Source organism: Ornithodoros turicata, chromosome 1, assembly GCF_037126465.1.
Source record: "Ornithodoros turicata isolate Travis chromosome 1, ASM3712646v1, whole genome shotgun sequence".
Classification (NCBI taxonomy): domain Eukaryota; kingdom Metazoa; phylum Arthropoda; class Arachnida; order Ixodida; family Argasidae; genus Ornithodoros; species Ornithodoros turicata.
This window is the reverse complement of record NC_088201.1, coordinates 173,107,545-173,179,633: the sequence shown is the minus strand read 5'-3', so window position 1 is coordinate 173,179,633 and position 72,089 is coordinate 173,107,545. Positions and strand designations below refer to the sequence as shown.

General features: G+C 44.4%; 1 long non-coding RNA gene across 2 annotated transcripts; it reads right to left on the bottom strand.

The window, feature by feature from the left end:
- Window positions 1-44,142: 44,142 nt before the first annotated feature.
- Window positions 44,143-51,172, bottom strand: LOC135373071 (uncharacterized). 2 transcript variants are annotated; one of them, XR_010416261.1, is made up of 3 exons: window positions 50,994-51,172; window positions 45,787-46,105; window positions 44,143-45,155 (listed from the first exon to the last, which is right to left on the bottom strand). It is a non-coding gene; the product is annotated as an uncharacterized LOC135373071 (long non-coding RNA). The 2 variants fall into 2 exon arrangements; XR_010416265.1 differs by lacking the exon at window positions 50,994-51,172 and adding an exon at window positions 47,311-47,467.
- Between the last annotated feature and the right edge of the window lie 20,917 nt (window positions 51,173-72,089).

Sequence of the window (72,089 nt, the reverse complement as noted above, 5' to 3'; positions counted from 1 at the left end):
GTGGCCGCTTTGTTAGAGTGTGAAGGGGATTATATGAATGAAGTCACCTTTGCTCCGGACCGTTTACAGAAATGCGAAGTTCGCGAACAACGGGACGAAATGGGGCAACAGGCAAAAATGGGCGGGCATTCCGAAATATCAGGAGGTTAGTGGTTACGTGGGGAAATTTTCAGAGCAAGCAAAGTGTTCTCTTTTTTTTTGTCATATATGTTCAGCGGCAGTAAACACGATACCGTCTCCACGTCGGACTGAACACGAAATTTACTAAAAAGGAATATCGTGCGTGCGCAAGCATGCGTGTGTAAGGTGTAGGCTTGATGCTCCTGCTGTCGTCGTGCGTCAACACGCCCTCTCGACAACAACGTAGGGAAGGACGGCATCTTTCCTTGTCGGAAGCAATAAAATAGTTCCGGAGGTGCGTATTCCTCTCATCAATGCCTGGTGACCTGGTGTGGTGCATGTGGCTTCACGTGAACAGCTATTGCTCTGTCGAGAATTCTTTCTCCCTGTAACTTTCCACAGCAGAGAACTTCCTGCGTCCTAAAGAAATAGGCCGGTCTGGAGCATAGCCACTACCTTGCAAATCATTTCCGCCAGAACTTGTCACGTGTCCTTTGTCTCCAGCAACGACGTCAAATTCGACCACCTCCCCCTAGGCGGCGAATTACGCTTTAGGAGGTTGTTTCTGGCGATAGCCGTCTGATGACCAAAGATATCCTCGTTGGTGTTATTCCGGTGGAGGAATCCATAGCCGTTCATCACGTTGAGCCACTTGACGACCCCGAGCACCCTCTTGGCGAGCTGACGTTCCGCATTGACCGATTTGCTATTGCCACGCCTTGCCCGTAGTCCACGGTGACTGGAGGCTCGCGTTATTTGTTCCCCCGTGACATTGCTGATCACAAGCCGGTAGAGATCATCTTCTGGGTAACCGGTTCCTACTAACCGCTGCGAGTAACTGTGCAGCGGTCCAACACAGTCTCAAGTAACATTTCCAAGTTGCGTCACTTTGTTGACGGAAAGCAAACTGCTTCCTAGATATGAGACATACAGGACATTTCCGGTTCGCACCCTTCTGCTTACGTCTCTTGGCTTGCTGTAGAGGAACCCCTCGCTTACCCATTCGTAGTTTGTAGCCTCCTGTCCAATCCCTCTGAGCAGTTCCACGACTTTCAAAGTGCTCCAGACGTAACTATTATTATCCTCGTCTGCACGGAGACGTGACTGATAGAGCTCCCTCAGTAGGTAGACCTTGTTTCTGAGGTCTGCCCGCTCGTGTACCTTCTGTAGCTCTTCCCACATGTCTTGTGCAGTCTTGCACTTGCAGACGTGTACAATCTGACTATCATTGATACTCAGACAGATTGTACTCTGTGCCTTCTTGTCGCCTGCGATCCAGGACTCTGTCAGAGATTCCGGGCAGCAGTTCCACTACTTTCAAAGTGCGCCAGACGTAACTATTATTATCCTCGTCTGCACCGAGACGTGACTGATAGAGCTTCCTCAGTAGGTAGACCTTGTTTCTGAGGTCTGCCCGCTCGTGTACCTTCTGTAGCTCTTCCCACATCTCTAGTGCAGTCTTGCACTTGCAGACGTGTACAATCTGACTATCATTGATACTCAGACAGATTGTAATCTGTGCCTTGTTGTCGCCTGCGATCCAGGACGCTGTCAGAGATTCCGGGCCGGCTTCCTCCACGTACTCCCAAGTTCTTTCCCGTACCAGTAGCATCTTGACTTCGAATTTTCACGCCTGGTAGTTCGCGTCGGTCAGCTTCGCTATTGCAAACTTGGCTGCTGCAAACTCCGCCATCGTTGAACCAAGGCAGCCCGCCGTCCTAGACCCAAGGCCGTTCTCCCTGTGTTTCCAACACCCAGTAGTCTTCTGGGCCCATAACATATTCAGCGGCAGGAAACATGAAAGCGACTAGACGTCGGAGCGAACAAGAACTTTAGTAACAAGAATAGTGTGCATGCGCAAGCACGCGTCTGCAGGTATAGGATTTCACTCTTGCTGTCGTTGCCGTCAGTCCAACAATATACTTCCAATACACAGTTGTGGGACGTCATAAAGTAAGTAAAAAGTAGTGCCCATGCAGAACATAGCAGTGTCGATAGATCATAAAGGGGATAGAATAGTAGGCGGAAAAAGGCCTGGACGTATTTTATTTGTGAAGTGTTTCTAGGGTGCCTTGCGATTCGTGAATACGGAACGGGTGACGTGAACTTGTATATAAGATAAGACGCCCTGTCACGTCTGTCACTTGTGGATCTGAACCCGGTTTGTGGAATAAATAGTTTAATGTTGTCAAAATTGTGACCAGGGACGTTAAAGTGTTTGACGACTTATTTGGGGAGTTTGTTGGAGGTGTCGGTTCTGTGGCCGGTAAGGCGGTTCGGTTTCACCAATGTATTGCATAGAGCAGTCGCCGCATTCAATGCAGTATATGACATTGGAGCTTGTGCATGTGAATGCGTAGTTAACGGGGTGGGTGTAATTGCTCGCAGTGCTTTTGGTGAAGTTAGCGTGTTGAACGTGCTTGCATGTTTTGCAGCGCGGGAGGTTGCAGGGGCGTGTTTCAGTGTACTGGGTATTCGTTTTGCTGATTTTGGCATTGACCAAGGAGACTGCTAGGTTTTTTTGCGCGACGGTATGTCACCTGTATTGGTTGGGTGAATAAACTGCTAAGTCCGTCACTGCTTTTGAGGATGGGCTCGTGCTTCCGTAGAATGGCTTTGATGTTTGGAAGTGCGTTGGAATACCTTGTGATAAAGCTTATTTGGCACGCGACAAGATATTTTCGGTGTTCCAGAACCTCGTTTCGATGTGAGTGCCTTGCGACGAAATTCGGTTAGGAGGGAGTCTGGATAGTCTCTTTGGCCAAGTGTGCTGCAGAGTTCGTCAGACTTCTCAGCATAATCTGTGTCGTTAGAACAAATTCCGCGCAGTCTTACACTCTGCCCATTAGGAATTCCAACCTTACAGTGACGCGGGTGGTGACACTTGAAGTGAGGGTATTGTTGTTTGTCAGTTGCCGTTGTGTTGTGAGATTGTGGGGGGTGTCGAGAAAGTTGATTGAGTGAGTTGAGTGTTGTGATGTGAACATTATAGTGCTATGCGCGGTGCTCAGTAGATATACGAACTTTTGAAATTCATGTTCCCCGTGTTCCCATATTATCAGTATATCATCGGTGCATCGAAGGTACATAGTGAGTTTTAATGTGAGGGCGCTAAGAACTTTGTTTTCTAGGAACCCCATGAAGATATTAGCGTAAGTGGGTGCAACAGGTGTGGCCATACTTGTATTGTGTACTTGTAGGTAGTATTGGCCATTGAACTCGAAGTAGTTCAGCTTAAAGACCAAGTCGATTAGAGCGAGTATGGTTTCCGTGTCTTTCCTGGTGTCTGTTGTAGAAAGGGTATTGCAGAGGGCTGTGATTCCGTCGTTGCGTGGGATGTTGGTATATGTACAGTGATGTCACATCTAGCGTGGCGAGTATTGTGCAGAGATGGCCACTAACTAATTCTACAGTAGTTTAACTATAACTACTAACTGCTTCGCTATACTTTTCAGGGTAGTAGTTAAAACTACTTCTTTAACTACTCCAATATATTTTAACTACATGTATAACCACTTAACGTTGTCCATCAAAACCAATCCCTTGTAGTGTTCTTGGACACCTAAATATGAATCACGAGTAGTGATAATGCTATTTAAAATATACTCGTGTGCCTACGTCGCTCAATTCACATAGTGCTGTAAAATCCACCGCCTGTCTCTTGTATATTATGCTCTCACAGCTTGCTGCGGAAATATTTTCTATGGAGTGAAAGCTTCCGCTATAAAGGTACGCACAACATACGACGGACCATGTACGAGATTTACACTCAGGCTCCTTCGTCACAGAGCAGTGCGCCACGCACAAATATATAAACTAAGTTGCAGAATTATTTCACAGCACGTGAGGCTTCACTAGACAATCATTAAAAGTAAAGATTTAGTACACATGCACGGCACAACTGCTCTGCACCTCCGTTCTCATCAACTAAGTAGCTCAAAGTAAAAGTCGGAAGCACAATCGTGCACTCTAAACCCAGTGACGGATAGGTACCGTCTGATCAACTGACACATTTTTTTTTAAATGGGCCACATGACTTCAACGGGCGCGCGGTGAATGCGAAATCTGCAGGTGCCATGTGCCCCCGAAGCAACTGGTACAACATCCCTGCTGACGCCAGGAGCCAGTGTACCGGACGTGTCGAAGGGTTACTTGTACCCACTAATACGCGAAACACATTGTGCCTCTCGAGTTCCCTAGCAGGAAAAATACCTCCACGCTTCGCAAAAAAAGAAAAGAAAAAGCAAGGAAGAAAATGCTCCAAACACATCGAACATGAAACACCAAATTTTATTGGCTAGCACATACCTTTAAATTGCATCCAGTACATCATCGTTTGCCGAATGGAAAGCATACACGGTTCACTAATCCCAACACACACATATGGAGCACACGTTGCACGGACACACAACCCATCCGATGATCCGGTGCAACAGGCAGTCCTCCAAACGCCGAACCCACAATCCTCGAAACTTCGAACAGGCTGGCAGTGAGAGCTCAATGAAGATCCTTAGTAACGAACACGACGGTTCCTCAAACGAAATGGCCGAGGAACAATTGTCCAACAAGTGGCAACAGACACCAATTCCATGTGAGAAGCAGTTGCAATCTTTCACGCGTATGTGTGACCCTTGAGACAGGAAACAACCTGTAAAGAAACCGAAGTGAATATCAAGCTGGTATTCTTCCAACGTTAATGCTGGACTAGTACTCCATTTTGTAACTCACCTCCAAGCAATCGATACAGTCCCACGGTCACCTATAACGAAAGAATACAATTAACCTCGCTTGTAATGTACATCGTCGCTTCACCGATGCAGCCGATCCTCTCCTGCCGCCATTTGCAATGCGTCCACCGTCTGCAACAGAATGTACTTCGATTGTTAAACACGAGTAAAACGCAGGCGTCGTACGATGCATCACAGCTGGGTTGGCTTACCTTAAGCAAACATGAGACCTGTACTTAAAAAGCAAGGTGTCATCCTTCTCAAAGGTGAGGTTGCAACGCAGACAGCGTCAAGAAAGGGGGAAGGAACGTACTGCGGGAGGATACGTTGTGCCGTGTCACTACTCACCGGCGGAGCGCGGAACAACGTAGTACGCTCCAACGAAGGCACGCATATTCAGCCGGCACACGCATTATTCAACAAGCACACGAGTACAAGGTTCAGGAGGCACACATATTATTCAGCGGGCACAAAGCCGTTTCATACCAATGTGATGGCTTTGTACCTGCTGAAATTTGGCGATGAGGATCGCTGTGCTTGCTATTTGATAACCGTTACGGCTGCTTCCAGACGGTTACGGCTGTGTACCGGCTGCACATTCTGAGGGAACTTTTTTAACCGGCACATGTCCGTCACAGGATTTAGAGTGTGACGTAAAGCTTGCGGCAAAATCGCAAGTAGTTGGTGCCTACAGTAACCTAACTACTGTAGTTAACTACTCGAAATAGTAGTTTATCTAGTAGTTGCCACTACATTACTGCAAGTACTACTTTTTAACTACACTCGGGTAGTTTAACTAGTAGTTTAACTACGTGTAGTTAACTACTGGCCATCACTGGTATTGTGTCCCTACCAAATGTACTCGAGTTGTTTATATCTCTGATTATTCTGAGGAAGTGTGGTGTGTGTTGTACATGGGATGGCAGTGTTGTCGGAATATGGCTTAAATAGTGGTCCAGGAATCTCGAATGTCTTTCTGTTGGTGTGTTGTCATTAGATACAATTGGCCTGCTAGGGATGTCAGCCGTATAGAGCTCGTTGGCGTGTACCTTGTGGAGTTTAGGCAGTAAATAGAAACGAGCAGCGCCTGTGTTTGATGGGGTGAGATATCTGAGGCCATCACGTGTGATGACCTCAGATAGTGGAGGTCCTGTATGGTATGGGCTATAAGCTCAGTGTACTCCTTTGTTGGGTACTCAGTACACTGAGCTTATAACCCATACCATACATGCCTAATAGTGTCTGTGTTAGCCTAAAGTACCTCGGCATATTTTCGTTTCGCAATTGACTAGTAAATTATTTGGGTAACCTTTTAAATATAAGGATTACTGCGGAAGTGTGAATGATAAAGTTGTGGACGGTAACAAGAGACAGCAAATACCGATGGTTACAACCCTCTATCTCCGACGAGTCGCTTTCTTTTCGGGGTTCGAAGACATGTTGCGCACTTCCGAAACTACCGCGTAACTTGTGCCCACCGCGCAAAAAACTCGACAACAAGAAGGCCCCTATCGATATAGATATCGCCCCTATATCTAAGATATCGCCCCTAACTTTTATAACTTTTAAGTTTTAATAAACCCTTTTTGTTACTTCTTCTGATTTTGTCTTCTGTCTTCCATTTATCTCAACGTTCACTATAATTGCGTAGCCCTCCGATCCAATAAAAGTAACTACTCTATTTACCCGAAAGTACCCCACACACTTGGATCGACAAAAATCGAAAAAGTTTTACCATGACAAAACATTTGTTTCTCGTCAGAAGAAGACCCCCCAGTAATGCTGGCGCGCTCCTCATCACTGCTATGACGAATGACGTTATCCAAATAAATTCCGCACTTTTTAAACACGCGCACAACATGGTCACGAGGAAGGGCTGGCTATGCCGATGACACCCATTTGCAAACTTCAGAGAGCGACGAAGCTCTCTTGATCCTTCCGGTTGGCGTGAGCACGTGATCTTCTCTCACTAATCATTCTTTGTACATGTGCTTCACGTCGATCTTAAATGGTTTATTGTTTATTCACGCTCACTTTGAGGCGCAGGAGCCCAGTTGTAAGTTCCCCCGGAATGACAAACATGTCGGTTCCCGCGTCGCGTAGCACCTTTTTCACTTTTTTCTGTAATGTGCCCACGGAACACGATGTACGACCGGTACTACCTCAGCACCGTGCCGTCTGCAACACATACTTGCATCACTGTAATACATAACTTCTCATTGCAGGACAAGAAAGGCTGACTTCCCGTCTGCCTTTCGCTGACACCGTCGTTTTGTGCAACACCATTTATTTTCCAACCAGGTTTACAATACTGTGCAATACATCCATAACCCCGAGACTGAGGGACACAATCCAACGACACCAGTTCGCCTGCGTCATTGTCACCTTCTATTATTGTGTTACATAACTCACGAGTTGAGGTAACTGAAAATAAGCAAGAAGACCCAGCAGCCACTTAGCATGCCCTATATTGTGCAATTAAAAAACGACAAGTAATTGGTACTATTTCAAATAAACTGCTATTTGGTCTTCAGGCGGAAATCTGCTTTATTCGTGAAATAACTATTCCATTTCCATTCCATGAGGACAGAGAGTCCTCAGCTGTGCAGGCTCTACCGAGGGTGTGGGCACACTTGTATGTGTGTCAAGGATGACGGCACTAGGCTCAAACAGCTAAAATGTCGACATTTAGCTCAAATAGTACGATAACTAAAAAAATATAACACCTAACATCTACATATACACATTATATGGTACACATGCATGATTTTTATGCATATGCAAACACAGGACGTATTATATTATACACTGTCACACAGCTTATCTACCAACTGTATTGGCACCAGTGTTTAGAGCAAATAAGGGCTGGAGTTGCTGCAGAGACTTTACAGGATGCCCAGAATAAGCTAAACTGGTTGAACAGAGCAGTACACCACTGATATGGTAATGGTTGGTAAGGTTATTTTTTGGTAACGTGAAACAAAGTGCAGAGTTGTAGCAGGAACAAAATCTCATGAAGACATAGTGCATCAAATGTGGGTTTCTTTAATTTAGAGGTGACATGCAGAGCACTTGCTGGAGTTGTTCTGGCGTTGTTACCCTCGTGAAATACTTCAGCTGCCATACACATGGGCCTCCCTGGTTTGAGATAAGAAAATGAATAACACTGCATTCAACTCCAGTTCTAGTGAATGCAAATGGATGTAGTCCACCTGAGTAATGATTATAAGATAAGGAACAAAAGTCTGCACCTCTTAAAAGCACCCTAGCTTATTCAGGTGTCAACAAGAAAATGTCCTCCTCAATATCATATTCGTGCATACGATAAGGTAAACTGAAATGAAATAAAAAAATATAAAGAACTTGTGAGCAATATACAGAGCCTAAATGGTAGGCAAGATAATGCTGCAAAGAGAAATCCGGAAGGAGGCTGCACAGGATTTGCACACTGAATAGTGGGCTGCAGCTCTTGGTCATGCTGTCTCAACTCAGCGGTTTCAGGCTCTGCTGAGGAAATTACCTCTAAACATGAAAACAGATAAGTGAAGAGAAAAGAACGGATACACATGTTCAAGATGTTAAAGCATGGTTCTAAGGTCATGCTAAAAGAAGTCTATTTCTATCAACAGTGCATCACCTGAGTTAGTGACGAGATTTGGTAACCTCTATTTTGTCTTTTTTGACACTCCCTCCCTCCCCCTGACGTGTGCCCCAAGCGCCCGCAAGGTCCCAAACTTGTTAGCCCCCAATAAAGACAAGTACTCACACTTTTGCGCCGTTTAGGTGGATGTTCTTTCCCCGGTGTGGACAGGTATTGTGATGGCACTACACCTTTATCCAAACGACACGGAACTCGGTATCCAGTACGTTGAAGAGCTTAAGTGTCTTCTTCGTAATCGCAATCGCTGAAATGTTCGCTACAAACCCGGGCAGTCGATAGCACCGCGCCGTCTTTCCATTCCGGCGATCCGATTGCTTCCTGGCATCAAAAGCTGTCCGTCTCGTCACTGAGAAGCATATGACACTGGATGCTCGGCGAATATTGACGTGAATTAGAGCAGCCAACCATCCAACATCGTCTCGGTATGTCGGCGAAAATCATAGGATGCAAGTGCGGTAGACTGCGAAAACCGCGCGGAAGTAAGCGGCATGGAGATTTCCACTCCCATGAACGCATACGCGAGATCCTGCGGCGCATGCTCCTGGCCGGACCACGACACGTCTCGATGACGTGTCGCGGACCCGGCCGTAGTCCGTGTTAAGCTACTCACTGTGTCTCCGCGCGGCAGCTCCCCACGGCGCGGCGCCAGCTGTACTGCCTTCGCAGCTCCGTTTAAATGCGAGAAAACTCCTCGCATGACGTAGGTAAAACTTTGGTTCTAGATTCAGAAAAATGTCTTCTTTCTGATGAAAAAGAGAAAAAATAATTTCATAGTCCGTTTAAGCTCGTTCAATATAAGAACATCACTTGAAATAGAGTCACGTTCCGAGTTTATACTACGTCCTACCGACTACAATATAGCAGGTCCTGGATTAACTAACAAAACTAGCGTCGCAAACACGCCTCGATGTCTTCCAAAAAACAATGGCGATGAGAGATCCAGAGAGAAACGCCCACGACCTCAGTTTCACCAATAGCTTCGTATCTCAAAATTTCTTGCAAATACGTCGTTTTTCGGTTGATTTCTGAACGCACTGTATTTTTTCAAGAATCGCTAAAACATCATTTATGGTACTACAGGTTTTCCCGTCGTATTTAATCCTTATACCGCGGGAATTAATCCTTATACGCTGGAATTTAATCCTCATGCCGCCACTTTTAATCATTGTTTCGCTGGATTTAATCCTTATGCCGCCACTTTTAATCCTTATACTGTGGGATTTAATCTTTCTTCTGTTAAATTTAATCCTCGTGCTACCAGTTTTAATCCTTCTGCTGTGGAATTTAATCCTGAATTCTCGGGTTACCTTTTCACTACAATGCAACAGTGTGAGACTACCTGTCTGATTTATGACCTATTTTGACTATTTTCTCGTTTGCAGCCATACATTGTCTTTTTGTGACTATCCCTGCTGAATGCACTACTATGTGATAGTGTGGGACTACCTGCATAATTTGTGACCTGTTATGACTATTTCCTTGTTTATGGCTATAAGTTGACTTTTTATGACTATGCCTACTCTATGAACTGCTGTGGGATGGCATAGGACTACCAGCATTATTTATGACTTGTTTTGACTATTTCCTCGTTTATACCATGAAATTGACTTTTTGTGACTATGCCTACTCTATGCACTACTACGGGATGGTATGGGACAGCCTGCATGATTTATTACCTATTTTGGCTATTTCCTCGTTTACAGCCATTAATATACTCTTTATGACTATCACTGCTCAATGTACTATCCAGTGATAGTCATGGGACTACCTGCACGATTATGACCTGATAGGACTATTTCCCTGTTTACGGCTATAAATTGACTTTTTGGTAACAATCACTGTTCAGTGCACACTATGTGATAGTGTGGGACTACCTCCATGATTTGCGGCCTGATATGACTATTTCCTTGTTTACGGTTATACATTGACTTTGTTTACTATGCCTACTCTATGCACTACTATGGGATGGTAAGGGACTACCTGCCCGTTTTTTATGACCTGTTTCCACTATTTCCACGTTTACAGCCATAAATTGAGTCTTTGTGACTGCGTACTCTATGCACTACCATGGGATAGTATGGGACTACCTGCACGATGTATAACCTGATATGACTATTTCCTTGTTTATGACTATAAATTGACTTTTTATGCCTACATCTACTCTGCGCTACTATGGGATAGTATGTGACTACCTGAGCGAGTTATGACCTTATATGAGTATTTCCTTGTTTATGGCTATAAATTGACTTTTTGTGACTATCACTGTTCAATGCACTACTATGTCATAGTATGGGACTACTTGCATGATTTATGACCTGTTTGAACTATTTCCTTGTTTAAAAGCATACGTTTACCTTTTCTATGACTATGACTACTCTATGCACTACTATGGGATAGTATGGGACTAGCGGCACGATTTATAGCGAGTTATGAGTATTTCCTTGTTTAGGCCTATCAATTGACTTTTTATGAGTATGACTACTCTATGCACTGCAATGGGATGGTGTAGGGCTACGTGTATGCTTTATGAACTTTTTATGACTATTTCATTGTTGTTAAGGGTAAATTTATTATGAACATAATACACAAGCTGTACTCAACCCGTGCTTGCAACAATAAATTCATTTTTATGACTATGAGTACTATTTCAACTACTGTGGGATAATTTAAGATACCTGAATGGCTTATGACCTGTTATGACTATTTCCTCGTTTCTAGCTATAAAATAATTTTGATGCATACAACTACTTATTTGCACAACAATGTGTAGACCACCTACATAATCTATGACCTGTTACGGCACTTCCCTGCTTTACAGCTACAAATCAGCTTGACTACGACTACAATGTGCACTACAATGGAATACAACAACACCAACAACTTTAATTTAAGATGATGAATGGGAAGTTTAATGGCCAGAAGCGATACTCTACCCCATTGCTGGTGGTGATGTGGGGAATGAAATAATGAGTCCCTTCACAATAAGAATTGAAGTCCAATTGTGTCCAGAAAGGCCAAAATATCTTTTGGCCTTTCCAGCTGGATCATTTGGCTGGATCCGGCCAGGAATAGTATAAGACTACCTGCACGATTTATGACATGTTATGACTGTTTCATGTGCGCAGCTTCAAACGAACTTTTTCTTGCACTCGAATTGGTTAATATAAGACTGCCTAGTTTTTGACATGTTATGACACTTTCCTGGTTTACAGGTATACGAATCGATTTCTTATAATTAGGACTACTCCTCAGACCGCAATGGGACAGTATAAGGCTACCTTCACGATAACGCTTGCTATGTGAGAACTCAAGAACTGCGCGCTCACGTCATTTTAACATTGAAAGCCGGTGACGCGCAAAGAGAACAATGAAGCGATAAATTGTAGGCGAAAAGGAAGAGCATTATAAAGAACTGATGACCAGGATGTGGTACTGTGATGTGCATGTCATTGCTGATCAACTTACATTTGGAAATATACGTGAAAAAGAAGGGGGCTTTTTCGAAGAATGTCATATTTCAATTGTTCTTGTTCCTAGGCAACTTGAAGGTTGTGTTGGGCTTCTCAGTTTGTATGTTCCAGTTTCAGAGCAACAACTTTCCAGGTAGACAACCTATACTATTCTATAGTAGTCCACGTAGGAGTCACACTCTTAAAAAGTTCATTTATAAGCATAAACAAGGCAATACTGATAACATGTCATATATGATGCAGGTAGTCCCACACTACTCGACTGTAGTGCATTCAGTACTCCTAGTCATAGAAGTCAAATTATAGCCATCAAGAAGGATACAGTCAGTACAGGCCATAAATCACGCAGGTAGTGCATAGATACTCCCTAACTAACACTTTTCTAACAAATTGAGGATCATGTGGGGATATTCCCAGGATGTCAGTTCTGTCCTGCAATGACACCCTCAGAATGAGTGAGGGATGTCATCGTGTTCTTGGGGTGGTATAAATCATGTCGGTAGTCACATACCATCCCATACTAGTGCATAGAGTAGGCATAGTGATAGAAAAGTCAATTTATAGCTTCAGACACGGAAATAGTCTATAAGGTCATAAATCATGGAGGTAGTCCCATAACATCCCATAGTAGTGCATAGAGTAGGTATAGTCATAAAAAGTGAATATATGACTGTAAACGAGGAAATAGTCAGAACAGGTCATAAATCATGCAGGTAGTCCATACTATCACATAGTAGTGGATAGAGTAGGCATAGTCTCAAAAAGTCAATTTATAGCCGAAAAGAAGGAAATAGTCATATCGGGTCATAAATCATGGAGGTAGTCTCATACCATCCCATAGTAGTGCATTGAACTGTGATAGTCACAAAAGTCAATTTATAGTTATAAACAAGGAAATAGTCACAACAGGTCATACATGATTGAGGTAGTCCCAAAGTATCCCATGACAATGCATAGAGTAGGCATAGTCATAAAAAGTCAACTTATAGCCATAAACAAGGAAATAGTCAAAACAGGCCATAAATTACGCAGGTAGTCCCATAGTATCCCATAGTAGTGCACAGAGTAGGCATAGTCAGAAAAAGCCAATTTATAGCCGTAAACAAGGAAATACTCTTAACAGGTCACAAATTATGCAGGTAGTCCCATACGATCGAATAGTACTGCTTAGAGTAGCAATAGTTATAAAAGTCATTTCATAGTTATAAACATGGAAATAGTCAAAACAGGTCATAAATCAAGCAGGTAGTCCCATACCATCGCATAGTAGTGCAATAGAGTAGGCATAGTCACAAAAAGTCAATTGAAGTCTATAAACAAGGAAATAGTCAAAACAGGTCACAAATCACGCTGGTAGTCCCATACCATCGCATAGTAGTGCATACAGCAGGCATAATCACAAAAGGCAATTTAAGGCTATAAATGAGAAAATAGTCAAAAAGGGTCATAAATCATGCCGGTAGTCCTGTACCATCCCATAGCAGTGCATAGAGTAGGTGTAGCCATAAAAGCTCAGTTTGAGCTGTAAACAAGGAAATAGTCATAACAGGTCACAAATTATGCAGGTAGTCCCATACTATCACATAGTAGTGCATTGAGCAGGGGTAGTCACAAAAAAGTCAGCGTATGACTGCAAATGAGGAAATAGTCAAAATAGGTCATAAATCATGGAGGTAGTCCCACACTGTCGCACTGTAGTGAAAAGAGTAGTGAAAAGGTAACCCGACAATTTAGGATTAAATTCCACGGCATAAGGATTAAAATTGGTAGCACGAGGATTAAACTTAACAGAAGAAGGATTAAATCCCATGGTGTAAGGATTAAATGTGGCGGCATAAGGCTTAAATCCATCGAAACAAGGATTACAAGTGGCGGCATGACGATTAAATTCCACGGTATAAGGATTAATTTCCGCGGTATAAGGATTAAATACGACGGGAAAACCTGTAGAGAATGCGTACAACAGCTAACTAAAATACGCATTGCCACATCACGTGCAACAACCGGCGGTAAGCCAAAGGCCGACGCTTCACCATGACAACCTCAACATGGAGATCTGCTCCATGCGGTCGCAACGCTCCGGTTTCGTTCTGTTCAGGCTCAGCTCGTGTCAGCTGGCGCAAAGTTGCTCGATGGGGTTACCGCCTTAGTCCTTGATTTGTGCCGCGTATTGGGTTTCCGCGGGGGCCGCGTATTCCGGTTTTGTTTTGTGAGGGACTAGTGGTTGTTGAAGCGAATTCTGAATGATGTGCAGGTTTGTCCAATGTATTGAGCTTGGCATATGGTGCAATGTATAAGGTATATTACGTTTTGAGTCCCACAGTCAAAAGTGCCATTGATATGGCATTTGAAGTTTGTGGTGGTGCTGGTAATGTCCCGTGCTGACAACATGAGGGGACACATTTTGCAGCGGGATTCTTTGCAAGGCCTGCAGCCAAGGAATCCTTTTTGTTCCCTCGTGACTTTTGAGTTCACCAGTACGTCCCGTAAGTTTCGCGGTCGTCTATAAACAATCTTGGGACCCTCTGCGAAGACTTCACGAAGATGTTCGGATTGGTGCAGAATACTGAGATGGCGTTTCAGAATGGATTCGATGCCAGCTACATTTTCATCGTAGGTTAAAGTTAAGCTCGGTGCGCAGTACTTATCGGTTTTGACGAAGCTGTGGGCTGGTTGGGACCTAAACGGCGAGCTTTTTCAATTGCGTCATTAACGACATCGGGAGGGTAGTTCCGATCGGTGAATGCGTACCGTAGATATCCTAGGTTTTGTTCGAGATCGCTGTCCTCTGTGCAGATACGCCGGTATCTGCATGCTTGACTATAAGGTAGGTGACTATAAGGTCCTGACTTCGTCAGGACTAAAGATGCGTAATCTTCTAAGAAATCTAAGAATTGTGTAATCCGCTACGCATCTTTAGTCCTGACGAAGACAGTGCCACTGTCGAAACGTCGACAACCCTTTTAGCATTCCAAGTATCTTAAATGTAAATAAATTATCCCTTTTTCTTACTTCCCGTACCTTCGTAGTCTGTGTTTCAATTTTCATTTCAGCTATATATATATATAGGACAAATAGGTTAATATATCAGACGCCTACGAAGTTGAATAAAAGTGAAATAATAAGACGTGGACTACAGATTACAGGAACGTTAACAAAAACTAATTTATTTAATGGGTAATTTAACATATAGATTAAAAAAGAATGGTCGACGTTTCGACAGTGGCGCTGTCGTCGTCAGGACAAAAGAGGTACAAGGGTTGCATATTGCTTAAATAGGTTCCCTGAGTGATGTCACAATCGGTGCAAGTATGCCACGTGGCAGTTGTCTGTGAGTCATATTCTGGAACATTCCGCAAGGTCAAGTGCGGGTGGTCAAGCTCGCCACCCGGACTTGACCTTGACCTCCTTTATCCTGACGCATAAGTTTTCGTCCCCACGGATAGACTGAGGCTCTGCGTCGGAGTATTAGCCCTTTATGCCTATATTGACGTGTATTGTTTTTCGTTTGTTATACGGGCCCAGCCTTCTGGGAACACGTGCATAGTTCCGTGTGCAAAGCGTAATTTCTTTCCCTTGGTTAACGGCCATTCTGGCTTGGAGCGAGATTTGCCGCCATTCTCGAGCAGGCAGACCTCACTCCTTTGCTCTAAAATGCCACTCCGCTCACCCCCCGCCCTCCCACTCTGGCTTATGGCGTCTCACATCATGCACCGTCTAGCAATGATAGTTGTCACATTTCGGGCTGGGTGTCTTGAGTTTCGTTGAATTTCAGTCTTTATTTGTGGCAAATCTTTGGCTGGAAGAAATGGCATCGAACGAGATAACGTCGCACGATGTATGGGTCAAAGCACGCGAACACCGCTTAAACAGTTGTGATTCTCACAGCTATCTTCACGGTGCCAATTCATATGCGTACGCTCGTTGTCCACCGTGCTGATGCCTTATGTGTGATGGCCATCCACGAGCAGGTCATTTTGTTATAGGTGGGACTCTTTTCGCTTCCGTTTTTCTCCGATGTGCGTTTCTCGCCGTTGAAGCGTCTGCGTTAACGACTCCTCAATCCGTTCTTGTAACAGCAGTTCGGGTGATTATTGCTGATTATTGCGCAGCACGATATGTTGACAGGAAGCAAATGGATTTTCTGACTTGTAAAAAGCGGTCACGATTTTCGATAACGTGGTGCAGGTGGTGGTGTTGGAGCTGCAAAACACATGTGGAACGACACTTCTTAGAGAGCTAAAATAATTTATGCGTTTAACAATATACAGTTAAATGTTATGTTAAATGACAAGAGTGTTTCCTGTACAGTAAGTGGTTTTTGAAGTACGTGTTAAGTTTATGACTATTTCGTGTAAAAGGCCACTGCGAAGATGGACTAGGTCTGAGAAAGAGCACATTATCGGCATGATTCATTTCGGCGTTCCCATATTTTCGAGATTACATTTCCCATTTAAACGTTCGAAACAGTATTAATTCCGCGGTATATACTGCTGGAAGCGAAATGGCACTGACAAGCTGGTGGTGCATGGCTGTGAAGTAAGACCCGAGACAAGCTGACCAGAAAAATACTGGTTAAGCAGCAATAGTTTATTCGACAACTGCCACTATATATACAAAAACCTCCGGATCGGAGGCAAAGGAATAAAGGAGGGATTGCTGACGCTATCTCAAAAGTCTCACGAAATAGCCTACGTAATATTTGTTGTATGATCGCTCGCAAGCAACTACACGAAACGGGAAATAGCAGCAACATAAACTAGATTTAGCACTTACATGTCTACGAAAGCATACAGTCATCATCAACATACTGTCGTATTGCACAAAGCGTGAACTCACGGGACACGTATTCGCAATGTCCGTACAGCGGCGATGAAAAATATTCTTGAGGAACTCTGCTTCTCGGTGATCAAGTGTAGCGATGTTGGAGCGGTGTTTTACGTATACTTGGGGACTCGCGATGCACCGTCTAGTTTCCCTTGCTTGCGTAAGACGCCAACTAACTGGCGAGATTGGGTTCTCACCACCTGTCGCTTCGTACGAGATTCATCTGTAAGAAATACAATTTCAAAATGTCAGTGTAAGTCAGTGTGTAGGCATCGAAATATATAACATACCGTTTGGCACAAAGCGCCGTCGGTAACCTAACGTGGTTGGTAGTCTTCCTATCGGCGCTAATGATGCGGGTCTGCGAACAGCTGTAAAAGCGTAAAGTGAACAGGAATGCCTGTCACTCACAAAATCATATTTGACACATCGTCTACATGCCTCAAAAACAGTTAGAATCCCGAAGACAAAACGCAAATTACTTGAGATCCGCGGCCGACGTCCTCGCACTTCAACGTTTCAGAACAGACTGATTGAACCGCTGGCGACTGGCCAAAACGCTTCCACTTACGTGCAGCGCAATAATGCACGGATTGCAAGAACAATAGCTTCAAGGGGGAACGGCAATACAAGGTTATCACGGTACGTGTTCCTTGGAGGAATAATGCACAAACGTGTGAAATCTTGCGAACTATTTTCCAAAGCGGACGAGGTAGCATGTCCCGCGGCGCCGAAAACATGTAGCAACTTGCTCTGGGAGGTGTTGCAAGACGCACTGTCGCAAAGATGTCTGAGAGGTCCCCCAAACCCCTCAGAGCTACATGAATGATCCTACAACGTCTTCCAGATTTTCTCTAAAAGTTCCTCTCAGACCCCTCTGTGCAGCCTGAAAGGTCCTACCAGACCTTCCAAGATTTCTTGAAAGGTCCTCTGAGACCTCTCAGGAAATTTTGAGAGGTCTCTTAGACACATTTTCCATAGGGCACGTCCGAGAATGTGACAATTGTGAACCCATTTTCCCTGAAGGAAGGACGAGGTTACTTGGCGTAGGCTGTTTCGTGAGTCTATTAAGATAGCCAAAGGAGGAAATTGCGTCAGCAATCCCTCCTTTAGTCATTTGCCTCCCCTCTGGAGGTTTTTGAATATATAGAGGCTGTTGTCGAATAAACTTTTGCTGTGTAACGGGAATTTGTCTGATCTCCTTGTCTCGCGTCTTACTTCACAGTACATACGGCTGCATAGACACGTGTACCCATTTGGCAATACCACAGAGCACATGAAATGCATAATGAAATGATTTACGCGTGTAACAATATTCAATGTTCAATGTTATTTAAAGGACGAGAAATATTCCATCATGGCACGTTGTTTGGCAGCCCATGTTACGTTTGTGACTATTTCACGTAGGAGATATCTGTGGAGATGACTCAAGTCTGGCGAGGAACACATTATCGACATCATTTATTACGGCGCTAGCATATTTTCGAGATTAGGTTTCTCATTCAAATACTTCACACAGTATCACAGCTTTCAATCGACTGTTGAACAGACATGCGTAGCCATTGGACAATACCAGCAAGCACATTATTTTGCGCTTTTGTCAATAAACTTATATTTCTAGCATCCCCAGGAAGAGGACACGCTGTTCGTAATCATGCTGCACTGCGCAGTACCCACGCACCCTCAGCTGCATTAGGTCATGCTCCTGAAATTTCTACTGTGCGACACATTGCTGAAAGACGTGCACAAGAATCTACTCCGTCACGCATATACAGTAGTACAACACACCTGTGTGTACCTAGTGTACAATTATATTGCGTTGTGTTGAAGTGCTGTGAACATGCACAAATGTCATTGCATAAATATTTTAGGTATTGTAATTGTTCGGTTTATGGCTAGCATGGTGTTCTCTTCTTCTTGTTTATATTAGGTCACATGCGACTCATGCCTAATTACTTTCAGGCCATAGGTGCAGTATCCTATAAACACATGTACCTATAATCGTGGGGTTTTTCCTCCAATAAAGTCGAATTATTTGGTGAATTTTTGTTGTATTACGGTTTAGATGTGTGCTACTAACGCTGTGGGAAATACTTTCGTGTTTCCAGATGTTCTGGTTTAAATGAGATAGCGGCGTACGCGGGCTATGTGGAAATTGTGAACCCGGATCAAGTGATGCACTCGTTTTTCTTGTTGTTCTTTTGACCGTCGCAAGAGCTCCTGTATATTGATTGCTTTGCGCGAGAAGGTGCCTCTTATTCACGGGATGGATGCGTTTGTCTGTGTCATACGGTTTTGCAGTGCTGTATTGGCACCCATTGTGGCGTACTTCACTGTCAACTGCCACGTCTTTTGGATCAGCAACAAGCTATGCCTATACCAGTTTTATGCTACACAACTAAAACGGTAAACCGTTTTGTGCCATGCGGCATTGCCGCCCCGTTCCCGACAGTTGCTGATCCAAAGGACGCGTAAGACGACCGTCAAGAAGCGTTTTTGACGTTCACAACGTCCTTCGTTTTTACTCTTATTATGAGGCATATGGGTGATAAATAAGCATTAGTATGTTACTCTTACTATCCGAATTTTTCCGAGGGTGTAGTGTCGGTCGCCTTATGTTCATCCTGGGGACTCTGTTCCAGTTTTTAATACGCGCAAATTGAGATACTTCATGAAAGCGGTATTAATTCTGTCTGCGGGTCATATCACACAGCGCAGTTCAACTCAGAGAAGTAGGCAGAAAGCTTCAGTCATCTGAGTTTGTTTATATACGTCGGGAGCCGAGTGAACAAAGGATGCATTGAGAATGAAAGAATAGCAAATCAAGTATTAGCCATTTAAGAAAGGTCACATAGCATATGTTGTGCAATGTGGACTAGGTCCAAGCAATGCAATTTTGGGTTTCCTCCGATTATCCTGATAAGCATTTACAAGTCAGTGTTGCAAAGGAGCGAAAGCTCCGTGAGAAGTATAGTGTTTCCATAAGTGATATAGTTGTTTTTTGAAACCTTGAGGCACGTAACCGCAAAAAAAAAAAAAAAAAAAAAAGAAACGAAAATGTAATCCGGAAGTTAACATTAATGTGCGCATCTGTAATACCTCAAAATCACACTTCTTTTTCGGTGTGGTGATGCTCAAATATGGTTGTATGACATTACCAAAGTCATGTTTGTACAACCGGGTTACTGTATGTCAAAGGACTATGAACAATACATGTTTCCAATGCTCTTCGCACGCATACCTGTATCGGATGCCGTTCACGCGGCTTTGGTGAGGGAGACTGCATGTGGCTTTACAGCCTTCCAATCTTGCAAAGGATTTCCGCAACGTCGTTAAATACCCTTCGGTCACTGTTTGCACGAAGCCTTCATTGCTGCCTTGGCTTTCCAAGAATGGCTGAAATGCGGCAAGTCCAGGCTGAAGTTGGTGAACTTTCGGTGGAGGTTCTCCGTGAGCGTGAAACTGCTCGCCACTTCCTGCGTTTGCGCGCGCACCTTCCCCGTCACCCACTCCTCAGGGCCGTCCTTAAAGTGCTTTCCATCGCGTAGCGCAGGGGACACGCCAGGCTCTCACTGGCTTCACAGCTAAGGACGTCACACCGCCAGACTCGCCTGGTCTCTGCCTGTGCCACCCACCTTCTTACGTCTTCCGGCCCTCCAGGAACGAAGAAATCAGGTTCCCCCTTAAGTCCTTCGAGCCCAGTTTTATAATCTGCTAGACGCGGAGTTTTCTACCTCTGCCGCAGCATATACCGATGGCGCATCTCGCGATGCATTCTTCGGAAGTCCGTCGCAAGTCCGCCTCGGCATTCGTCATCCCGTCCGAGCGCGTAGTGCAAGGACGTCGCCTGTCGCGTCAAACCTCTTCCAGACCTGCGTAACGGTTCTCTATGTCATACTTTTCTTTCAGCAGCACATCGTCGATTTTAACCCGCGGCAATGGGTCGTGTTCACTGACTCTACATCTGCGCTGCAAGCAATTGAAAAATTCTGGCATCCAAGGCTCATCCGCAACGCTGGTGTTGGATGTGTTAAGGGCTTACAACCTTGTCTACGAAGCAGGCCACAGGCTGGTTCTCCAGTAGGTTCGAGCCGATTGCGGTGCCGTAGGGAACGAACAGGCCCATCGCGCCGCAGAAGCAGCTCTCTCGTCTCGGAAGCGGACGCATATTGCGCTGCTGAGAGGAGATCGGCGTTTCGTCCTTCGACGCCTCGTGACTCCTCTGGCTTCCCTCCAAAGGACCGCTGACATTCTGCCCCCAGCCATGCTGAGCACAGTTGATCCATCGCTTGCTTTTCGCATGCCTCGACACACCTCTCGTCAAGATGCCGCATTAGTTCATCGAATCGCCTCGATGTAGCTTTTACTCTCCCTAATGCAGTCAATGCGGTGCTACAGAAGATCTAAAGCACATTCTTCTCCATTGCCAACACTCGCAACCTTCCCGAACCGTACTCGCTGGATACCTTAACGAGCTGGACTCTCGCCCCCGCTCTCTAACAAAATTGCTTGGTCCCTGACCACATCCAACCCACCAACGCCCTGCCCTCAAAGCTATCTTCACCTTTCTGGACCCCATTGGACTTCGATCCATATTGTAAAGGGGTTCATTATTTCATTCCCCGCATCACCACCAGCAATGGGGTAGGCTATCGCCCATGACTATGAAACTCCCCATCCATCATCTCGAAATAAAATTGCTGTAGCTGTTGTTCCTGTATTGGATACCTTTGTCATACCAGCGCGCGGAACCAGCTGCGCTGGGGATGCACATCTGAGTGCTGCCAACGAGGCAAAGTGACCTTCTCTTTTTATGCATTACTCTCGGTATTGTCATGTGCAACTGAGTGTGATCATGATGATGATAATAATATTAATCATAATTGGGAGTAGACTGACACGTAAGGTGCTTACATTTACTTAGTATGATACTTTATCTTTACTGAGTCACTTGTTGCTATGTCTGCAGTACCACACTGAGGATTTTCTTTGTTTATGAACCTCGCGGAACATGGTGGATTCTTGTGTACGCTGCGTTATTGCGGTGATATTATATACTTTGCGCGATATCTGAAACTGCATAAATGACAGCACAAAAAAACGTACGTCGATTCCTTGATTTATCGCAATACTATAATGTTTACTCAGTCTGCGGAAGAGATAGATTCCTACTATCTCAGGGGACTTCATGTTCGCTGCGCCGTGTGCTCAGATTTCAGTGTGTGTTAAAGAACCCTCATGCGGCCAAAATTAACCCACAATCCGACTGCTGTGGCGTCGCCCAGCGATCATGGTTGCATCGTTACGTAATGCCTCAAATGTTTTAAAGAAGATTCATAGTGGCATCAGTTGACCAGGGAACTGGTGCGGTGGACCAACACGCGAGATCTCCCTTGTTTTTGACTAGCAGGTCATTAAAGGAAAGCGTGGGGCATTTGTACCAGGTTGAGAAGCGGCTAGGAGTGCAACATAACTCTTTTCGATTTCGGTACATTCTTTGTTTTCAGCATTCTATCCAAAAACAAGAGAAAGGTGTACCGCATCCTCTGCCCCGACGCGCTCTCGGACCGGCTCTCGCAGCTTTTCCAAATTGCCACTAAGTGACCTCGGCTTCGCTGGAGTCGCCAATAAGAAGTGTACGGACCTCGCGAAGATACGGTAACGCGTGCATCTTACTCCTTCTTACACCTTCTCTCCTCGACTGCTCTGCCGCAGTGCACTTTCATCCGCGCATGTAGTTCCCAGTATCTTCAAACGTTGAAACACATTAAACCTAAAATATAAGTTTCCGGGATGATATAAGATACCCAGTAAAACAATAGTCTCCAAGGGATATCTAAAATAAGTTAGGAATATCTTGGACATCACATATGTCCAATGTACATGTGGGCGATATCCACAAAGTAACTCACTTTATCCAGGTAGATATGTCGGCATATACTTTATGGAGATTTTCAGAGGATATCTGATGGGTCATCATATAGTGCTACCCTGTTCTTTTTTCTGTTTGAGGCAAACACATGTTACAGTGGAAATTCAGAAGCGTTTCAGAGGTGTTTGAGGAACTACACACCGTGTGCGTCCTTTCACATAAACATGTGACGTATGAAAGAGGAGCTGCAGCGCGCAATAAACATATGTTCGTTCTCCGGTTCACTGATCGCTCCGTTCCTTAATCACAAACATATATGTGACTTAGTGAGAAAACGTGGTTCACAACCGTATTGAAAAAACCCATAAGTAATTCATATAGGTCCTGTGTAAAATTATATAGGATGCTACAGGATCCTTATGGGTTATTTAGGAACCTATATAATTCCTGTGTAGGTCATTATAGGATCCTATACGAGTCCATGTAGGAGTCATGTAGGAGCCATAAGGTCCTATATAACTCCTGTGTAAGCCATTATGGGATCCTAAACGAGCCCATGCAGGAGTCATGTAGGACCATGCAGGACCCATAAGTTCCTGCATTGAGGATGTAGGAGTTACACGGGTCCTATATGTAGACCATGCAGGAGTCATACAGGGTCACACACGGCCACATAGGAGTCATCCTTTGTCGACCAGTTATAAGTCCCTGAAACCCTGAAACAAGCAAGAACGTGCAGGAATCAATCAATATAAAAGTTTTACATGTAAAAATTTTAAATCAAGAAATTAATTAATTAATTAAATTTAAAAACATTACATGTAAAAAATTTATATTGATTTTAGTAGGGCTGATATGTGTTTCATCAGTTATTTTAAGCTGCAGCTTAAAATGACTGATGTTCGATTCATTTTTGGAACATACATACAAGTCCATTATTGATCGACCAAACATCAAACATAAAATGATGCGTGCGTTCCATGCACACATTTGGCATATTACAGTACTTGGCGTTTTTCAACCGTCCAGTGGTTGTTGAACCCCATCCAGCGACATTGCTTTGTCGCTCGATGGGTTTCCGGGTCTAATATCTTGGCCTGCCGCTGTCATATCGGGACGCGTTTGTTTGTGACGAATTTCCATTTCTTTCCCCTTCGCCTGCATGCTCGTGGCTTCTGAGAAATCCTGACAGTTGCCGAGATATTTGGAAGTTCAAGGCTCCCGCCGGTGCTTCCGACACCTCCAAAGTCTCGTACCTCTCGCCCCGTTTGTCGGATCGAGACCAAAATTTAGGTCCGAACAGGTCTGGAATAGCTCTACGATCGCTCAAATCACACTAGCAGCTGATCTCTAGTGGTTTAGAAGTTGTACGAGGAGACGCGTTAGAAACGCCGTTTTTTCGAACTTCGGGGCCCGTTTTCGGAATTAAGCTCGCGTCGGACATGATGTATCTTTGGAGAGCATACTGTTATCGACGCGGTGCACGTGGTAACATTTACCACACTTTTCCAACTTTAGCGGTTCTCGAGTTACAGGTTTCCGCGCTAACTGGCCTCCCTGTACATGGGACCGACGGCTTTTCCCCCCAAAAATGTTCCCCTTGTTGCGACATGGTCGGGTTTCGCTTCGTTGTGACAGTCTCGATGTGCTCTTTCGAACAGCGTTGATCCCGTAGACGCGCGACGTTCCGTTCTCGCGATATCGGCTTAAGAGTATGACGAGGCGACCAGTGTGGCTAGCGCAACTCTGAAACGCTTCCCACTGTTCGGAGTCTCAACTCGCATACCCAATGTCCGATTCAGTCAAAATTTTGTGTGCATGTGCTCTGTTCTCTGCTCTACAACTTTCCGATTCAAGCCACCCGTCCATTTCCAGCGGTTAAGGCGTCATTCTCGAAATTCCTGACACCGACCACCATTTCCTGACTTTGTCCATTTTTCAGGTTCCAAGCCCGCGGCGGATGCGAATTTCCTTTTAATGGATAAACGCACTCGACATAGGCAACGCGTAGAAACATACGGCACCTTTCTATCCCTCTCCGTTCCCGAGTTAGGACACCGTGGCAACGGCGGCCCTCTTATACATAGGACCGGGGGCATTTTTCTCGATATCGGGTTCTTGTTGGCGTAGACAGGCGATTGAGGTCTCTTTTTGACGGGGAAAGCGTCTTCTTTTCGATAGTATTAGTCCCGTCTTCGCGCGACATTCCGTTCTCTTGCCATGGTGCGAGGAGCGCCTGAACAGCATGCATTTTCCTTCCCTTCCACTGCCGCCACCAGGCGGGGCTCTGGCGCTCTGGCGTCCAGTTCGCTTGCAAAGTTCGTTGAGGTCGGACGCGTTTGTTCTCGCATCCGGATTTTCGCGTTTCGTTGTGGCTCTGGGCTCCTCTGGTGCACCGAACTGCTGTGGATGTGTTATTCTGCTCTACAGGTGATGCCTGGATGTGCTTTCTTGTGTGCGTGTTGGAAGATACGTCCAGAAGCCCTTAGATTTGGTGAAGTAAAGGTTAGTTGCGTGCCACTAATGTCATGTTTCGTGCTTTTTGTTCAATATCCTTTCCAGCATGTGGGTTCCTCCTACTTTATGCTGTCAGTGTGAATATTACCGTTGTGATTCCTATTACCTTATCTCTATCTGTTAGCTCAGTGTCCCTATTGGTAAACCTCCAACGCTTATCAGGGTGAAGATGTCACATGTGATGGTCCAGTGGCCCTGCTACTTACGACGAATTTGTGAATTTCAGATTCTTTTCACGGATCGATTTTCGTGAACAACGCAGATGAGCCAGCAAACACACGACGTGGGAAAATGAACAGATGCGTCACGGAAATGTTGAAAGACATCAAGTAAGTCGCGCCAAAGTACGTTGCAGAGCTCTTCACTGATTTGTGTTTACTGTGAAACAGATGAAGGCCTACGCCTCACCCATGCAACTCCGTCATCTGCTCCACGGCAGTGCAAGCCTTTACAGCTGTGTCCTTGAATGTAAAAAAATGTGAATGGTATTAATAAATAAAGGGAAGTAGACGGTATTTTATTGGACTCCTCTCTTATTAGTTTTGTTCAGTGCATGTGTATGCATGTATCGCCACAGCCAAATTTCATACCGTGTCCCCATACACGCAATGTACAGATCATATAGGAGACGCAGGTCCTACATCTCCTATAATACCTATATTGCTCCTATAAAACCTATAACTCCTGTGGTACCTACACCACTTATAGGTCCTATATCCAATAACATCATATGAGGATCTACATATAGGATTTTTCAGTAGGGAACACTTGTTTTGTACACATGATGCTACTTGAGCTCTAGTCAACAGCTTTTGGGGGTTTACTAATTCGGTGTCAAACAATACCAAGCGAAAATAGATTGTGTCATTCGTATCATGTTTTCACGGTTCCGTGCTGCATTCTGGCAAAATATTGCAAGGAAGCCTATCGGATTTACGGCTCTATTCACGACCAAACCATGCTACATGTGACCTCGACCGTAATGAGACCGTCCGGTTTTAAAATATCATTTGTCGTAATGAGACTTTTGAACGTCATTACAAATTGGTCGGCATGAGACGTGACCCGCATACCATGGCCTTTCGGTAAATGCTTCGTCACGGTGAGCGTTTCAAATACGTTCCAAGTAAAAAAAAAATGATCTGAGCAGCATAGGTGCCCTTTTAGCGTGTGAGTATTATGCCGGGTCAACATTCTCTTGACGTTATTATGTAACTACTAGTTGACTATTTACCTTAAACTCATTAAGGAACATTAATTTATAGGGGGCTTTCGGGCAAATGTGAGATAGCAGGATGAGAGACCGTGTTCGTAAAAATTGTAGAATATTTATTAATTATTGCTTATTCCATGATTTTAAAAACATAGTGATCTTAACCGACGATAGTCTACCCCTAAGTATGCGTTATTATACATCTACACTAGTTACACAATCTCTTCGAGAAGACGTCCCTTTGGCCGTGCAACACAACTGCAAAAGCGGAATCTACGCTGCTGTCATTCCAATTGAGAAAAAAAAATCGGGTGCAAAAAACACGCTCTTTAGACACCGATGCGTGAAAAAAAGGGAGAAATTAGTATGGCAAAGATGCAGTTGAATGACGGGAGAAAGAAGCATCAAAGAAAGCTGGAGATAAAGACGGTACTTGAAAGCAAGTCGAATGAAAACAAAGGGGCCACTCATACTGTTACCCGCTTTGAAAATTGACAAGTGAGCCTAGCTCTATGAAGCATTTCTCGTGTATTAGGTTCAAAAGCTTTAGCATAACAATCCGTAGGATGGGGCAGAGAGGTCCCGTCGACCTAGTGGATTTTCAAGTGATGGCCAGTAGTTAAATACATGTAGTTAAACTACTAGTTAAACTACCTGATTGTACTTAAAAAGTAGTTTTCAACTACTTGCAGGAATGTAGTGGCAACTATTAGTTAAACTTCCATTTTGAGTAGTTAACTACATTAGTTAGGTTACTGCATGCGCCAACTACTTCTGATTTTTCCACAATCTTTACGGCACGACTGTGCTTCCGACTTTTATCTTGAGCTACTGGTTTGATATGAGAACGGATGTGCAGAGCAATCGTGTCGTGAAGCGTCATTTGCTGTGAAATAATTCTGCAACTTAGTTTATGGCGTGGGCACAGAAAGAATCCCGCCGTAAACTTTGCATTTTACGATCGTTGCGGCCTGCGTACTACGATGATGACATACCTTGAGCTCCCCCCCCCCCCCCCCTTTAGGGTTCTTGAGAGCTTCTTGCCTCAAGCTCAAGGTGTGCCACCATCGTCGAACCTTCACCAGCTCGCTTGCCTGCTCACCCTTATTTCATCTGTGTAATATCTTGTTTACCGTCCTGGTGTGCACATAACAACATAGGGTGGCTACGTGATCGATCATCGTGGCTAAGCGAAAATATTTTGCGGCCCACAGTGGCGTATTCGGCACCCACCACAATATTTGTGCGTGGCGCATTGATCTGTGACGAAGGAGCCTCAGTGTAAATCATGTACATGGTCCGTCGTATGCTGTACGTACCTTTATATATAGCGGAAGCTTTCACTCCACCGAAAATATTTCCGCAGCTTTTGTCAGTCCATAATGTACAAGACACAGGCAGTGGATTTTACAACACTATGTGAATTGAGTGACGTAGGCACAAGCGCATACTTTAAATATCATTATCACTGCTTGTGACTCATATTTAGGTGTACCACAAGGGATTGGTGTTGATGAACAACGTTAAGAAGTTATAGATGTAGTTAAAATACAATGCAGTAGTTAACGAAGTAGTCTTAACTACTCCCCTGAAAAGTAGTAGAACTACTAGTTAAACGATTCAGTCGCGAAGTAGCTAGTAGTTATAGTTAAACTACCGTAGAAGTAGTTAGTGGCCATCACTGCACAATACTCGCCACGTTAGATGTGACGTCACTGTATACTAACATCACACACAACGACGGAATCACAGCCCTCTGCAATACCCTTTTAGAACATACCAGAAAAGACACGGAAACCGTACTCGCTCTAATCGACTTGGTCATTAAACTGAACTACTTCGAGTCCAATGGTCAGTAGTATATCTGCAGGTACAGTGTTCAAGTATGGGCAAATCTGTTGCACCCACGTACGCTAATATGAACGCTTTTCATTATATTTTTATATTGAGAAGCTCATCGTACATGAAGATCAACCGCGTGAAAACGAATGATTTTCGCTAAATAGTCTTAATGCAAAAAAATAATGAAACGAGAAAACTTGGCTCTGAATTGGGGGGCTTAGTTTTGCCCCATTGACACGCGTATATATCGTGACCTTTAAATGCAAATGTTACGAAATTTTTTGTGCTAGAATGCCCACAGATTTCCAGTCCGAGCGCAAATTGTGGCGTGCAGGTGCATGTAACACTCTGTTACATAAAAATGGCGAGCATGCTCTCTCGCGCAGCTTTGTTCGAACTTCAACGCGTGATTTGTATGGCTGTCGATGTTCCTCATTACCATACATGGCATCATTTTAGAGTTAGTTCCTAATGCACCAGCTCCCGTGGCTCAGTGGTTAGCGTGCGGGCCATATCACGTCAAGACGGCGACATACCTGGCTTCGAATCCCGGTGCCGGCTGTGCTATCTGAGTTTTCCTTTGACGCTTTCTGGCATATACCGGTAGAGTTTCGTTAGAAGCCGGCCCAGGCGCACATTCCCCGAGGACGTCAGTCGTGACGTCGTCCACCTCTCTGATGCCGACAGCGGCAAGCCCTTTCACCAGCACCACCACCACGAGTTTTCAATGCTCTTTTATTTCACATATACCCGTACCTCCTACAAGTAGCTACTGAAGCAAGCAATATCTTGGAATATAAAAAAAAAGATTTGGAACGTCAGTTTCTCGAAAAGGCCTCTTTTGATAACGAGAGGATAGAGAGGTAGCAAGCAAGCTGGTTTTTGTCTGTGTTGTCGTTTTTTTTTTTATCCCCTAGTCTCGGGTTTTTAAGTTATGGATTTATGCCTCTTTTGATTTAATTTTTGTTTCGGCAGGACATGGCTCGATGACGTTTCCGTCAGTTGTAAAAAAATCAGCTTCAGAAGGTTACATCGGGGATGAGCACGTCAAACACGACCCTACTCTGCGTGCATACATGTCGGAGCCCGGATCGCGGTACCGCGGGAGTGCGGGTACCTGCCGATGCGTCCTTTGTTCGGGCAAGGCTGTCTCGCGCTAGCTATTGTCCACACCTGAGCTGAGTCCACTGATTCCCTGAGTCCACTACCTGAGCTATTCGTCCACAAACAGTTGACGTCCTGCTCAAGAAAGCATTCACGCCTAGAAGTTCGTTATTTCCCACAAACCATTTGAATAAATTCCTACGTTGCTGTGTAGGTGTCCTTCAACTTCAAGACGATTAAGTCTATAACGAACAGTACTTGAAAGCCGTATATTAACGACTAAATTGTCAGCGAAGGTAAAACCTCTATATTTTAAGCTGTGTACATGGAGATGTGCACAATGTAAAACCAAATATCGAGTTTCGAGTTGCATTTTCCAGGAGTCCCGCAAGTTCCGAAGTTTACGAAGCTTGCTTTACTTCATTTTACGGTATTTTCAAGTTATGCAGAGCGCTTTCAGTACATAACGCGTGTTCTGAGCTGAAGTTGCATTAGTACATTTCCTCTCAAAGCTAAGGAAGTGGGCGGGTTTTTACTTTCGCGATGATTATATCTGAGACGTTCAGAGTAAAGCCATACGGGGGGAAAGCTAATCCACCTTCCAAGGCGCGCTTAATGCATTCCGATTTCGCTGAAAATTGGACGCTGAAAAGTAGGAAACTAGCCCTGTCTACCGGCATACAAACTTAGCGTGGGAGCGGTTGGCATAGAAACGTACAGTTTTGGTGTGGTGAGTGAAGATTTGTGTCATGATTCAGCACACGCACATTTAGCTTACATCGCTATTGAAAGATGGCTTGACGAGAATGTTCCTCTTGCAGCTAATATGATTTACGTGTCACGTGGAGCAGCCAGCTATTCGCGAGCCATGTCCTGGACAAGCCAGCCATGTCTTGGCAAAATATAAATGTAATCAAAATGAGCCTTTTCGGGAAACGGACTCGCAAAATCCTTGTTTTTCCGAAGTATGCCTAAACATTTGCTGTTTCAGCAAATACCTGTGGGAGGTATACGCACGCGAGATATATCAGATGAAAGAGCATTAAAAGCTGAGTGAACTGATACCAAGTATGGTAATGAGCGACAGCCACAGAAATCACGCGTCGATTTAGGAACAAAACTGCGCGAGAGAGCATGTTCGCCATTGTTTATAGCACAGAGAGTTGCACCTACACAGTAAAATTTGCGCTCGGACTGCTGATCAGTAGGCATACTCAAGCATAAAAAAATCACAACAATATCTTTTAAAGCTCGGGGGATATACGCGTGCGAAGACGGCAAAACTGAAACACTCGTAACTGTTGAAGCTGATTTTTACACAATCTAGGTGGAGAAGTAAATGTTTATACATATTATTTCAGCGATGACCTACTCTCTCATTTATACTGGGTGATGTTTGCCATATACTGACAAAACTGCAAGTGTCAAAAAGCTAAATATGCAACATTTGTTTATGTAAGGGAGAGAATGTAAGAACGTACGACCAATTCTATAATCACATTCAGTAAGTGAAAAAGGTGGTAGAATAATAGGCCTCTAGAGGATCTACATTTCTAAGACGCAAGTCATAAGTTGATAAACAATAAATTAGTAAATCAGTACGTGGTTAAGACTCAAGGTGTTGATTATGTTGTAAAACATAGTATTATATTATAAGCTCAAGAAGCCGGATACTCACACAGTGACCTGGACCCCATTACTTAGCAATTAGAGCAGTTTGGGACCCCTGACAATAATTAGGATCATTCAGTGAGTCATTACACTAATTGGGGAGCATCTAAGACGTGTCCAGACCACAGTGTGAGTTGGGGGCTACTTGAGCTGATAAAAATAAAAAATGGGTAGAAAATAAAATAAAACGATAGAAATAGAGTCGAGAGAAGGAGTTCAGTTGAAGATCAACGACGCCATCTTGACGAAAGCGGTCCGGAAAGGCCGCTGACCATTGCTGGGCGTCGGAGCACAGAGGCAGGTTGCAAATAATCTTCAGCTGTGACCACAAGTTGGACGTCCTTTGATGTCAGCTGTGTCGTCATCATGGCATGTCTGGGCAGGTTAGGACATCTCTGGACAGTGCAAGGAGAAAACACTCATTATAGAGAGGCTAGGAAAGCAAGAGTAAATATTCTAGCCATCAATAGCTAACAACAACAAGAATCAGGCACATAAGGAAAGCAGCCCAGCCCAACAGCAGCCACGGGGAGCACAGACTGGTGTGACTGCCCCATCCGAGAGTCAGGCAGAGAACTGACTCGTAATGATTTTTTCTCCTCTATATAGTCACGCATCTGCAATCCCTTAGCGGTTACTGTCTCAACTAATTTCATGGCAAAATTATTAAGAACCACACCAGCGCTACCCTCGTTCCCAAGGCAGACACTCACCGTCATCGGACACGTACACTGCATACCTTCATTGTAAATCCGCTCGTCACAAAATCCACCATTCACCAGGGATGAACCACACATCCGCACCCCATCAGAGGCAAACGGAATCCCACCGAAACTACGCTCTTCCACTAACGGCCAACGCAACTTCTAGGAACATAATTAATGTGTCCACACCCGTCAATGTCCAAGAGAGAAGTGAATCATTGCGCCCTCTGCTGGCTTTGCTCATTGGTCGTGACGTGATCCTATGGTCTCAGGGCTACACTGCTTTTTCTTCCACTAATGTCCAACCCATCTCCTCTGGACAAGGTCCACCTGAAACAATAGAGTCGTGGTATGACGTCATCACCCAGGCATCCAGCTGCATGGTTCAAGGATGCGTACGCTCTAGACAGGGGACCTGTTATTTATTGAATCACTATCCCACAATTATTCCCTTTATTCTACTCTAATGATTGCATAGGAAACAGAAAAAGTATTGCGGAAAAACAGAATATCCAAACAAGTAACACCGTCAATGGCTACCTACAATGAGCTAATCGAGACATGTCCGTCCCATCCTATTTTGTAATTCTATTTTCTATGGAAACTATAACTGCCCGGTTACTTGGATCACTATTAATCATGCGCTCCAATTTTTTTCTCTCTTCCCATTTCAGCTTTATCATGCAGTGAAGCAGTCTCATATCCAGAATAATTATTTTCCACTGAGGGTGGCATGCTAGGAATTTCCGTCCTGCGCTCAGATGCATGCATTTCTGCACAAATACCTATAACTGCAAACAGCTTACTTCAACATACCGAGCTCCTTACAACATCGAACAAACAAGCAGAGAGACCTACTTCTCATGAATTCAGCTTTACAAAGCGGCTAGACACTGCTTTCTTCTGCGCAAAAGCAGTGATTTGAGGAAAGAGCAGCAAAAATTGCGCGCACATATGCTGGAATTGCTATGGCTTCAAAAACCGAAGCATACGCTAATAAACTTAGAAAAAGACGCTCATTTCTGGTATCAGATAATTCTTGCATAATGCTACATACACAGCCGCATTATCCCTTCGTAAAGAAAGCACAGGACAAGGGCACACAAATTCCCTTAAGCGAGCAGAGAAAAGGCTTAAAACGGAGCGCTCACGAATAATAGCAGAGTCCCCGCACATCACTACAAAACTCAAGGGCTAACACAAGACGACAACAACAACAACAAGATACTAGCGGCGGGTAAAATTGCAACACTGCTAACTAACTTCAGGCATGTCAAGAAAAACACACACACACAGACAGCAGCTCAGGAATGCACAAGGAGACGTGTTTTATAGGAATTTCTGCTCCACACTCGGATACCATCTTTCTGCACAAATACCTATAAAGACAAACAGCTTACTCCATTAACATATAGACCAAAGTGAATACTGACACTAAACAACATATAACAAAAAACACGAAATCAGTTCTCATGAACTCTCCTTTGCCAAGAGGCTTTCTCCTGCTCTACCTGGATGCTGACTATTTCCCCTCATCTACGTTCTGAGTAAAAGCAGTGAAAGAAAAGAGCCACGAAAAATTCCACGCATGTGTGCTCCAATAGCTGTAACTGCAAGAACCCGTAGCGCACGCTAATAAACGGAGAAAAAAGCACTCACTTCTGCTATCAGAAAATTATTGCATAATGCGATACATGTAGGAAAATCGCTTCTACTGGGGCAGCATAATGCGATATACGCTGAATTTTTACGTGTGAAAATTCCAAGGCACTGCTAAGCAATTACAGACACACACAGGACAGCAGATACAACACACGACAGGGGAACAGCTTATCACGCAGCGCTCAGCAATAATCGCAGCGTTACCGCACATCGCTACGGTGCTCAACAGCTAACACAAGACGAAAACAACAAGATATTAGCGAAGGGTAAAAATTGCAGCAAGAAAGATACTACTGAACAAGTCTAGACATGCGACATCGAATGCGAAAACACAGGTGATCTGGGAAAAGACCTAAGCCTGCGGTGGAACATCATAGAGTATACACAAGTTCATTTTTCTATTTCGCGTAAACTAAACGCGGTCTGCTTGGAAAACGACGCTCAAATTTTCTAATGCAGCAGAGAAATATCGGGATTTCTAATCCGTGCTCAGGCACCAGCGTTTTTGCTCAAATACCCATAACTGCAAAATTAAGCACTGCTTACTTCATCAACAAAATCTAACAAACAAACAAACAAACCACCACACAACCCCACTTCCACTGATAGAACACTATTCAAGCGGCTTTCTTCGGCGTAAAAGTAGAGAAATAAGAAAAGAGCAGCGAAAAATTACACGCACTTTTGTTCGCATCAGAAAAAAGAAACGAGGCACACGCTAATAAACTGAGACAAAGACACCCATTTCTGCTATCTCATAATTCTTTCATAATCCTACTTGCGGAGTTGCGTTACCCAAACAGCACGACAATATTGGTCCAATATTGGACCTATATGGGTTGCCAAGATTCCCAATATTGGCCCAATGTGGGCTGCCCATATTGGCAAGCCCATTTTGCGCCAATATTGGCAATATTTCTGTGATAACACGAACGGGGAGCCCGTTTAATAATAAAGCATTATCCTTTATAATATTCACCACTGATAATACTTTTCTCTGATTTTAGCTTTTTTTATTTCTGCGAATCTAATTATTTATTTATTATTATTATTTATTAATACTGTGGGCCCTACCGGGCCGTTACAGGAGAGCCACATGTTCACACATATAACATAGCAGTACATCAAGGAAATGCTTTAAACATCTATACACACAATTACCACATGCTACACAACACTTTCTAACATCCGAGTAAACACAGTATCGTTACATACATCACTAAGCAAAGGGACTGGCAACCGGTTCCACTCCTCTAGCGTTCTCACAAAGAAAGAGAACTTGAATACGTCAACTCTACTCTGATATGACTGATATGACCTATAATTGATCCACGTTGCACATGATTGCAAAAAAAAAGAACAAAACTAGTGATGTGTCGTTCGCGAATGCACAGTTCGGAATGAATGAATCCCGGGCACAAACTGAATGAACTCATTCACTATTGTCGATCGTACTCGTTCACCAGTTCACTTAGACGTCCTCGTTTTGTCAGGTTTCGCCGGTTTCGCTGCGTTCGCTTCACAGTTTCTCGTTTCTCCACTCTCCAGTGGATGGTGCGCGTGTCGCCATCTATGTTCGCCACTGTAAAACAGTGTTCAACGCATGCGCAGTGGTTAGCCAGGCGAAGCTCACCGCGCGTTGCCCGAACGGCTCGAATCTCTGATGTATTCGTTCAAATCAGTGAACATTAGGGACTCGTTCGCAAGATTCGTTTGCGAATCATTGACGCCAGTGGGTCAAGTGACCTGGTCATTACTAGTTTTCTATGCGGAGCCTCTACCGTAGCCACTGAGGCGCCAAATTCGAAGTAGGCAGGCACCAGTGGACTGGTTTAAGATTTCTAAGAAACTGATCATTACTAAATACGTACATGAAAAACATGTCCGCCATCTCACATACTAGCCAGAAAGAGCCTTTTCCGGTATACCAGACAAATAACTTGGATTTGTCGACGGCAGATCATCACCAGCGATATTTAGAGCGAGCCGATCATAAACAAAAAATCAGAAAACACATTTTTGATTCTGAATACTTCCACCCATACGACGTCCGCCACAAAGCTCGATATCGACGCGCCGTAGTGAACCAACGCTAAGATTCTAAAGGAGACCAGCAAGAACAACGCAATTGTACGCAGCGAGTCGCGGAGAACCGAAGAACCAGTGCGCCGTTTGAGACCAAACGATTCCGTTGCTCTTCGATTCAGCTCGCGAGTGAACGGTTCTCCTCGTTCTCCTACTCCTTCTATTCAGTTGAGTCGTTGAGTTCTCTATCGTTCTTCGATCCCCGGCTTTGCGACTCGCCTTCAGCGCTCTCCGATTCTTCCGAGATCGTGGGGCTTGGCCAATCACAAACCGGTAAGCTCTCAGTGTGGCCAATCGAGCTGGTGGCCTGTCATATTCAAGCTTCAGAGGAATGCCGACAGATGGCGCACGCACCTGAATAGTTGCGTGTTGATTCATTCGAGCGCCGGGAACGGCGGAAACACTACCTTGAGTGGGAAGCAAGCTCGATCGTGGGTGGCTTTCGATTCTTACTAACAGGTGGCAGTGAGTCTCGCTGTTTCCCGTAGACTAAGTTCATTCTTTTCGAAAGAAAAGTGCTGCACCGGTCCATCACCAGTTCTTAAATACATGAGAGGTCCATGGCGAAAAGAATGTGAGAGGGTTGCCCTGCTTGAACTAGTTCAGGGCCGGGGTGCAGGCGAAAAGAATGGAGCTACTATGAAGGGGACCAAAAAGTAACTATGAAAGTGAATTTGCGTGACAAAAGAAAGCCCTGCCAAGAGGCGGAAGCAAGCGGAAAGTGGACTGAAGAAAAATGTAAACTGCGAGAGAATTACAGTGCGGCAGAGTGAATTGTTTCTTCATGACAGCGAAAGACGGTCCAATAAACATGCATTCACTTATTGCAACACATGACCAATATGGCCGGCAGGTGACTGCCAGATTTAACGTGGTAATGTGTTGTACGAACACCATCATGGAACACACTCGCCCACAAAACAGAACTCTTGTTCAGTTACTGTCTACATCCCTGGAGATAAGTAGATGCCGGTTCACCGTTGAGATCGGTCACATGATGTTATGACGTCACGGAAAGATGAACGAAAGAACGAATCTTTTGAACGGTTCAGTGAACAAAACCGAACTGCACGAACGAGTTCACCAAAGTGAACTGGATTGCCCGTCACTAAACAAATCACGGCATCGTCCAAAAGAAACGAAGAACTACGCCCGCCTTGCTGAAGGACACAAGCGGTCCCACGGAACTGCCAATGCCAAAGATCTCCCTAAAGCCTTCATTGGGATCGCAATATTCTGTGAACTAAAAATTTCCAACCCGCTCCAAGACTACAAAGGAGCGAAACACTTTCGTGACGGTAACGGACATACGCCAGAACAATTCACACTGCTTGCAGCAACTTGAAAGCAACTAATTTTACAGAAGAACCATCCCTTCCTATCAGATATTGTGTTTTTTACTTGACCTGCTGCAATTCCGTTACAGTACAGCAAACAGCGACATCTTAGCCCTATGAAACGTCCGTTCGAGCTGTGGCGCATGCGCATTAGTTGCAGGACGCGCGATTTCGCTCAAACAACCGGCTCACTCTCAGTCGGCTCGACCGATTGACATTGGTATCGCGAAGGAAGATGGCGGCTATTTCCAGAACGTGGAATGTTGAGTTGTCGAATTCTAGCGAACGTTACATTGGGATTGTCAAGTACGTTGACTTTTTCGAACAATGTGTATCATCTGCGGGAAGTTGTTGGATGTAACAATGTCCTGAATTGGGTCTTTCACACGCTTCAATGTTCAATCTTGCTGTGCTGCTTGGGCATTTGTGCAAGACACGTACGTACCATTTTCTGTATTTTCAGTCAATATGTGGTGTACGCGGGCAATATGGGCCCCATATCGCCAGGATTTTCCCAATATTGGCACAAAGTCGGCAATATGGGGCCCATATTGCCAGGATTTTCCCAATATTGGCTCAAACTGGGCAATACGTGGCCCATATAGCCAATTTTCAGCCAATATGGAGAAAATCTTGGCAAAACGGGAAACATATTGGACTCGCATCGCCAATGATCAGCCAATATGGGCCCAGTATTGTGTGCTGCTTGGGTATCCCTACGTAAAGAAAGCACAGAGCCAGGGTACACATCGCGTAAACGAGAAGCGAAAGTCACTTCTTCTCGGACAGCTTTATACGATAAAGTCTGAATTTTTGCCAAGAAAACTAAGCTTGAACACACCCAGACAACAAAACGTCATCCCACAAACGGCCCAGGGATATTCCTCTATGGATATTCAATATCCCCCCTGCATTCCAGAAATGTCCGTGGGTTGGCATATGCATGTCCCAGTGGTAGTCCTTTGGACATTCCCAGAAATATCCCACGAATGTGTCACGTGGATGTTAATGGCCCTTAATGTACCTACCGTTATTTGATGTGTCCGCACCACCAGACAGTGCTCCAAAACTTTACATATATACTGTACGGTGCAAAAGTCCCAGACGTTTCGTACATTTCGCTGCATTTGTCGATCGCCACGCAGACTTGCACACACATGAGGACAAATGATGAGTGTAATAAAAAAAGTGCCAGCCGAATCCTGAGTCAGTGTGTAGTGCTCTGGCAAATTTTATTTACTACGTCCAACTTTCAATTACACTCAGTTTGCGTGCCGGAGGTATGACTGGATGACACTCTCTACCTCGAAAGCGTTTACTTCTCAGAGCCTTCTGTTTCCGCTCACCGCATCTGAGATATGAAAAAAAAATTAAAGCATGTTTCTGTACATACGTATACATGTGGGTTGTGTTTTTTATCCGATTTTTGAACACATAGGTGCTGAAAGCTGCACAGGTACCGTTTCTTGCAGTTTCTTCACATATGAAATAAGGCACCTGCCAAATTACGTCAAACTGAGGCAAACCTGAAGGCAAAACTACATGTGTTGAGTGCAGGGAGAACTGCCTCGAACGATCATACGCTGTGACGCAATAATTCGCGCCCGTACTCGAAACAGGTATACAGACAGACTACAAAAACCATGCCTGTGCAGTTTTCGTACCTGTTTCATACAGATTCGATATTATTGTGTAAAAGAGAATGCAACCTACTTTCAATATTTAGCACAATCGTGCTATTGCTTAGCTTTCTAACATCCTGACGGAAAGGAGCAGGAAGTTCTTAAAGCGAAAATGATACCAACAAACAATAACAATAAAACAGTAAGAAATATTACTGTCAATGCATTGCCACCACTACTGGCTTCATAGGAGGTCAGCAAGAGACGCCGTAACGAATGAGGCTGCACAGTCGATACAAGAGCATATGTAACTATGAAGCATTTCGGTATTTGTGAAAAAGTTCATATGGGAAGCACAGACGGCAATGCTTACGCTTATTAACGCCAGCCGCCACTTGTTCCAGTAAGGACCGCACCCAGAAACGCCTACAAGAGAGGTATATTTGAGAATTAACTTCCTGTTGTAGCCACACAAGCCACAACAAGCGTCAGTGTGTACTGGAGATCTGAAAACGAAACAGCGCTTGCGGTCATGCATATATAGTATGTGCGTTCATAGTGCGTCTCCATTTCACACCAATCGCGTTCAATCGCATAAAGGACCGCACCCAGAAACGCCTAGAAGAGATGTATATTTGAGAATTAATTTGCTGTTGTATCCACACAAACAACACAACAGCAAGCGTTGTGTGTATCTCTAGGCGAAATCGCGTTTGCGTTCATAGTGCGTCTCCAATTCACACCCATTGCCTTGAATTGCGGAACGCAATATCACTGTGTTAGTTTCTACGTTATTACCCAGCAGTAAACCCGCACTGACTCTACCTCATAAGGACACAGTATTTCTTCGCTAGCATTCCTATAGCGGCAGAAGATTGTTTAAAAATTGGCACTCTGAACAATGTGGTTACGCCTTTATGTAAACAAACACTGCATTTGCTTTTTAAGGCTCTGTATCTGTGCATCATGTATACGATATAGTATGGAATACTTACTTTCACGAAAGACGAAACCTCTGCCTTTGCGTTGTAATAAAGCAGTCCAACAGCCGTGTCCACTCCCTCGTTTCACATCAACCAGCTTTCAACTGACTGAACTCCGTCTTGACTTGGCTTCCTCGCCGAACAGGCAACCGCCGTTCGTCTTCCGGCTCGAAAATTGTCATGTGACTACCTCCAGCGCGAACCCCACCACTTGCCCCTCGACATTTCCTTCCCCCACTGGAGTGAAATTCCCGACCGCGGCGTTCTCGGTGCATTTTTCGGACATATCTTTGTGGATGCTACCGGAAATGCCGGCTTCGGCAATCTTCGAACATTCTTTGGATATATCTTTGCGGGCCTTCACATGGAATGCCGGCTTTGGCAATCTCTGGATATTGTTTGGACATATAAATTTTGTCGTGGTTGTCTGGGCAGCTACGAGCGTGACAGACACATACTAACGAGCAAACAAAACACTCCTGTTCACTTCTACTGATAGAATTCGAGCTAAAGGCTTAAACCACACGATAAGAACAAGGCACACCGCGTCAGGAAAGCATATCAAATTCAGCGCAACAAGACCGTCGTCGAGAAGTCATAAAATAGCCTGCCCAAAAGAAGGACTTCACCAGGGTGGCGTGGCCTTTGCATTAAAAACGATCGTTCAATCAATCAGATTACAATGAAACCGAAATAATTATTTTTTAAAGCACTATTACATGCAATAGTACATAAATGCATCACTCGTGTCACATGAGGAGGCATACACAAAGCACTTACTTGTCAAGTGGGGTCCCAGCTTCAGCGCGAGCGCACGCACGCACGCACGCACGCACACACACACCAATTATTGGTATGCAGAACAAGCGCAAACACAAAGTATATTTCACAACCATCTTATTCTTCAGGTTAATAATTGTCCTACCATAGTCAAAAGACGGCACACACATGTATGCGAAAGCGAAACAATAGGTCTTCGTTCCAGATGTTATAGGATATCGCCACTCGGCCGGCGCGAACAACAAAAAAAAAAAAGGAATGCATGTTCGCTATACATCCAAGAAGAAAACGGTGCCGTGCTTCTGCGCAGCAATCATTATGCAGGAGTGAATTCACTTCGTTTTCCTTTTATTTCCTTGCAGCCACATATTTTGCAAGTATACTATAGATCGAGTGGAACGCGCAACTGTGAACATGATTCGCTACACGGTGTCGCTCTCACCATTTTAAGCCAAATCAGTGAACATGTGTTCATAAGCATATGACCCTTCACTGCACAGGTATGTCGCTAATGACTCACATAAAATAAAACAAAATTCTCATTCCATCAACATCGACTGCAAGCTTCAGTGCACAACAGAGGAATGCGCGCCCATCAGCACGCCTTGAGCTCACTTTGCACACACACGATAACCTTCTGGATATACCGTACCGCCACCGGAATCAAAGATTTAGCGCAAGGGTAATCATCCGCTTCGTGTCGTATTTTTTTAAGAAACGCCAAAAAGCCTCACTCTGGTCGTGTCGAACAGTACTTAGGAACCGATACCAACGAGGTAATTTTTATTTTTTTCTTCAGAGTTTAGTACTTTGTATGAGTCACCTAAACTTACCACGTCTGCTTTTCCGTGCCAGTATTTACTTTGCTCGATGTGTTGATGGAGTAAGCTGTTTGCATTGATATGTATTTTCTTTGTTGTTTGATATTGTGATGAGCGGCTGATCAAATTAATTATTGTCATTTCGCACGAACTGAGGTAGAAATTCTTTATTCTGACACGATAAAAAACGCTTGGCTTTTTGCAGTCAGTATAAAGATTGGCATTCTCAGGTTTTTTTCTGATCAACCAGCAAGAACACTCAAGATGCTCCAACGGGTAGCTTTCATGACAGCCTGCTGTTTCGTGGCAGTAACCCATACTGATGCTGATTGTACGACGGACAGTTTGGAGGCCAAGAAAGTAAGTCAGTCACCCGTATTGCATGCCTTAGATCATAGTGGCTTTTCAGCAAAAACATAAGTTTAAAATTACTTCAGTTATTTTCAAGATGTTTTTGATTTTGTGCTACCAGATATGTTTCAATTAACTGAGTACAACTTGCCGTCTTTAATTTAGATTATTGGTGAACCCGGCGAACTTGAAGTATATAAGCTGAGGCTCTCAACGCTCAGCAACGACAGCGAACCATGTCTCTACGTAACACCACCTAAAACTCTCAACGGGCTTAAGGCTGGAAAGTATAAGTGGGGACACACGCACGGCTATTACGATCCCAATACCGGCTATGTCGTCATGCGCGCAAATGTTTGGTGAGTAGGGAAGACATACAGTCTTCAGTCATACAGACATTAGTTCGTTAGTGATTCAAATTAAATATGTCCACAATAAAGGAAGCAGCTAATGTGTAGCACACCGCAGTTTGGCGTGTTTTAAGAGCACAGTTGGGGAACAGGGGAATTATCACAGCAATTTCTATACTTGAAAGTTGAACTTTTATCCTTGTACATAGTGGATACGCAGCATCGAAAGTACTGGGATAACCACGATATTTCTTGTTACTCTGTGGAAACAACTCAGCTGATCCGTCGACGCAGCCAGTTTTCAATATTTATTTTACTCTGTCACGTAGGACTACCCAGAATTATTTACGACTGCCACAGTTTACGACCATTATATTTCCTCCTATTTCGAGTAGGAAGACCACTGACAGATATAACGACATTCTTTTGGTTATGATATTATTTTGCTAATCCAGTGAGCCCCCTTCTGGCCACGGAAAACCGCTATTGAAGCGTGGAATGATAGTGTGCTACCTTTCCGAGGCCTGCCTACTGTATGGCCTGATAGTTTGTATATGCAAGAACAACTTCAATACATGTACCTTCTCACACTGCTGCACAAAGCTTTGCACAGGATTCACAGAATCCGCATCTTACCCCGTATATAGCCAAAGTAACTTGAGTGCTGCTCCTCGCCAAAGGGCCAGTCAAATTCCGTCCAGGGATTCCCTAAGAGCCACAGAGCGGTGGTTTTTGTACCCAAACATGCACTCTGCCGCTGATCAGGACCGTTTCAAGCATTCCACTGCTGAACACAAAGTGATGTAATGAGGGCTACTGAGCGGACATTCGAACCGAAACGCTTGTGTCGGGTTTGGCCATAAAGGCTCGGTTCCGGGTCAGCAGTACCTTGGCTTACATTTCTAATGTTCTAATCTTTCTTGGGCGAACCATATTAATGCAATCACGAACGAGGCGAACCGTCTGTTGGGATACTTGCGCAGAAACCGAAATGCGCTCCACCGTCGGTTAAACTCCAGGCATAGAACACGCTAATAAGGCCTAAATTGGAATATGCTTCTGCAATTTAGGATCCGCACTATATAACCCAAGTGAACTTAATTGAATCGCTACAAAACAGGGCAGCTCGTTTTATTTCTAATAATTACTCTTTCCCGTCCAGTATTACTGCCCTAAAGCTCTCAGTTGGACTGCTCGACCTCAATGACGTCGTAAATATCTACGTCTTTGTCTTTTCTTCAAGTTTTTTTTATTTATTTAGAACAGATACGACCCCATTTCTTAAGCCCAGCCACATACATCTCCCCAAGACTTGACCATGCTTTGAAGGTTAATCGTCTCCCATGTTCATCAGAGCGATATTTACAATCGTTCTTTCCATGCACCATTGTCGAATGGAATTCACTTCCCCATGCGATCGTCACTATTACTATGAGCAGTTCATGAATGCACTCGCTAATTACTTCTGTTTGTAATATTGTTTTTCTTTTTACCTTACCTTTTCCTTTGTTCATTATTATCGCGCATGTGTTGCTGTGTTACTGTTGCGTTACGCAGTTTCAATTCGCCGACATTTATCTTCCACTTGTATGTACATAGTGTTCCCTCCCTCATGTAACGCCTTTTGGGCCCTTGAGGTATCATCATAAATAAATAAATAAATAAATGTCGGTTCGACTAGCCGGTTCAGAGGCTGTAAACAGAGGTTCGAGGTTCTAATATACTACAAAAGTATAGGTAGCCAGTAAAAATGAAATAAGATATCTTAGTTACGTTTTTGGTGCCCCCCGGGATATGATTTAAATTGAACACAACAAAACAAAAGAACGATATGCCCTATATCAGTTACACAGAACGAATTTTTATGTACGATCATTATATGGCAAATTAACTAGTCACTGTTGCTCAAATGAACTCAGACGCCCCATCGCAGTTTCAAGACTTGCCTTCTTGGGAGCCACTTGGTTGATGCACTAACATAGCCAATTTTCCGACACATTTTCCACACAGAATTTTCCTAATCCAAAGAAGGTTATGCGAATTCATTATTATTTCGAACCCTTTCCTAAAACAGAGTTAAAAGACCAGGGGAAACACACTTTTGAATTTGATATATTTCTTAAACGAATAACCAATTCAATAATGGTTCACGTTCAGGAGAAAACATACCAAAATATTTCTTCTTAAATGTAATTGATTTGACATGTTGTTCATCGACTACAGGAAATACACAATCCGTCGAACCTGAGTTCTTTCCATAAAACTAAGAAACTCTCAAACGCAAACCAATATTACTTTTAAACTTGCAATGTAAGAGTTCCTGCCCTGAAGATTTTCAGTCCAGAGCAATGTAAACAAGCAATCAAGAAAACACAGTTAAAAGTTTTAAATTAATGCAGGATTTTGTTCAAAACATCAGTATTTTAGTAGTAAGTACTGACCACGCTTATCCGGAAACGCTACAAGGCTTCTGGACGCCATTAATTAGCAATTAGAGCTAATTGGGACCCCCCACATTAATCAGCATCATCCAATGAGTCATCACACTAATTGGGGAGCGTCTAACTAGTGTCCAGACCACCCTGTGCGTTTCCGGATAAACGTGGTCATAAAAAATAAAAAAATAGATAGAGATAGAGTGGAGAGAAGGAGTTTAGTTGAAGATCAACGACGCCATCTTGAAGGAAGCGGCCCGGAAAGGCCGCTGACCATCGCCGGGCGACGGAGCACAGAGGCAGGTTGCAAAGCATCCCAGCTATGACCACAAGTTCCGGACATCCTGTGACGTCAGCTGTGACGTCATCATGGCATGTCTGGGCAAGTTAGGACAGCTCTGGACATGCAAGGAGAAAAACACTCGTAATACAGAGGCTGGGAAAGCAAGAGTATGCAAACCATCATTAGCTAACAAGAAAAAACAATTAGTTACACAACAAATGAGCCCACCAGAACAGGAGCGCAGAACCATGCGACTGCTCCATCCGAGAGGCAGGCAGAAACTGACTCGTAATGCTTTTTTGTCCTGTATAAAGCCCCGCAGCTGCACCCCCTAGCGGTTACTTTCTCAACTAATCTCACAACAAAATTATTAAGAATCACGCCAGCGCTACTCCCGGTCCCAAGGCAGAAGATGATAGAAAATGGCGGGAATGCCCGGACAACAGCAACCAGCACTGGCACGAAAATCGCAAACAAAGCGGGAACAAAGTTGACGAAAGCATTAGTTACGCAACAAATCACCTCACCACAGCAGGAGCGCAGACCGATGCGACTGCTCTCGTCGACAGCCAGGGATCAAGTGACGACGGAGCGAACGACCGCACGTCTTTTCCCAACGAGAGCCAGAGGTGGACTGACGTAAGCGCCACTCTACGGGTGCTACGCATGCGCGCGCTCGTAGCGCCCTCTGCGCGCTCCTACCGCCACCTGCGAGAGGCTAAGAGAGAAGAGCATTCCTGCGCCCCCTGCTGGCCGTTCTCATTGGTCGTGAGGCTAAGTGAGAAGAGCATTCCTGCGCCCCCTGCTGGCAGTTCTCATTGGTCCAGACATCATCCTATTGTCTCAGGGCTACCCTGTTTTTTTCCACTAATGCTCCTTTGGTCAATCTACAATGAAGCCACAGTATGACGTCATCATGCAGCTGCGTGGCTCAAGGACACGTACGCTCTAGACAGGGGACATATTATTTATTGAATCACTATCCCAAGATTATGTCCTTTATTATTCTATAACAACTGAATAGGAAACTATTGCAGAAGAGCACCATGCATGAAAACTGATCGTAGGAATTCCAAAGTCTTACTAAATGAGACTTGCAAAAGAACAAAACATCCTAGCATGTAACTCCATCAATGGCTAATAAGAGGACTAGGCACTCAACAAATCAACGCGCGCAGAACTCGGGGCAGCACTATCGTCAAGACGACAATGTTCCTTGTCAAAAAAGAAAAAAATACTAAGCGTCAACAAAGGAAAGCATGCATATCGGGGCATATCAGGACAAATTCGTACGACTGCTGGGCAACAGAGGAAAACAAACACTTGAACAGAGTGAAAAAGGCACTCACCATCATTTTTCCCGTTCACAGCATTCCCTCATTGTAAATCCGCTCGTCACAAAATCCACCTGCATCGTCGAACACCATTCACCAGTGACGAACCACACATCCGCACCCCATCAGAGGCAGACAGAACCCCACCTAAGCTACGCTCTTCCACTGACGGCCAACGCCAGGAGCAGAATTTGCGTGTCGAGACCCGTCAGTGTCCAAGAGAGAAGTGAATCCTTGCGCCCCCTGCAGGCCGTTCTCATTGGTCGTAATGGCATCCTATTGTCTCAGGGCTACACAGTTTTTTTCCACTAATGCTCCTCTAGACAAGGTCAACCTGAAACAATAGTCTCTCGGTATGCGGTCATCATGCAGGTGCGTGGCTCAAGGACGCGTACGCTCTAGACAGGGGACATATTATTTATTGAATCACTATCCCAAGATTATTTCCTTTATTCTACTATAATGATTGCGTGGGGAACTATTGCAGAAAAACACCATAGACAAGAGGAGATTGTAGCATTTCATTCCCAAAGTCTTACTGTACAGGAAAAAAAATGGTTCAGCAAGACATAAAGTCACACACCTGTCCCCCTCGCGGTTACTCTCTGAACTAAATGAATCGCAAAATTATTAAGAATAGCTCTACTCCCATTCAAGGCAGCACTATCGTCAAGAATACGTCTTGTACAAAAAGAAAAAAACTACATGCAGAAGGAAAGCATGTCAGAACAAGCCCAGGCATGTCAGCACATGTTTGTCAGACAAGGGGGGAAAAAGCGAAAAGAAACAAAGAAGGAAACCAGCATCAAACTATTTCTTCTTATTCAAAAACAGTGCTCATCATAAATCTGCCCAGGACAATACACACCATTTTTCTATTGCCACACTTTTTTCCAGTAACGGTCAATGCATTGCTACAGACTGCGTGACGTCATCACATCCTGTCCGAAGAAGAAGACACCGGCAAAGACTCCTATTATTTATTGAATCGCAAGATTATTTCCTTTGTCCTACTCTTAATGACATTGATTCTCTCATTAAAATTCAACAAAAAAGCACCCTGCATATTAACGATTTTCACCCCAAAGGCTCATCATGGTCATTAGAATTACAGTAAACTACCACTGCTCTTTAAAATAATAAGTGAGTCCACTCCACATCACCTCCAGGCCCACCCGAGAGCCAGGCAGATAATTGAATAATGATGCTTTGTTCCTCCTGAATAAAGTCACACACCTGTCCCCCTCGCGGTTATACTCTCTGAACTAAATGAATCGCAAAAGTATTAAGAATAGCACTATTCCCATTCAAGGCAGCACTATCGTCAAGAATGTTTCTCTTCAAAAAGGAAAAATCTACATCTAGAAGGAAAGCATGTCAGAACAAGCCCAGGCATGTCAGCGCATGTTTGTCAGACAACAAGGGGGAAAAAGCGAAAAGAAACAAAGAAGGAAACCAGCATCAAACTATTTCCAAGCACACGCACTCCTCTTGTTCAAAAACAGTGCACATCATAAATCCGTCCAGGGCAATACACACCATTTTTCTATTGCTACACTTTTTTTCCAGTGACGGTCAATGCATTGCTACAGACTGCGTGTCGTCATCACATCCTGTCTGAAGAAGAAGACAGCGGCAAAGACTTCTATTAATTATTGAATCGCAAGATTATTTCCTTTGTCCTACTCTTAATGACATTGATTCTCTCATTAAAATTCAACAAAAGAGCACCCCGCATATTAACGATTTTCACCCCAAGGGCTCATCATGGTCATTAGAATTACAGTAAACTGCCACTGCTCTTTTAAAATAATAAGTGAGACCACTCAACATCACCTCCAGGCTTATGTAATACGTGACCCTTTCTATGCTCATACATTCGTTGTCTGAGGCTACACCCGCGAGCAAAAAAGGCGCGGAAGCCGGGTGGGCAAAGTTCCATTCGCGCATTGCGAGCATGAAGGCGGGAAAGGCTGCGAGCAAAGTTCTATTCGCGCATTCCAAAGCACAAGACAGAACGCCTTTACGGGAACACGATAGCATTCCTATACTATATTAATGATTATTGCATTGCAGTTTAGAAAAACTACAACTAAACTATAATTTTAGGAGCCCATTAAAATTCTACTTTCTATGGAAACTATAATTGCCCTATTACTTGGATCGCTACTAATGAAGCGCTCCAATTTTTTCTCTCTTCCCATTTCAGCCTTGTCATGCAGGGAAGCAGACTCATATCCAACATAATTAATTTACACTGAGGGTGCCGTGCTTCAGGAATTCCTATCCTGCGCTCAGGTGCAAGCATTTCTTCACGGATACCTTTAACAGCTGACTTCCTCAACATATCGAACGCCCAACAAAATCAAACAAACAATCAGAGAAACCCTCTTCTCAGCTGTACCATGCGACTGTCTTCTTCGTAAAATCGGTGATCTGAGGAAGAGAGCAGCGAAAAATTGCGCGCACTTGTGCTTGACTTAAAAAAACCTGAAGCATATGCCAATAAACCAAGAAAAGGACACTCATGTCTGGTATCTGATAGTGCCACATACACAGACGCATTGTCGCAAAGAAAGCACAGGACAGGGATACACAAATTTCCTTAGGTGAGCAGGGAAAAGGCTTAAGACCTCAGGAATAATAGCAGAGTCACTGGACATCGCTACGCGGCTAACACAAGATAACAAGATAATAGCGGCGGGTAAAATTGCAACACTGCTAAACAAGCCCCAACATGCCATCATGACGTCGCAATCCAGGAAAAAGAAGCACGCGCGCGCACACAGCAGCTCAGGAATGCACAAGGAGAGGTGCTTTATAGGAATTTCTACTCCACACACTCAGATACCAGCATTTCTGCACAAATACCTATAACGGCTGACTTCCTCAACATATCGAGGAAAGCGAATACTAACACTCAACATATAACAAAAAACAAACAAATTCCATTCTCATGAACTCTCTCCTCTGCCGAGCGGCTTTCTCCTGCTCTACCTGGATGCTGACTGTTTCCCCTCATCTACATTCTGAGTAAAAGCCGTGAAAGGAGAAAAGAACCGCGAAAAATTACACGTATGTGTGCTCCAATAGCTGTAACTGCAAGAAACCGTAGCGCACGCCAATACACTGAGAAAAATACGCCTATTTCTGCCACCAGATAATTCTTGCATAATGCCACATACACAGTCGCATTACCCTTGCGTAAAGAAAGCACAGGACAGGGATACACAAATTTCCTTAGGTGAGCAGGGAAAAGGCTTAAGACCTCAGGTCACCACACATCGCCACGCGGCTAGCACAACATGACACCAACAAGATACTAGCAGCGGGAAGAACTGCAACACTGCTAAACAAGTCCAGACATGCCACGAGGACGTCACAAATCAGGAGAAAAAAAGCACACGCATGCACGCAAAGAGGACAACGCATTAAACACACGGAGCGCTCAGGAATAATCGTAGCGTTACCGCACATCGCTACGAAGCTCAACGTCTAACACAAGACGACAACAACAACAAGATATTAACGAAGGGTAAAAATTGCAACACTGAACAAGTCCAGACATGCGACATCGCATACAAAACACTGCTCATCGGGGAAAAGGCCTAAGCCCGCGGCGGATCATCATAGAGCATACACAACTTCATTTTTCTACTTCGCGTAAACTAAACGCGGTCTGCTTGGAAAACGACGTACAAATTTTCTTAAGGAGCAGAGAAATATAGAAATTTCTACTCCGTGCTCAGATACCAGCATTTCTGCTCAAAAACCTGCAAAATTAAGCACTGCTTACTTCGTCAAGATATCGAACACCCAACAAAATCAAACAAACAACCCCACTTCCACTGGTAGAACACTATTCAGCTTTTACGCAGGAGGCTTTCTTCTACATAAAAGTAGAGAAAATAAGAAAAAGAGCAGCGAAATATTACACGCACTTTTGCTTGACTTAAAAAACCTGAAGCATATGCCAATAAACCAAGAAAAAGACACTCATGTCTGCTATATGATAGTGCCACATACACAGACGCATTACCCTTGCGTAAAGAAAGCACAGGACAGGGATACACACATTTCCTTCAGTGAGCAGGGAAAAGGCTTAAGCCGTACCGCCTAGGAATAATCGGAGAATCACCGCTTATCGCTACGCGGCTAGCACAACATGACAGCAACAAGATATCAGCGAAGGGTAAAAATTGCAGCAAGAAAGACACTACTGAACAAGTCTAGACATGCGACATCGAATGCCAAAACACTGGTGATCGGGGAAAAGGGCTAAGCCTGCGGCGGATCATCATAGAGCATACATAAGTTCATTTCGCGTAAACTAAACGCGGTCTGCTTGGAAAACGACGTACAAAGTTTCTTAGGGAGCAGAGAAATATAGCAATTTCTACTCCGTGCTCAGATACCAGCATTTCTGCTCAAAAACCTGCAAAATTAAGCACTGCTTACTTCATCAAGATATCGAACACCCAACAAAATCAAACAAACAACCCCACTTCCACTGATAGAACACTATTCAGCTTTTACGCAGGAGGCTTTCTTCTACATAAAAGTAGAGAAAATAAGAAAAGAGCAGCGAAAAATTACACACACTTTTGCTCGCATAGCAATAAGAGAAAAAAATAAAATAAAATAAAATATCGACACACACGCTAATAAACTGTGACAAAGACACCCATTTCTGCTATCAGATAATTATTGCATAATGCTAAATACTCATTTGCATTGTCCCTGCGTGAAGAAAGCACAGGGCAGGGATACACAATTTATCTTAAGCGAGCAGGGAAAGTCACTTCTACTCGAACAGCTTAATACCATAAAGTCTGAATTTTTGCAAAGCAAATAAAGCTTGAACAGCGCTACGAACGTGACAGACACATACTAACAAACAAACAAATAAACATACAAACAAACAAACAAACACTTCTATTCATTTCTATTGATAAAGGCGTAAACCACACTACAAGAACAAAGCACGCTGCTTCAGGAAAGCGTATCAAATGCATCGCAACAGGACCGGCTCTCATAAAATAGCCTGCCCAAAACGAAGACTTCACCAGGTTCGCGAGGTAATTCCATTAAAAACGCTCTCGGTCTATCCTACAGATAGCAATGCAAGCGCTGCTTCCCTTATTTTTTAAGCCACTATTCCACGCAATGGTACATAAATGTATCACTCGTGTCACATGAAAAAGCACACACAAAGGACTTACTTGTCAAGTGGGATCCCTGGTTCAGGAAAGCGCGCGCGCACACACAGACACACACTCACATTTTCACAATCACAAACACAACGTCTATTCTCACAACCACATAAATCCATATTATTCCTCAGGTCAATAATTATCCTACCATCGTCAAAAGATGGCTCACTCTTGTATGCGATCGCAAAGCGATAGGTCCTCGTTCCGGATGTAATAGGATATCGCCACTCGGCCGACGCGAACCAAAAAAGAAAGAAAGGAATGCGCGTTCGCTATACCTCCACAAAGAAAACGGTGCCGTGCTTCTACGCAGCGCTCATCATACAGGAGTGAATTGTCTTCTTCGTTTTCCTTTTATTTTCTTGCACCCATATACTTTGCAAGAATACTATAGAGCAGAACGGACAAATGTGAACATCATTCGCTACACACTGTAGCTCTCATCATTTTTAAACCAAACCACTTAACATGTGTTCATAGGTCTTCACTAAATAGGTGAGCCGATAATGACTCAAAATGAAATGAAATCAAATAAAATAATCATTCCAGCATCGCTGGCTGCAAGCTTGGGTACCCTGCTTGGGTCTGCTGGCGCTGGAATAAAAGATTTATCGCGAGGGTACTACAATGGTGAGCTCTGCTGCTGTTTAAGTGATAAAACAGTGCACCTGCTCGGGGAAAGGGATCGTGCGCGTCCAAACCGCGAGGCCCGCGTTGCGCTCGCACGGGGAATCGCGCGCGTCGCGTCCCGAGAACGGCTCCGCTCGCGGCTCGCGTGGGGCGCGGTTCGGGAGCACTGTTTTATCACTTAAACAGCAGCAGAGCTCACCATTGTAGTACCCTCGCGATAAATCTTTTATTCCAGCGCCAGCAGACCCAAGCAGGGTACCCAAGCTTGCAGCCAGCGATGCTGGAATGATTATTTTATTTGATTTCATTTCATTTTGAGTCATTATCGGCTCACCTATTTAGTGAAGACCTATGAACACATGTTAAGTGGTTTGGTTTAAAAATGATGAGAGCTACAGTGTGTAGCGAATGATGTTCACATTTGTCCGTTCTGCTCTATAGTATTCTTGCAAAGTATATGGGTGCAAGAAAATAAAAGGAAAACGAAGAAGACAATTCACTCCTGTATGATGAGCGCTGCGTAGAAGCACGGCACCGTTTTCTTTGTGGAGGTATAGCGAACGCGCATTCCTTTCTTTCTTTTTTGGTTCGCGTCGGCCGAGTGGCGATATCCTATTACATCCGGAACGAGGACCTATCGCTTTGCGATCGCATACAAGAGTGAGCCATCTTTTGACGATGGTAGGATAATTATTGACCTGAGGAATAATATGGATTTATGTGGTTGTGAGAATAGACGTTGTGTTTGTGATTGTGAAAATGTGAGTGTGTGTCTGTGTGTGCGCGCGCGCTTTCCTGAACCAGGGATCCCACTTGACAAGTAAGTCCTTTGTGTGTGCTTTTTCATGTGACACGAGTGATACATTTATGTACCATTGCGTGGAATAGTGGCTTAAAAAATAAGGGAAGCAGCGCTTGCATTGCTATCTGTAGGATAGACCGAGAGCGTTTTTAATGGAATTACCTCGCGAACCTGGTGAAGTCTTCGTTTTGGGCAGGCTATTTTATGAGAGCCGGTCCTGTTGCGATGCATTTGATACGCTTTCCTGAAGCAGCGTGCTTTGTTCTTGTAGTGTGGTTTACGCCTTTATCAATAGAAATGAATAGAAGTGTTTGTTTGTTTGTTTGTATGTTTATTTGTTTGTTTGTTAGTATGTGTCTGTCACGTTCGTAGCGCTGTTCAAGCTTTATTTGCTTTGCAAAAATTCAGACTTTATGGTATTAAGCTGTTCGAGTAGAAGTGACTTTCCCTGCTCGCTTAAGATAAATTGTGTATCCCTGCCCTGTGCTTTCTTCACGCAGGGACAATGCAAATGAGTATTTAGCATTATGCAATAATTATCTGATAGCAGAAATGGGTGTCTTTGTCACAGTTTATTAGCGTGTGTGTCGATATTTTATTTTATTTTATTTTTTTCTCTTATTGCTATGCGAGCAAAAGTGTGTGTAATTTTTCGCTGCTCTTTTCTTATTTTCTCTACTTTTATGTAGAAGAAAGCCTCCTGCGTAAAAGCTGAATAGTGTTCTATCAGTGGAAGTGGGGTTGTTTGTTTGATTTTGTTGGGTGTTCGATATCTTGATGAAGTAAGCAGTGCTTAATTTTGCAGGTTTTTGAGCAGAAATGCTGGTATCTGAGCACGGAGTAGAAATTGCTATATTTCTCTGCTCCCTAAGAAACTTTGTACGTCGTTTTCCAAGCAGACCGCGTTTAGTTTACGCGAAATGAACTTATGTATGCTCTATGATGATCCGCCGCAGGCTTAGCCCTTTTCCCCGATCACCAGTGTTTTGGCATTCGATGTCGCATGTCTAGACTTGTTCAGTAGTGTCTTTCTTGCTGCAATTTTTACCCTTCGCTGATATCTTGTTGCTGTCATGTTGTGCTAGCCGCGTAGCGATAAGCGGTGATTCTCCGATTATTCCTAGGCGGTACGGCTTAAGCCTTTTCCCTGCTCACTGAAGGAAATGTGTGTATCCCTGTCCTGTGCTTTCTTTACGCAAGGGTAATGCGTCTGTGTATGTGGCACTATCATATAGCAGACATGAGTGTCTTTTTCTTGGTTTATTGGCATATGCTTCAGGTTTTTTAAGTCAAGCAAAAGTGCGTGTAATATTTCGCTGCTCTTTTTCTTATTTTCTCTACTTTTATGTAGAAGAAAGCCTCCTGCGTAAAAGCTGAATAGTGTTCTACCAGTGGAAGTGGGGTTGTTTGTTTGATTTTGTTGGGTGTTCGATATCTTGACGAAGTAAGCAGTGCTTAATTTTGCAGGTTTTTGAGCAGAAATGCTGGTATCTGAGCACGGAGTAGAAATTTCTATATTTCTCTGCTCCTTAAGAAAATTTGTACGTCGTTTTCCAAGCAGACCGCGTTTAGTTTACGCGAAGTAGAAAAATGAAGTTGTGTATGCTCTATGATGATCCGCCGCGGGCTTAGGCCTTTTCCCCGATGAGCAGTGTTTTGTATGCGATGTCGCATGTCTGGACTTGTTCAGTGTTGCAATTTTTACCCTTCGTTAATATCTTGTTGTTGTTGTCGTCTTGTGTTAGACGTTGAGCTTCGTAGCGATGTGCGGTAACGCTACGATTATTCCTGAGCGCTCCGTGTGTTTAATGCGTTGTCCTCTTTGCGTGCATGCGTGTGCTTTTTTTCTCCTGATTTGTGACGTCCTCGTGGCATGTCTGGACTTGTTTAGCAGTGTTGCAGTTCTTCCCGCTGCTAGTATCTTGTTGGTGTCATGTTGTGCTAGCCGCGTGGCGATGTGTGGTGACCTGAGGTCTTAAGCCTTTTCCCTGCTCACCTAAGGAAATTTGTGTATCCCTGTCCTGTGCTTTCTTTACGCAAGGGTAATGCGACTGTGTATGTGGCATTATGCAAGAATTATCTGGTGGCAGAAATAGGCGTATTTTTCTCAGTGTATTGGCGTGCGCTACGGTTTCTTGCAGTTACAGCTATTGGAGCACACATACGTGTAATTTTTCGCGGTTCTTTTCTCCTTTCACGGCTTTTACTCAGAATGTAGATGAGGGGAAACAGTCAGCATCCAGGTAGAGCAGGAGAAAGCCGCTCGGCAGAGGAGAGAGTTCATGAGAATGGAATTTGTTTGTTTTTTGTTATATGTTGAGTGTTAGTATTCGCTTTCCTCGATATGTTGAGGAAGTCAGCCGTTATAGGTATTTGTGCAGAAATGCTGGTATCTGAGTGTGTGGAGTAGAAATTCCTATAAAGCACCTCTCCTTGTGCATTCCTGAGCTGCTGTGTGCGCGCGCGTGCTTCTTTTTCCTGGATTGCGACGTCATGATGGCATGTTGGGGCTTGTTTAGCAGTGTTGCAATTTTACCCGCCGCTATTATCTTGTTATCTTGTGTTAGCCGCGTAGCGATGTCCAGTGACTCTGCTATTATTCCTGAGGTCTTAAGCCTTTTCCCTGCTCACCTAAGGAAATTTGTGTATCCCTGTCCTGTGCTTTCTTTGCGACAATGCGTCTGTGTATGTGGCACTATCAGATACCAGACATGAGTGTCCTTTTCTTGGTTTATTGGCATATGCTTCAGGTTTTTTTAAGTCAAGCACAAGTGCGCGCAATTTTTCGCTGCTCTCTTCCTCAGATCACCGATTTTACGAAGAAGACAGTCGCATGGTACAGCTGAGAAGAGGGTTTCTCTGATTGTTTGTTTGATTTTGTTGGGCGTTCGATATGTTGAGGAAGTCAGCTGTTAAAGGTATCCGTGAAGAAATGCTTGCACCTGAGCGCAGGATAGGAATTCCTGAAGCACGGCACCCTCAGTGTAAATTAATTATGTTGGATATGAGTCTGCTTCCCTGCATGACAAGGCTGAAATGGGAAGAGAGAAAAAATTGGAGCGCTTCATTAGTAGCGATCCAAGTAATAGGGCAATTATAGTTTCCATAGAAAGTAGAATTTTAATGGGCTCCTAAAATTATAGTTTAGTTGTAGTTTTTCTAAACTGCAATGCAATAATCATTAATATAGTATAGGAATGCTATCGTGTTCCCGTAAAGGCGTTCTGTCTTGTGCTTTGGAATGCGCGAATAGAACTTTGCTCGCAGCCTTTCCCGCCTTCATGCTCGCAATGCGCGAATGGAACTTTGCCCACCCGGCTTCCGCGCCTTTTTTGCTCGCGGGTGTAGCCTCAGACAACGAATGTATGAGCATAGAAAGGGTCACGTATTACATAAGCCTGGAGGTGATGTTGAGTGGTCTCACTTATTATTTTAAAAGAGCAGTGGCAGTTTACTGTAATTCTAATGACCATGATGAGCCCTTGGGGTGAAAATCGTTAATATGCGGGGTGCTCTTTTGTTGAATTTTAATGAGAGAATCAATGTCATTAAGAGTAGGACAAAGGAAATAATCTTGCGATTCAATAATTAATAGAAGTCTTTGCCGCTGTCTTCTTCTTCAGACAGGATGTGATGACGACACGCAGTCTGTAGCAATGCATTGACCGTCACTGGAAAAAAAGTGTAGCAATAGAAAAATGGTGTGTATTGCCCTGGACGGATTTATGATGTGCACTGTTTTTGAACAAGAGGAGTGCGTGTGCTTGGAAATAGTTTGATGCTGGTTTCCTTCTTTGTTTCTTTTCGCTTTTTCCCCCTTGTTGTCTGACAAACATGCGCTGACATGCCTGGGCTTGTTCTGACATGCTTTCCTTCTAGATGTAGATTTTTCCTTTTTGAAGAGAAACATTCTTGACGATAGTGCTGCCTTGAATGGGAATAGTGCTATTCTTAATACTTTTGCGATTCATTTAGTTCAGAGAGTATAACCGCGAGGGGGACAGGTGTGTGACTTTATTCAGGAGGAACAAAGCATCATTATTCAATTATCTGCCTGGCTCTCGGGTGGGCCTGGAGGTGATGTGGAGTGGACTCACTTATTATTTTAAAGAGCAGTGGTAGTTTACTGTAATTCTAATGACCATGATGAGCCTTTGGGGTGAAAATCGTTAATATGCAGGGTGCTTTTTTGTTGAATTTTAATGAGAGAATCAATGTCATTAAGAGTAGGACAAAGGAAATAATCTTGCGATTCAATAAATAATAGGAGTCTTTGCCGGTGTCTTCTTCTTCGGACAGGATGTGATGACGTCACGCAGTCTGTAGCAATGCATTGACCGTTACTGGAAAAAAGTGTGGCAATAGAAAAATGGTGTGTATTGTCCTGGGCAGATTTATGATGAGCACTGTTTTTGAATAAGAAGAAATAGTTTGATGCTGGTTTCCTTCTTTGTTTCTTTTCGCTTTTTCCCCCCTTGTCTGACAAACATGTGCTGACATGCCTGGGCTTGTTCTGACATGCTTTCCTTCTGCATGTAGTTTTTTTCTTTTTGTACAAGACATATTCTTGACGATAGTGCTGCCTTGAATGGGAGTAGAGCTATTCTTAATAATTTTGCGATTCATTTAGTTCAGAGAGTAACCGCGAGGGGGACAGGTGTGTGACTTTATGTCTTGCTGAACCATTTTTTTTCCTGTACAGTAAGACTTTGGGAATGAAATGCTACAATCTCCTCTTGTCTATGGTGTTTTTCTGCAATAGTTCCCCACGCAATCATTATAGTAGAATAAAGGAAATAATCTTGGGATAGTGATTCAATAAATAATATGTCCCCTGTCTAGAGCGTACGCGTCCTTGAGCCACGCACCTGCATGATGACCGCATACCGAGAGACTATTGTTTCAGGTTGACCTTGTCTAGAGGAGCATTAGTGGAAAAAAACTGTGTAGCCCTGAGACAATAGGATGCCATTACGACCAATGAGAACGGCCTGCAGGGGGCGCAAGGATTCACTTCTCTCTTGGACACTGACGGGTCTCGACACGCAAATTCTGCTCCTGGCGTTGGCCGTCAGTGGAAGAGCGTAGCTTAGGTGGGGTTCTGTCTGCCTCTGATGGGGTGCGGATGTGTGGTTCGTCACTGGTGAATGGTGTTCGACGATGCAGGTGGATTTTGTGACGAGCGGATTTACAATGAGGGAATGCTGTGAACGGGAAAAATGATGGTGAGTGCCTTTTTCACTCTGTTCAAGTGTTTGTTTTCCTCTGTTGCCCAGCAGTCGTACGAATTTGTCCTGATATGCCCCGATATGCATGCTTTCCTTTGTTGACGCTTAGTATTTTTTTCTTTTTTGACAAGGAACATTGTCGTCTTGACGATAGTGCTGCCCCGAGTTCTGCGCGCGTTGATTTGTTGAGTGCCTAGTCCTCTTATTAGCCATTGATGGAGTTACATGTTAGGATGTTTTGTTCTTTTGCAAGTCTCATTTAGTAAGACTTTGGAATTCCTACGATCAGTTTTCATGCATGGTGCTCTTCTGCAATAGTTTCCTATTCAGTTGTTATAGAATAATAAAGGACATAATCTTGGGATAGTGATTCAATAAATAATATGTCCCCTGTCTAGAGCGTACGTGTCCTTGAGCCACGCAGCTGCATGATGACGTCATACTGTAGCTTCATTGTAGATTGACCAAAGGAGCATTAGTGGAAAAAAACAGGGTAGCCCTGAGACAATAGGATGATGTCTGGACCAATGAGAACTGCCAGCAGGGGGCGCAGGAATGCTCTTCTCACTTAGCCTCACGACCAATGAGAACGGCCAGCAGGGGGCGCAGGAATGCTCTTCTCTCTTAGCCTCTCGCAGGTGGCGGTAGGAGCGCGCAGAGGGCGCTACGAGCGCGCGCATGCGTAGCACCCGTAGAGTGGCGCTTACGTCAGTCCACCTCTGGCTCTCGTTGGGAAAAGACGTGCGGTCGTTCGCTCCGTCGTCACTTGATCCCTGGCTGTCGACGAGAGCAGTCGCATCGGTCTGCGCTCCTGCTGTGGTGAGGTGATTTGTTGCGTAACTAATGCTTTCGTCAACTTTGTTCCCGCTTTGTTTGCGATTTTCGTGCCAGTGCTGGTTGCTGTTGTCCGGGCATTCCCGCCATTTTCTATCATCTTCTGCCTTGGGACCGGGAGTAGCGCTGGCGTGATTCTTAATAATTTTGTTGTGAGATTAGTTGAGAAAGTAACCGCTAGGGGGTGCAGCTGCGGGGCTTTATACAGGACAAAAAAGCATTACGAGTCAGTTTCTGCCTGCCTCTCGGATGGAGCAGTCGCATGGTTCTGCGCTCCTGTTCTGGTGGGCTCATTTGTTGTGTAACTAATTGTTTTTTCTTGTTAGCTAATGATGGTTTGCATACTCTTGCTTTCCCAGCCTCTGTATTACGAGTGTTTTTCTCCTTGCATGTCCAGAGCTGTCCTAACTTGCCCAGACATGCCATGATGACGTCACAGCTGACGTCACAGGATGTCCGGAACTTGTGGTCATAGCTGGGATGCTTTGCAACCTGCCTCTGTGCTCCGTCGCCCGGCGATGGTCAGCGGCCTTTCCGGGCCGCTTCCTTCAAGATGGCGTCGTTGATCTTCAACTAAACTCCTTCTCTCCACTCTATCTCTATCTATTTTTTTATTTTTTATGACCACGTTTATCCGGAAACGCACAGGGTGGTCTGGACACTAGTTAGACGCTCCCCAATTAGTGTGATGACTCATTGGATGATGCTGATTAATGTGGGGGGTCCCAATTAGCTCTAATTGCTAATTAATGGCGTCCAGAAGCCTTGTAGCGTTTCCGGATAAGCGTGGTCAGTACTTACTACTTATTTTCACGTGCTTGGAGACTAGCCTCGTTGTAGAATTAATTTCTCGTGCAACGTTGCAAGTGTCCCTTCTTACCATTTGCACAGGGGAACGCGGAACCGTTAGAAATAGGTATTTCAGGAGCAACGGTCTGTAACCTATGGAGCGTACTGACTGTATGGTCTTTGCCATTGCAGGATCAACAAGAGGGGAGAAGTGTATGTCGGGGACACAATAAAATACTACAATGCGGGTGAGTACTCCACACCTGATAAGTCAATAAAAGTAAAAAAAAATAAACTCACTATCTCGTAATGCTCCGTGGCGAGGGCAGTTGACCTTCTGCTTCTGTGTGAGCGTTGTGTGCCGTAGTGAAGAAAGAAAAGGAATGTGGACGAATTTGCAAAAAAGAAAGGAGAAGAGAAACGGCGAAAACAAAAAGAAATGTAGATAAAAGATGCGTATACGAATTTCTGGATGACTGCTGACACTCGGTGGGCCTAAGTCGAAGATTAAAGCCGTTGTCGCATACTTAGCTATGATACTCACTGGCCCCATTGATACAGAATTACGTAGAGAGATCCGAGCCGAGTTCGCGAACTGGGTTCGTTCATGTGAACCCGCCGGTGTAACCCAACTCGGTTCGCCCTTCTGAGGGGTAGATCCAATCTTCTCGGATCGCTTGGAGAACCCATGTAAACGCCTGGCTACGCTTCGATTTCATTCCAGTAGGTGGCGCACGACGGATCTCTCTGTACATTGCATCATGGGATGTAACACGTGGTGCTCGTCATTTTGCGCGCAGTACGAAGTCCGACTGCTATTTTCGGCGTGCAACGGCAAAGCCTTGTCGGTCGTGGATCGATAACGTTGTACTTAGTGCATTTACGTACCAGCGGCATGGCCGAGTGGCCTAAGGCATCCGCTCGTTTCTGGTAACCAAGGTCATGCTGTAGACTGAGAGGTGGTGGGTTCGAATCCTACCGTCGGCTGTGTTGTCTTAGGTTTTTTCTGGGTTTTCTGAAGACCTTCCAGACCAATGTCGGCACAGTTCCCCTTGAAATCGGCCCAGGACGCATAATCCCCCACTCCTTCCTGCTCTCTTGTCTCCGTCTGTCCTCATCTGCACGCCGCTCATAGCCGCAGTTGCTTCGCGGCGCTAACACGCAATAAAAAAACATTTACGTACAATAATAGTACGTATTATAATACGTACCATTTGCGTCTGTGTTTGTCGTTTTTCTGTCCCCTCGTCTCGGGTTTTTAAGTTATGGATAATAGCCATGCCAGCAATACCGGAGAAAGCGCACTTGGCCGCAAAGCGGCTCCCAAAACACTACCATGCGAAAGCCGGCTGCAAAAATGTGACAACTGGTCTATGTAGATATGCTCCGTTTAAAGGGACTATGTAATGATTTTTTTTTCTCGCTCGCTTTCATCAGAAAGAACACATTTCTCTGAGTCTAGAACCAAAATTTCACCATCGTCATGCGAGGAGTATTCTCGGGAGCGAATTTAAACGAAGCGGAGAGGGGTGTACTGCTGGCGCCGCGCTGTGGCAAGCTGCCGCGCGGACACACAGCGAGCAATTTTTCGGGACCACGGCCCGGTCCTGGCGGGACCGCGACACGTCACGATGACGTGTCGCCGTCGCGCCAGGAGCATGCGCCGTAGGATCCCACGTACGCGTTCATCGGGAGTGGAAATCTCCATGACGGTAGCTTCCGCGCGATGGTCGCAGTATATCCCAGTCGCATCTTGTGGTTTTAGCTGACATGCTGAGACGATGTTGGATGGCTCGTTGCCCTAATTCATGTCAATATTCGCCGAGCATCCAATGCCTTATGCTTCCCAGTAACGAGACCGACATCTTTTGATGCCACGAAGGAATCTGACGGTGCAGTGCCATCGACTGCTCGTGTTTGTAGCGAACATTTGCATGATTGCGATTACGAAGGGGACGCTGTATCTCTTCATCGTACTGGATAACGAGCTCAGTGTCGTTTGGATGAAGGTGTAGCACCATCACAATACGCGTCCTCACCGGGGAAAGAACATCCACCTAAGCGGCGCAGAAGTGTGAGTACTTTTCGTTATTGGGGCTAACAAACATATCTCAGTCTGTGTGGTCCAAATGCTATCACATATTTCAGGAATGCGTAAATGCGTTAATTCTCATCTGCGTGACTTGGAATCTTGCGGCCGATTACGGCGCACAAGAGGGAGAGAGAGAGATTAAAAGAAAGACAAAATTGAAGTTACAGAATCTAGTCAGCAAACTCACGTGGTGCTCTGTTGATAAAAACAGACCTCGTTTAGCATGATCTTAGAAACCATACTTTAACAGGATATTTATGTAATATATTGAACATATGTATCCGTTCTTTTCTATTCCCTCATCTGCTTTCATGTTCATGTTTACAGGTAACTTCGTCAGCGGATGAGCCTGAAACCCCCGAGGTTAGACAGCATGATCACTGCAACCCACTATTCAGAGCTGACCAATGTTGTGCAGATTCCTTTGTGCGGCATTGTCTTGCCTACCATTCGAGCTCTGTGTGTTGTTGACAAGTTCTTTTTTTATTATTTGATTTCAGTTTGCTTCAGATTATGCACAAATATGATATTGAGGCGGTCATTTTCTTGTTTACACCTGGATTAGCTAGGATGCTTTTAAGAGGTGCACACTTTTGTTCCTTATCTTATAATCATTACTCAGGTGAATGACTACATCCATTGACATTCACCCGAACTGAAGTCGCATACTGTGTTATTCATTTTCTTCTCTGAAACCAGGGCGACCCATGTGTATGGCAGCTGTAGTCTTTCACCAGGGTAACATGCCAGAAAAGCTACAGCAAGTGATCTGCAGTTCACCTCTAAAATAAATAAACTTAAGTTTGATGCACTATGTCCCCAGGAAATTTTGTTCCCGCTACAACTCTGCACTTTGTTTCATATTACCAAAAATAACCTTACCAACCATTACGATACCAGTGGTGCTCTGCCGTGTTCAAGCAGTTCAACTTGACCTGGGCATCCTCTAAATCATGTGAAGCTACTTTAGCCCCTATTTGGTGGTAGGATTGGCGCCAATACAGCTGTGTGACAGTGTATCACGTAATGTGTATATGTTGATGGGGGGGGGGGGTTGCAGTTATTAGGTCTTATGTATATTAGTTATGGTACTATTTGAACTAAATGCCTACATTTCAGCTGCTAAGCCTGATACCCTCATCCTTCACGCATTACAAGTGGGTCCAAATCCTCGTTGGAGCCTGCATAGCTGAGGACTCTCTGTGCAGGCGACAGCTTGAACAGTTATTTGCAAAGAAGGCATATTTCTGCCAGAAAACCAAAAAAGAAGTTTATTTGAAATAGTACCAATTACTTCTCGTTTTTTAATTATAAAATATTGCTCACGTTACGTTACTGCTGGGGCTTTTTGCTCCTTTCCAGGTACCTCAACTGGTGACTTCAATCCTATGTAACACAATAGCATAATGTGGCAATGAAGCAGGCGAGCTGGTGTCATTATGCGTCTGTAAAAACTCCGAGACTAGGGAACACTAAGGGACAGACACAAACACGGTTTGTGTCCCTCGGTCTAGAGTTATGGACGTATTAATAATATTATAAACCTGGTTGAACAATAAATTTGTTAAACAGCAAACAGTTCTCGGAAATAAATATGATGTGCAAAATACTCTTACAGAATACGCTGCAGTTGAGTTACTGTAGGCATGCTTGTTGTTCATGCTAACTGTTCAGATTTACAACGTGCTCAACATTGAATACCTCATAAAACACAAGTTCTATATTCTTAGGCAAACAACAAGTCCTTTGACGGAAGGAAATACAACCAGCCCGTCCCGTCTGTAGACCACGAAATGTAGTGTAAATCAGAATCGCTTGAAAGCGCGAAGCTCCTTTGAATAATAACACTAATAATAACGAAGAACACGAGCTGAAACACAGTACAACAAAACATTACAGTACCCAATATTGTACGGTAACTCTTGCAAACAAACTGAGCAACAACGGGAGACAGCTTCCAAATATCACAGTCGCACTCCACAACGCACTTGCTTTGTTGTCAGATTGCCAACACGTAAATATAACTGCAACTGACGTACATATAATTGCAACGCCACGCATCCACCAGACACTTTCCATTGGTGACGACGATACAACCAATACAACGTTGCGGTGAATCCCTAGATGCCACGTAACTCGTCAACAGAAACCTCGCAGCCACGGAGATGTTTGGCTTGCTTGTTGTGAACGGCAGCCGAGCAGAAGACAATTACATTCAATGAAAAAGTGCAGCTCACACGTCATTCCTGCCACCTCATGTGCAGTAAACGATTCACACACAAAGAGCTGTTCGTTATAGCGTGTTGTCAGAACGTCAGAACGCCTGCGACCAAGACAAACGTAATGCTTTACCCCTCAGACGCGACCAGAGACCTTGTGTCCTTCTAGATGCGACTTGCTGGAGCCAGCGGCAGCGGGCTCAGCTGCCTATGGCGAGCATTACTTGCCATTGCGCAACACCGGTGACGTAACGCGGATCGGAAAGCAGTCCGTACAGTTGCTCAATATACAGGAGAACGCGCGCGGGAGAGGAGGAATGCGGAAGAGAGACTTCAGGCGCGCACTTCTCACAGAGTGGAGCGATTTCCCCGGAAAAAATTATGGCATATTACTTTCTCGGTGGGAAAAACAGTTTCCAGCAAAAAAAAAAAAGAAAAAGAATGTGGTAGGTTCGGGAAATTTTATAATCTCTTTAAGGGGCTATGAATGGAATGACAAAAGATGCGCCTGATCATTGGACGCGGAGAAACATGAGCGTCGTCGTTTCTAATTGTTGTTGCACTCCCGGCGCCAACGATGGACAAGAAAACAAGATCACTATACAAACAGCAGGCATGGCGAATGAAGAATCACTGTACCAAATTGGGGTGCAGTCGGGGTCTCGATGTAGCCCGCGAGTCCTGCAGAGAGCCACGACTGCTGAACAATGTTGTCTAAACTGTTGTCACGCTGAGCCGCTTGCGAAGCACCATAACTACTTGAAGTTAGACCTGAAATCCAGAACAAGTGTCGCACTAGCATGAATGTGCCGGTAAAGATAGCGCAACCAAACGGAGTGAACGATTCCTCCTAGCAAGCACGGTGGGACGTAGAGCGGCACGTAAAATTGTGCTTGTTTTCCTCTCCCTCTTTCCAGGTATATCACGAATCGAAATAAATTTATCCGTAAGATCGTCGACCAAGGTCTCGGACATCCACCGGTATACACGACGCAAAGGTTTAGCAAAGTCAGGGTTAGAGCTAACGTCTGCTTCTCCGATGCTGAACAGGAAACGCATTGACTTTCCTGATGTCTCAGATGCTCGCACCCTTCTCTAGCACTTCTATTGCCAGTCATAGTGTCACCAGCAGAAATCTGGAGACAACTCGTTAATCTTTCGCCGTGATGAATATGTCTCGGTGCAACAATTACGAATCTCGCTCCACACGATAGCACTGTTTGACGCTTAGCCTGGAGCGAGCATGCAGCGAATTCTTTGTTGTCGGTATCTTCTATTCCATCATTCGTGCGTTGAAGCGACTCATGGATGGTTTCACCTGTGAAGCGTTGAGACTCATCTAGCGCAACTGGCGCAACGATCAATGTCCCAAGCAAAGCATGGTGCGCTAGTATACGTCTAAAAGACGTCAAAATATAGACTTTGGGTAGTATGTCTGTTAGACGACTAACTAAGTAGCTCTATTGCTCCATATCCGTCCCCTACCCTTACCCTAGCCCGGCTAACGTTACGCTAAAATACAACTAGCAGCCGGATAATTGTAGCATCGATCTAGACCTTTTTTACACCAAACGTCTAAAATGGGACAGCCGTCATATAGACATGTATGAGCCATGATGTCTAAAATTATACATAATTTATGGCTAAATTATGGCACTAGTGGCCCACCCATTGGTTCATACAGGTATATGTCCCTCATTTGCACATGTACATGTACAAAGGCAGCATGGATATTGGTACAAGATCTATTTCTATTAACATACTGGGTAAACACTGACTTCCAAACATGTGGACAAGTTACCGGACATCGTGAGCACTTCCTATCTGTGCACAATGACATACCAACAAATCTGGGTACTCCTCTAAAGTAGATAGTAATATTCATGCACACAAATCGCAGTACTTGTATCACTATAAATGCCTGGATGTAAAAATGTTGGATGCAGCTTGTTTACTGCGGAAACTGAAATTTATGCATATGTTTTACTCAGGCACTATGCCAGTGTTAAGTATATCCCTATCTATACATGTCGGTTCATATTTTGCTTGTGCAGAACCCGTTTGACTCCCGACTGACAATTCGAAGACGAAACGTTTTTCTATACACAGGCATAGCACCATGGCAAAATTAGACAATGGGCGACTTCAGGTTATCCCAGCACTCCTGGAGTGGGGGAAGGGATAGTAGTCCATGCATTATTTCTGTTGATTTTAACACAACATGGATTATTGGCTGAAAGACGAGAAACTGAAGTATTGTTTGCAGACCTTCTTCTGTCTTGATGTAACACCGGTTACCAAGGTTTGATGCAGTGCTAAGCGTTCTGGGATTTCCGAAGTCGAGGTTACTAAAGAGGCCGCGACGTGACACATCCTACTCTACAAATAAAAATGCGCACATGTCAAAAAAGAAATTGTGTGTCCGAATCTGAAAAATAATATTTCTGACAGCCCGCACTTACAAGGCATCCATGATATAAATCCGATGCAGTTCAGACACTCCAACTGTAACTGAAGCTCTTTAGACACATATTATTTACAAACGGCTCACACTAGCGTCAGATAAGCGAGCACATTGACATCCAGCGATATTGAACAACAGCACAGTCAGATTTGAAAAGGTAACGGTTTTCGTTTCCCTGAAATGTGATTGTAGCTGCAGCTAAGCTGAAGTTACAATAAATGACTCACAGGGCAGGCGTTGTATTCGTCACCTCCAATCCACGAGTCTTCAAGCACATATAAAAATATTAAAGACATGAAACCATGAGATATCCGCGCCAACATAATTCGTGCGGTTTTACACAGCGGTTTTACACAGCCGGTTATCAAATGAAAGAACTGCTCAACGTGCGCACAGTTTTAAAAACAAATGCAACAATCTTAACTATGTTGCCTCTCGCAAAATGTTCACTGCACCCGTAATTTATTTCAACACAGACAACACAGACTATAGTGACAACTGCACAGAGTAGTCGAGCAGACAGCGTCAGATTAGGGGGCAGCTTAGAAAACAAGGAGTATTGATCAACAGCACTGTCAGATCTGAAAAGGTAACGGTTTTTGTTTACCTAGAATGAGATTGTAGCTCTAGCTCAGCTGAAGCGCTAACAAATTGCTCACAGACGGGCGTTGCATTCATCACCTCCAGTTCATGACTCTGCAGGCAACAATAAAAATAATAAAGACATCAGACCAAGAGATACCCGCACCAACGACGTATCCAAACGACTGAATCTTAACACACACATAAGTCAAGCCCCACATCTCCATATTATTCGTCGCAACCACATTGGGCAGACATCATTGAACGTAACCAAACGACCGCATTTGATTAACACACATTCAGGTCGTAGCTTGAAACACGAAGACTATTCAAGAAATGGGAGGGGGGGGGGGGGGTAACCATTGGATGCTTTCCGAGACCTAGGTTTTCCGTGGCCTACGTGAACGCTCCTGACTGTCAATCAAACCTCAGGTCAATTACCGAGACGCGCGCGCTTTGAAATATTTTCATGACGTCAAAATAACGTTTTGGATGCCCGGGGCGATGGTGTTTTTGCAGATTTCACCAATGTAAACAATTCTGGAGACATTAGGAAAGACTGCCGTTGGACAGTTTCCCTGGCCTACGTAACGGCACGTGTTGTCAATCAAACCAAAGGTCAAGGGAAGAGAAAATGCAGGTTTTGGCAGAAGTTCCGTGACGTCAAAATTACTTTGCGCAACTTTTTCCCCCCGAGTTCAAGGAAGGATAGTGGCGAACTTTCCCAAGCAGCACGATGTACTGAAAGTCGAGTACAATAGGGGTGGACGGTATGTGTTTTTTTCAATGTTCTTTAGTATCACAAGTCTGTTCAGGGCCTTCCACCTGCCCGTCCACCCCTATTGCACTCCACTTTCAGTACATTGTTCTGCTTGGGTTGAAGTTTGTTATAAATATCGCAGCCGCATTTATTGTCGTGCCTTTACTAGTGCGCCTCTGGCACCCCATTTATCACGAGTGTCGTTTGAAATTTTTGAAATGCTAAACGAGGACTTTTGCCAGTGTTACCGACTGTCGAAGAACGCTGTTCGTTCGCTGTATGACCATCAGCGCAGAGCCAACACTCTCAGAACAGAACTTCGCCGCATAGCACGTGGTCGGCAAACCATTGGCACGAATGATAGGACTACCGCTTTTGATTCAAAAAGCGAGGGGGATGTATAGCAATTTGGATATCTGATAATTGCACTAAAAATGCATATGTTGCCCTCTCTCTTCAAATCAGAAGGGATAAGCATATGATTCGTGGCAGTAGTTGGCGCACAACATGCTATGCGGTGAAGTTCTGTTCTGAGAGTGTAGGCTCTGCGCTGATGGTCACACAGCGTACGAACAGCGTTCTTCGACAGTCGGTAACACTGGCAAAAATCCTCGGTTAGCATTTCAAAAATTTCAAATTTCAAAAAGTTGGACAGGATGCCCTTAACTGCCTCGTTAACCTAAAGATATACGCGCGACACTGGGCAAGTGATCAACTTACTAAACTTCGAAACGCTTCTCTAGCGAGCGTGAGCTCCCAGCAACCGCCCCAACGCGGGCGAATAAGTTTGAGCACTGACCGTTGCCAGCCTCCCACAGCTCTCGTAAAATCTGTATCAAAATGCGTTTTACTGCGCACGGAGCAATCCATGCCTCTCTATTGGTCGGACGCCACAAGCGTGTCCGGAATGGTTGCTGGAATTTGAAAACGGCACTTCGCGCTTCCTCGCCTGCGTGCTGCGTACCGTCTGGGCGGTTTTCATTGAAATCTGAACGGTGAACGCCGGGTTGGCGATGTCTTTCGTTGGGAGACAAGTGCGTTCACCGTCTTATCCGTGTATTATGGTGTGTTTGATCGTGTTGCCCTGGTTCTCGACACAAGCATCGGTCTACGAATAGCCGATCGGATTTCAAACTGAAGTGTTGTCGTAAATTCCGGCTCGATGAACATGTTTGAGCGTCGTCAGATTTGCATAGCAGTGACAAGAAAATTGGATTCATGAAACAGCAGCATTTTATGTTTGACGTGCAGCAGGCAAGGACATGATGATCAAGAGATTGTGCGCAAGTATGTAAAACTTGCTCGTTGCTGCGAATAAGCTGAGTCGACATGCGTGTTTTGGAAGTTTGAACTTTGTTGCAGTATTTCACGAAGCGCTACGCAATGGACTCAGTACGCTCAGTACATGTAAATGCGTCAACCTGCCGGTTGTGTCAGTTTAATGACTCAAATAAATTTATGTTCATTACTACACTTTTCAGTGTTGTTTGGGAATCACGGAATAACTTTACGGCTTGCATGAGAGCTAGTCGAGCATAGAAATCATAGGGAGAAGCTAGAAGCAAAGGTCTGAGAAGGAAAATAGGAGAGAGCAAAGGAGTTGAACGTAGGGACTTTCCTCCCCAACGGCAAAGCGCGGGCTGCGCCATATTGTAGCAGCCGAAGTCGAACGGAAGTACATGAGCGCCAGATAACCAAGCCAATCCACAAAAAAAAAAAGAGGAAAAAACGGCAGCTGGTGCAGGTACGTATTCGTTTTTCTGCCTCCCGAATGCGCTCTCCAAATATTGTACGCTCCAACGTCATGCTAGCCTTTTATGTCAGGTCTCGTATACGTGTTTCAACCGCAGGTTGTGCTAGCATGACAAATAATGTCGGTAAACACGTACGCTGCGTAATTTCTTACGGGGATGAAACGACAATACTTATATTTTCAGTGCGTGTTACCGATATAACTAGGTCTGTGCAAGAAGTTTAGATATTGTAAGCTACTCTGCCATATTGAAAAATGCATGAACGGTGATCTGGGTTCATATGTGACCTCCCTTGAGCTCGGCGTTCTTCACTGAGCACACACACAGACACAGGAAAATGGTGATGATGATGATTTGTTTTTTTTTGGCGCAAAAGCTACTAGGGCTATAATGCGCCAAACAACAAGGTAATGTGATGAACCCAGTTAAAAATCGAAATGCTCATATTAAAACAACTTGGCTAGTGGTGGCTTAAAAACACATGAAAGGGTAAGAAAAGAGCTCACTGTAAAATTCACAGTTTGTTAAGATATCCAATGTTTTTTTTTTTAAATACGTACTGCAGTAAAAGGAACAATAGCCTCATCACCCAGCAAAACAGCTGGATGAAGGGGTAAAGAGTAACGATAAAATTCAGTGAAATGACGCTGACGATAACTTTCATGTAATGGGCATGTAATGAGAATGTGTTGGACAGAAAGGGGCTCTCTGCAGCGCACGCACTCAGGTGGGCCCTCTTCACGTAGCAAAAACCCGTGAGTCATGTATGTGTGTCCAACCCTTAACCTGCACCTTAAGACATCGTGTAACCTGTTTTCAAGACTTTTGAGCGATTTCCTGTTTGAGGCTTCACCAGGTGTAGCTTATTCTGCTCTTGTGTGCTCCAAAATTGCTGCCATTTTATGTTGATAGCATTCATCAAAAATAATCTGAGGTCTTGGACCGGGACATCAAAGACTGTTATGACAGCTGAAAGTGCAGCTGCAGCTGCACGATTCGCATTTTCGTTACCCTGTATGCCCACGTGGCTTGGCACCCAGCAAAGGGTTAAACGATAGCCCATGTTAGTTATTGTATTAGCTAGACGTCGTGCTCGCTGCACAAGAATTTTTTTTTTGTTTTTTGGACTGAACATATTGCCTGCAAAGAGCTGAGGGAATCTGTATAGATGACTGATGACACAATGCAATGTTGTAAAATGTAGTTGAGTGCTATGATGATCGCATAAACCTCTGCACTGAATATCGACATGACTTTGTGTCAACGGTGAGTTACTGTGACTGTCCCAGTTACCATGGCACAAGATACACCAGCATTAGTCTTCAATCCGTCCGTGTAAAACGGCACGTGCTTTCCAAAGCTTTCCCTTAAACTCCTGAGTCCGTATTCACCAGCCGACTTGAACCATTGGTTTAGTGACGTCGGGTTTAAATCGATCACGTGATCTCTCCGGCTATGAAGAGCGGTTGACCAAAGGGTGACCACAACGCATGCGCACTATTGACATTGGCACGAGATGGTTGAGGGGAGGGAGAAGAACGTAGCAGACGACAGGATTGTGAAGAAGAAGGCTCCCGTTTGTTTTTTGATTATGATGTTAACGGAAGAAAAGTTCAGGCGGCGCTGGCGCTGCTGCAGGTGGTTGCCGATTGGGGTGTCGGTAATCGTCGGTTATGCGTTATGCCTACCTCTGTATTTGTGAACTTTGTGAATGACAAGCTCTTGATATGGTCGCTAAAAAGAGAGTGTTTGCCATGTTATTTGAAAGGGAGCAGTAGGTATCCTTGCGCAGGTGATCGTTGTGCCTTTGTCGGTGTTCGGTCGTCGATTGTGGATGCGTATAATAACGTCATCCGCATCCAGCATGGTGGAAAAGCGCACAGAAGACACGGACAAAAGGAGACGACACCACTTGAGCTACTCACAACTCTATATTTAATCAAAAGACACAAAACACGCACATCGCAACGCCCCTTACGGCAGCAACAGCTTCAGTCAGGGTCATCCCAAACAGCGATAAGAGGCCTCCACCCGCTGCTATCAAGGAAGAACCGATAATGTTACCGATGCCTGACTCACACACTTAACGCCCATCTTACTGATAGCATAGGCCTCTACTAATTCTCTAGTCAAGGCATTAGAGGACACCGCAACAACTACAGTGTCTTGAAAAATCGGGTTGCACACACATCTACTGCAATGCAACGCAAGATGACCAGAGGGTGTGCCTCCCAAGGATGAAGCATGCTCTCTGAGCCTTATATTGACGCACCGACCCGTCTGGCCTATATAACATCGACCACATGAGAGGGGGATACTGTAGATCACACCCAGCCGACAGGACACAAAAGGCTTAACATGTTTGACATCACATATAGGCTAGTAGTGTATAGATTAACTCTCCAGCCAGAAAATGACGTCATCAAGGACGTATGACGTCACTCCAGGCCGCAGCCGCTCCGCCCTCATATCAGTGAGGTCAGTGGATAAGATAGTTAATCAGTGACGTCACATAGTTAATCTTAGTGATATGATATCAATGATAAGATTAAGTAACAATAATGACGTCATGGTGAAACACACTAGGAATCGAACTTGGGTCCTTTAGGTTGTCAGACGAGCGTCTTAAGCCACTGGGCCACGGGCTCTTCATGTTTACTTTCGTCGCTAATCAGGATAGAATTGTGTGGGGTGGAGAGGTTGTTTGATTTCTTTTACGCCAGGTGGCGTCATGGGGAGTTGAGTTCGTTCATCTAGAGATGGCAGCACTTCCAGCAAATTTACCGCCGTTCAACAGATGGCGCTACCTGCGCCCCCAAATTTTAAATTTCGCGCCCATTTGACTTCGCTCTTGGTTTAAAAGAACTCCTCACGATCATGTCGTTTTCATTTTAGAAAAAGAAAAACAATGGCGAGCCAGTTCTATGTCAACTTACTGTCAAACGCCTCGA